The 72,089-nt window shown below is 39.0% G+C and overlaps 5 protein-coding genes across 5 annotated transcripts; 1 reads left to right on the top strand and 4 right to left on the bottom strand.

Moving 5' to 3' along the window:
* Positions 1–2,507: 2,507 nt before the first annotated feature.
* Positions 2,508–3,333, bottom strand: LOC131894966 (coiled-coil domain-containing protein 25-like). Its single transcript, XM_059245343.1, has one exon. The coding sequence runs from the start codon at positions 3,249–3,251 to the stop codon at positions 3,009–3,011; it is 243 nt and encodes an 80-aa protein (XP_059101326.1). The 5' UTR covers positions 3,252–3,333; the 3' UTR covers positions 2,508–3,008.
* Positions 3,334–9,879: 6,546 nt separating this feature from the next.
* LOC131895118 (olfactory receptor 6C2-like) lies at positions 9,880–10,815 on the bottom strand. The gene has a single exon (XM_059245538.1). It carries the CDS (start codon positions 10,813–10,815, stop codon positions 9,880–9,882), a length of 936 nt encoding a protein of 311 aa, XP_059101521.1.
* An 18,071-nt stretch (positions 10,816–28,886) lies between these two features.
* LOC131895113 (olfactory receptor 6C2-like) lies at positions 28,887–29,840 on the bottom strand. Its single transcript, XM_059245532.1, has one exon. It carries the CDS (start codon positions 29,838–29,840, stop codon positions 28,887–28,889), a length of 954 nt encoding a protein of 317 aa, XP_059101515.1.
* An 11,519-nt stretch (positions 29,841–41,359) lies between these two features.
* Positions 41,360–42,298, bottom strand: LOC131895114 (olfactory receptor 6C2-like). The gene has a single exon (XM_059245533.1). It carries the CDS (start codon positions 42,296–42,298, stop codon positions 41,360–41,362), a length of 939 nt encoding a protein of 312 aa, XP_059101516.1.
* A 12,843-nt stretch (positions 42,299–55,141) lies between these two features.
* Positions 55,142–56,080, top strand: LOC131895076 (olfactory receptor 6C3-like). Its single transcript, XM_059245487.1, has one exon. It carries the CDS (start codon positions 55,142–55,144, stop codon positions 56,078–56,080), a length of 939 nt encoding a protein of 312 aa, XP_059101470.1.
* Positions 56,081–72,089: the final 16,009 nt, after the last annotated feature.

Genomic DNA, 72,089 nt, shown 5'->3' with positions numbered 1-72,089 from the left:
GTCAAGATATCTTTAAAATATACATATTGGCATAACTCAACAGCTTTTACAATCAAATGTTTTTCTGCAGTTAAAAATCCCAAAGACAACACAATCCAGATTCTCTGTGTAATATTCATCTTTACGTGGCTTATTTTTTATATTAATTTTACTGTCTCTTTAAAGACTTTATTTTTTCAAACTATGTATTTGTTTATATAACTGTATATATCACCTTTTTTTTTTGTCTCTTTCAAGCCTACGTATATTTTACACACATTGTAAACTATTACATCTGAATCTGTCTTATTGTGAATCTGTTGCTTTAAACTGCAGCAGCTGTGGCTGCTGGCTCTGCCCACCTCAGCTTCCCAACATGGCCTGGTACTTTACCGCTGGCTCTGGGAGCTATTGTGGGTTTATGCTTTTATCCAAGCAGCATGTAGCCCAAAAACCTCTTTTTTTGTTTTGTACCTGCAAAGGCTAAATCCATTACGCAACTTAATGTGCCACTTGCAGAGGCCTCATTCCTGCCATACTGCAGGTCGAGCGTGCACGCTAGGAACCCACAAGTAGCTCAAACCGGCAGCTGCCGCTCATTTGAGAGAGACAATTAGGAATTGTTTTTAGCTCCGTTTTAGAATCTTTTTTCTCAGTTTTTAGGTGGAAACTCTTGCCCCATGTTGGGCGCCATTTGTAGCTAGAGTTTTCCTGCCTGGCCCACAGTCAGGACAAATCTCTATCACCTGTCAGTCCCCCAGCCGCTCACACCCAACCAAGTAAACACAGAGACTTATATTGGGTACAAACTATATGGCTGTGGCAGGCTTCTTGCTAACTGTTCTTACAGCTTAAATTAATCCATTTCTATAAGTCTGTACCTTGCCACGTGGCTTGTGGCTTACCGGTATCTTCACATGCTGTTTGTCATCGTGGAGGCTGGCAGTGTCTCTCTGATTCAGCCTTCCACTTCCCAGCTTTATTCTCCTCCTTGTCCCGCCCATACTTCCTGCCTAGCCAATGGCCAATCAGTGTTTTATTTATTGACTAATTAGCAACACATTTACCATACAGAACATCCCACAGCATCTACCAACTATCTATCTATCTATCTATCTATCTATCTATCTATCTATCTATCTATCTTCTATGTATCTATCTATATTTTTTTTTCTGATAAAAATGATACTTTATTATAATTTTTTAAAATCACAGAACTCCAGTCTAAATATCACACACACATACATACATACATACACCCTCTGGTGCTAGCTTCCATACCCCCTCAAGTTTGGCTAATGAGTAATGTATGCCTCAGGGAATTTTCCAGTTCAATTCATACTCAACTTGAAGTACCAGGCATCATAGGTCTTCTGGGTTTGCCCATACTTCAGTGATGACAGCTGGTACATTTGCTGAAGAAATCATTTCTGCTGGCTCAGCACCCTAGAGCTGTGGGCACTGTGTGGTGGTATGTGAAAATATGGGTCTGCAGGCCACTTCCCAGCAGGCTTGGCCCTCTCTTCTCTCTCATTGTTTTGCTGTGTCTCTACAGGGGTTCCCTTAAACACTGCAATAAAAATGTGTCTCCTGGACAGCAGGTGGCTCAGACCGGTACCAGTGCTCCATGTGACGTCACCCAGCCTACAGACCAGTACCCATGCTCCGTGTGACGTCACCGAGCCTACAGACTGGTACCAGTGCTCTGTGTGAAGTCACCCAGCCTATAACTCTGGGGTTACAGTTCAAAATAAATATTATTTCAAAGTAAGGAAACAGATGACTTGCTGACTAAGAAAATGCTTGATTCTTTTGAAAACTCACAACCACTGTGGACTTTTGTTTCATGATATAGTCAAGACAAAAATGAGGCAGTGTCACTCCCACTACCGGCAGAACGCCCCTTCCTGTCTCCCTCCACACCGAGAAGTGACTTCAGAGCCTAGTTGTCACATCTGTGGCTTGCGTCACTTGTAGTTCAGGTAACAAGTTCCTAAACTTGGTTAAGATCAACTGTGTAACCACGATGCTAAGACAAGGTCCCTCACCTTGAGGATGAGAACATGACCCTTGGAAGAAGCTAAGGGCTGGGCTAGCTACCCTGAAACCAATAAGAGAGAACTTCAATATTGAAATCCAAGTCTTAAGTACTACCACTGTCTTCAAAACTCACAGACCCTTCTTCCAATCAGGAAATCGTCATCGGGGCCCTGGCCCGAGTAACCCACCAGCAGTCTTATGAGAAACAGAGATATTTCAGAAATAGGAAACGCATTTTGTGATGATGTCTGTTTCTAGGACAGACCACAGCCATGGAAATACTTTCCAGAGTTGGTCTGCTCAAACGTCTATCTCAGGAACAGAGGCAGCCAGCCTTCATGAGGTACTGACATATGTTCTGCCAAAACGAATTTTCTTTTCCTAGAGTTGTAAGTTGTCTTCAAGTTCAACTATATTACACATCTGTTCTTTTCATCAGCAAAAAGAATGACTTAAAAAAACCAAAAAGCTCCAAAATGAGTGATGTCTATGTAGAATGAAGGTAGGATTTTGGTTGGTTGGTTTCTGTAATTCAGAACATAGATGAAATCAAAAGATCTGTAATGGTCTGCACATTCATGTCTTCCCAGGGTCCTTTGCTCAGCTCACATGAACTCATCCGAATCGTTACCATCTTTATTTGAGGACATATTCTCAACTTTCATTAGTGACGAGTAGCTCCGAAGTTCATCCATTTCCCTTTTCTTTTTCATCTCTTCTTTCTCTGTCCTTTTCATTTCCTGAATCTGGGCTTTTTTCTCATTCCTCTCTTCACGGTCTCGACCTTCTTTCTCTGCTGCTAGGTCGGGAAACTTCTCCGATTTGGTTTTTTCTAATCGGTTCAAGATTTCATTCACTTTCTTCTCCACTGTCACAATTTTGACATCCTTCTGCCTGTGAAAGCCTATCTGCCCCACATCCATGTCAGCTGTTTTCTTCAGGTTAGACCATGGTGTGTATACCACATTAACGTTGTTCATCTTGCAACCTTAAATGCTATTGGCCTTCACAAGGTGGGCACAGTCCATCAGAACCTCCTTTGGAATGTCTTCTATCTTCTCTCCCTTTTGCAATCGAAGGTATACATGAGCCGAAGAGAGTTTGTCCACGTGAAACCAAATGTCTTCAGGCCAGCCATACTTTATCAGATCTTCATTTTCATATTTATCCTTCCCCATGTAGATAGTGTAAGTAGATGAGTTAACACTGCTGCTGGTGAAGTAGAACACCATGATCCTGCTAGAAGAGTGGTAACTCGTGCTCAAATTGCGAAGCTCAAGATACCACAGGCGCAAGGGTGAGCCGGCTTCCAGGCTCTCCCGTATCTATCTATATTATCTATCGTCTATTGACCAATCAATCTATCATCTATCTATATCTATCTATCCTCTGTCTATCTGTCATATATCTATCTACTATCTATCATCTATATCTGTCATCTATCTATATCTATCTATCTTCTTCATCATCATCATCTATCTATCTTCATCATCATCTATCTATGTCATCACCTATCATCTATCTATCTGTATCATCTATCATCTATCTATCATTATCATTTATCATCTATCTATTATTTGTCTATGTATCTATCAATTATTTGTCATCTCTCTAATCTAAGACTTTCCTATATCTTATCATTCACTAACAGATAAACTAAGTTGTTTCCTTATCTTGGCTGTTATAGCTAATAGTGAAGGAACATGGATGTGCAGATATCTCTTTGAGATACTGATCTTATTCCTCTGTGTGGTGATATATTGTGTACCCTAACAAAATTTGCCTGAAGATCAGAGAACAGAATAAGCCACTAGATTAAACATAGAGGCCAGGCAGTGGTGGCACACACCTTTAATCCTAGCACTTGGGAGGCAGAGATCCGTCTGGATCTCTGTGAGTTCAAAGCCACCCTGGACTACATGAGATTGATTCAGTCAGGAGAGAAACAGAGCCAGACAGTGGTGACACATACCTTTAATCCCAGCACTTGAGATCTTATGCCTTTGCTTGGGGCACACACGCCTTTAATATTAGCACTTGAGATTTCACACCTTTAAGCCCAGTATTTGGGAAGCATGCAGGCCATTAATCCCAGCACTAAGAAGGAAGTGATGGCTGGGTGGAGAAAGGTATATAAGGCATGAGGAGACAGGAACTGAAGGCTTTTCAGGCTGAGGAATCCTAGAGGTAAGACATGGCAGTGGCTTGTTCCTTTGTCTCTCTGATCTTTTGGCATTTACCTCAATATCTGGCTCTGTTTTTTTTTTTTTAATTACAATAAGGCCAATTTAGATCTCGAGCAACACCTCTGGATATTTGTGTAGGGTAGTTCTATTTTTTTTTTTTTTTTGGTTTTTCGAGACAGGGTTTCTCTGTGTAGCTTTGCGCCTTTCCTGGGACTCACTTGGTAGCCCAGGCTGGCCTTGAACTCACAGAGATCCGCCTGGCTCTGCCTCCCGAGTGCTGGGATTAAAGGTGTGCGCCGCCGCCGCCGCCGCCGCCGCCGCCGCCGCCGCCGCCGCCACCACCACCACCACCACCACCGCCACCACCACCACCACCCGGCTGGTAGTTCTATTTTTAACTTTTGTAGAAACTCTATATAATTTCCCATAAAGCTTGAGCAAATTTACACTCCCCACTATTTATAATAGTTCCCTTCTTTCTACATCTCCTTCACCAATTGCTATTATTGTTTTATCAGATATAATTGTGAGATGATATTTCATTGTTGTTTAGGTTTGAATTTCCCTGCTAGTTCATGAAGATAAGTACATTTTGTGTACCTGTTAGCCACTTGAATTTACTCTCCTTCTTTTGAGAAATATCTATTCAGGTCCCTTCCCCATTTTATTTTATTTTTTACTTTTTTGGTTTTTTGAGACAGGGTTTCTTGGTGTAGTTTTGGTGCCTGTCCTGGGTCTCACTCTGTAGACCAGGCTGGCCTCGAACTCACAGATCCACCTGGCTCTGTCTCCTGAGTGCTGGGATTAAAGGCATGTGCCACTGCCACCCAGCCCTTCCCCATTTTAAAAGTCAGGTTTATTGTTAGTTTTTTTTGACATTAGATTGTATGCATTCCTTATATATTTTGGATATAAACCTCTTGTTGGAATTTTTTCAAATATTAAAAAATTCTTTGTTGTTTTTGAGATGGAGGGATAATAATATAATCAAGGCTGGCCTTGAACTCATGATTCTCCAGTCTGCTTCCCAAATATCAGGATCACAGCTGTGCATCACCATGACTAGCTCTAGTTTGCAAACCCATTTCTTAGGTTACCTATCACTACGTTGGTTGTTTCCCTTGGTGTGTGAAGCTTCTTAGTCCAACACAAACCAATTTGTCTGTTTGCTTTTGTTGTCAGATAAAAAAAAATCATGATCAAAAGCTTAAGGCTTGTCTGCTTTCTTCTAGTAGTTTTATGGCTTCAGCTCTCAACTATTTAAATATTTAATCCAACTTAATTCTCATGAGTGATAAAAGATGGGGTGTGCTGGTTAGTTTTATTTTATTCTTTAATGTGTTATTTTAATTTATTTTATTCTTTAATGTGCTTTCCTGCATGAATGTCTAGGCATCATGTGCATACCAGGTGTCCCTGAAGGCCAGAAGAGGGTGTCTGATCCCCTGGGACTGGAATTACAGATGGTGCGATGTGGGAGCCCACAGAGGTTTCCTAGTGAGATCTGAGCTTGCTTTACCAGCAGGGCTGCATAAGAGGATGAGTGGTCTATGGACTTGGGTACCAGGTGTTTGGAAGGGTCTGCACTTGGCTTTATCTAGCAAGGTGGAGGTCTTTTGTCTCACTCCTTGGCATTGTTATAAAAAACCCTTTTGAATAAAGTTCTGGGCTGGTGGATAAGGATCCAGGCCCTCCGGAGGCTATCCTGTGTTTCTGTCTTTTTCTCTCCCCTCTATCCTTCTATCTAAATCTCTTATCCCTCTCTCCTCAAGAATACCCTGGGGAAAAAGGTGGGGGCGGGTCCCCCACTGTGCAAGCAACCATGTGGGTTTTTAGAAATCAAACCTGGGTCCTCTGACATCTAGGGACATTAACCACTATGCCATTTTGAAGCCCTTGACACAAACCTAGTCATATCTGAGAAGAGAGAATCCCAATTGAGAAATTGCCTCCCCCAGATTCTGGGAGCATATCTGAGGGGCATTTCCTTGATTAATGATTGATGTGGGAGGGCCCAGCCCACTGGGTGGTACCACTTGGAGAAATGGTCCTGGGTTGTATAAGAACACAAGCTGAGCAAACCATGTAAAGCAAGCCGGTAAGCAGCATTTCATCATGGCTTCCACTTCAGTTCCTGCTTCCAGGTTTCTGTCTTGCCTTGAGTTCCTGCCTTGGCTCAACTCAATGATGGGTAATGGTAGGGAGGTGCAAGTCAAATAAATTCTTTCCTCCACAAATTGCTTTTGATCATGGTCTTTATCAGAACAATAAAAACCAAACCAGGAGGGAGGGTCTAATTTTATTCTCTTGCATATGGATATCCAGTTTTGAGGGAAACATCTATTGGAGAGACAATTCTTTCACCATTATACATTCCTGGTACTTTGGTCAATTTTGATTGACTATATATGTACATATGCTTTTGTCTCTTGAGTTTTCATTTTTTTTTGCACTAATCTATATATCTATTTTTATGCCTGTTCCATTTAGTTTTGATTGATACATCTTGGTACTATAATGAGATTATAAAGATACATTCAGATTTCATTTTTTTCACATTACTTAGGGTAAACATCCTGGTTCCATTTAAAGTTTAGACTTATAAGAATGCTATGGTGGTTTTGATAGTGATTGTAATTAATAGATTGCTTTGAGTAGTGTATAAGTTATTTTTTGTTGAGTTTTAAAACACTATGACCTTTGTGACTTATGGAAGAAAGTTCATTTTGACTTATGGTTGCAAAAGGAGAGTCTGGAGCAGGAAGCAGAGAGATCACAAACCTGAGACAGAGAGAGTGAATTGAAAGTGAAGTGATGCTGTAAATTCTTAAAACTGGGCCTCCAGTGTCTTTTGCACTTCTAGCAAAACCCCATGACATAAAAGTTTTATAATCTCCCCAGATAGCACTAATAAATGTTCAAATACATGAGCCTTTGGGGATAGTTCCTACCAACAACTCCTTACTCCACATTCTTGCCAGCATAAACTGTCATTTACTTTATTGATCTTGGCCATTCTGACTGGTGTAAGATGAAATCTTAAAGTAGAATCTGATAGAAGAGAAAGTGAGGAATATTCTTGAGTTTATTGGCACAGGAAAAGGCTTTCTGAACAGAACACCAATAGCACAGACACTAAGAACAACAATTAATAAATGGGATCTCATGAAACCAAAAAGTTTTTGTATGACGATAAATACCATTATATAGACAAAGAGGCAAGATACAGAATGGGACAAATTTTTTTTACTATCCCCATATCCAATAAAGGGCTAATATCCAAAATATATAAAAAACTCAAAAAATTGGATATCAAGAAAGCAAATAACCCATTTAAAAGTGGGGTACAGATCTAAACAGATAATTCTCAAAAGTGAAAACTCAAATGACTGAGAAGCACTTAAAGAAATGTTCAGCATCCTTAGTCATCAGGGAAATACAAATAATTTTGTAAGGTTTTGTTTGCTGTCAATTTTAAGTTCTGTTACATTATGACCATGATAGGATACATGGAATTATTTCAATTTTTCTTTATTTGTTAAGGTTTGTGTATCAGCAAGTGGTCTATTTTAGAGAAGCTTCCAAGAGCTGCTGAGTAGATGTATTTTCTTTGGTGTTCTGGTGGAATATTCTGTAGATATGTGTTAGGTCCATTTGATGTAAGATGCCATTTAATTCTGAACTTTCTGTTTATTTTTTTGTCCAGCTGACCTATCTATTGGAAAAAGTGGGGTGGTGAAGTCACCTGTTATTATTGAGCTTGTGTTAATCTGTGTCTTTAATTCCATTATACACTTTTTATGAAACTTGGTACATCAGAGTTTGGTGTATGATTAATATTATGATATTTTCTTGATTAATTATCTCTTGATTAGAATGAAGTGCCCTTTTTTGTCTCTACTGATTAGTTTTAGTTTGAATTCTATTTTGTCAGATATTAGGATGGCAATACTTGCTTGCTTCCTAATACAGTGCTTGGACTGTGCTTTTCTATCTTTTCGTGTTAAGGTTGTGCTTATCTTTAAAGTTAAGATGAGTTTCTTGTAGACAATAGAAAGATAGGTTTTGTTTCTTAATCCATTCAGTTCGTCTCTGTCTTTTGATTGGCAAGTTGAAGCTATTAATATTTAAATTTATCAGTGAAAAATGTGTGTTGATTTCTGTCTTTTTTTGTGGTTGTATTCTTTGCTGTGCTTTCCATTTAATTAATTATAGCTTCATTTGTTTTTTTTTCTTTACTCTGTTGACTGCATTTAGTTTTCTCTTCAGTTCAAAGTATTGCTTCCAGTATTCTCTTTATCATTTTTTTTCTTGGATGTGGATATTTTTAGTCTGTTTGTATCATGGAAAGTTTTTTTTTTCCCTTTCAAGTATGACAAATAGTTTTCCTGGATACAGTAGCCTAGGTTGGCAGTCACAGTCTTTGAGAACTTGTAGTGCATTGCTCCAGGCTCTTCTGGATTTCAGAGTTTCCATTGATATATCAACTGGTATTCTGATAGATTTTTCCCTTTTATGTGACCTGTGATTTTTTCCTTTTGTAGCCTTCAATATTTTTATTTGTTCTATGTATTTGGTGTTTTATCTATGATATGCTCTAGAGAATTTCTCTTCTGGTTTTGTCTAGTTGAGGTTCTGTTATTTTTTAAAATCTGTCTGTGTGGGTGTGTCTTTAGTTTGGGGAAATTTTCTTCTATAGTTTTGTGGAAGATCTGGTCTATGCCACAGTCATGGAATTCTTTGTCCTCATCTATGCCTAAACTTTAAAGATTTTGTCTTTTGATGGTGCCTCACATTTCTTATATGTTCCTTTCCTGTGATCTTAAAAAATCATATTCTTGGGTTATTTGGTATAGATACTCTATTTTTTCTTTAAGTCCTTATATTCTGTCTGCTTGATTAGTTCTATAAATATAGAGGTTTGTAAAGGTTTCCCCTGAGTTCTCTAATTGAGATATTGAGTTTTGTAATCCATCTTTATTTTAGCTTGTGTTATCTGCAATGTTTCTGTCTCTTTATTGAATTTAGTTTTTAAATCCTGAAATTTATTATTTCATTCAGACGTATGTTTTTATTTTCTTGAATGTCAGTATAACTTCTATTCAATAATCTGATAATCTGGGTAAAAAGCCATTTTAGTTGTGCTTATAGTATGTATGTATTTAAATATCACTAATTTGACTCTAAGTGTTTTTTGGTTATTTGATGTATAACAAGGCTTCTGTGTCTTTTTGGGGGTGATTTTAGCAGTTTCTTCTTAGGTAATAATATATATCTTAATTTTCACAAGCAGCTTGCTTTGTTGCTTTTCACTTAAAGTTGGTCATATAACTCTTAATGATGATAATAATATAGTTTGACATTTTAGTAATACATTTATCCTATGAATTCTTGCTACCTGAGGGCAAGGTTATTGTTTTTTTGTGTATTATTTTGATTCTTTAACATGGATAAGATAATGTATGTTTAATGAGTCAAGGAGTTAGCTGTGGATACTTATGGATAGAATAATGAAATTACTATTACTTTTTTCTTATAAATGTAGTATTTTATTAATTAAAATCTTTATTTGGTTTATACTTTTTGTTATTAGTATATATTCATTGTACAATATAGTGTGTTTCCATGGCTAGAGAGGGCTTGGCCCATCAATATCTTATGAAAGCTTGAACCATCAATTTCGGCATTCTAAGGCAATTTTTTTGATTGAATCATTGAAGGCCTGTTTGACTTGCTTGTTCCTCAAGGTGTAAATGAAAGGGTTCAGCATGGGAGCAATGGAAGTAGTTAGTACTATTACACCCTTGTTAGTAGCCACTGAATCCTTTGCTGATGGCTTGACATAGATGAAGATGCAGCTGCCATAAGTGATGGAAACCACAATCATGTGGGAAGAACAGGTAGAAAAGGCCTTTTTCCTTTGCTGGGCAGAAGGGAACCTTATAATGGTCTTGATTATGTAGACATAGGAAAGAACTACACAAAAAAGGGTTGTGATGAAGGTCAACACAGCACAGCCTATAACCATCTGCTCAATGACCCACGTGTCTGAGCAAGAAATCTTCAGGAAGGGAGACACATCACAAAGAAAGCTATCAATGACATTAGAATCACAGAATTGCAGATTTTGGCTCAGGCTAAAGGGTGGGAGTATGATGAATAGTCCAGTCATCCAGCAGCAAAGAAGGAGTCTTCTGCAGGCAGTGTTGCTCATGATGGTGGTGTAGTGCAGGGGTTTGCAGATGGCCACATAGCGATCATAGGACATGGTGGCCAGGAGAAAAAATTCAGTTACTCCAAAAAGGTCAGTGAAAAATGCTTGACTGGCACAGGCACCATAGGTAATAATCTTGTCACCCGTTGACAGGCTATACAAGTATCTAGGAATACAAGCTGATGTGAACAAGATTTCTAAGAGGGAAAAGTTTTGGAGGAAAAAGTACATCGGGGTTTTAAGGTGAGGATCCATTAATGTAAGTACAATAATTGTCAAATTGCCGGTTACATTCAACAGGTAGGTAAAAAGTAGAAAAATCAAAAGCAGACTTTGAATTTGTGGGTCCTCTGTAAGTCCCAGGAGAATGAATGTTGTTACTGTATGGTTCCTCATAGCTGACTCCTGATTTTTATCTGGTCTTGTGAAAAAAAAAAAAGATGAGGTATTCTATCAGAATATATGAAGGCTACAGTTCCATAGTTATTAACCACGAGAAGTAAACTCAAACAAGTAACTGGTTCATATGAAATATCTTCTTTGTTTTGGTAATTAATATTTCCAATATTCTCTCAAGCTTATAAGTTTTTGTGTTTTATAATATTTGAAGTGATATTTCTTACAAATCAATTTAACAGTTACAATATAATAATTTAAGATTCTCTACCTCTCTGTTCCATTATTCAAACGTATTTTAAATTTTTGTCTAATTTTGAACTGGTTCTCATTGATGATACATTCAGCATTAAGACTTAATTTGTTTCCATGCACTTTTTATTTCTGTTTTGAAGTTGAAATTAAAGTTCATAAAAGCTTCCTATCTTGCTTGCACCTTTATCCTTAACAAAACACGGCCATATAACAGATGACTTTGAGTTTCTCTAGAGGATCTCTAAAATCTACCACCAATTATAATTTTAAGCCTACTCTGTATAAAAATTATTTGCTTATTTTGGGTGTACTTGGTGTGGTTTGTGGTAACTATATGCAGCAAGTTTTATGATTTTTAAGTGGAATTTAACTTGTGACTTTTTAATTTTTGTAGTGTTGGGAATAGACCCAGGGCCCTGTGCATGCTAGGCAAGCATTCTATCCCTGGGCTAAGTCTCAGCCCTTTCAAGTAGAATCTGTATGTGATAATCCTTCTATGTATATCTAGCAGTGATCTCTCTTTAGAAATTCAGATTATATACAGACACACATGCCCCATGTTCAACACACATAAATTTTGTTCCATAGACTCTGTTTTCTTTTCTTCTTCTCATGTGTTCCTTCTAATAAAGCTAGGCATTGAACTCGAATGCTACATGCTATACCACGTCTCAAGTAATCACTTTAAAGAAGGCACATGTTGGAAGCACTGTCTCCTCCAATCATGTCCATTTTCTGTTACATCTTTCTTTAAGAATCATTGAATCGAATCCAAGGATACCAACATCTCATTGGTGTTTAGCTTAAGTATTGTTTATTTCCAGAAATCCTTTTGACCCATATGAAAAAGGCTGGGTCTGGTGGCCCATACCTGTAATCCCAGAGATTGGGAGGTGGAGACAGGAGGATCCTTGAGGCTCACTGGCCAGCCAGCTTAGGTGAACCAGTGAAGGATAGGTTCCATGACAGACTCGGTTTCAGAAAAAATGTTGAGTGTTTGGAGAAGATCGCTACCTAACACCACCCTCTGGCCTTTACACACAGATGCATATACGAGCATGAGCCCTCCACACTCATACACGCTCATATGCACAAACAACACACACATACCACAAATTAATAGGTCAACTTTGCAATATTGGGTTTGGGTCAATAGCTCTTTTGCAGTGTTATACTCTCCTTTATCACAGCTTAGTTATAAAATACACAATTTAAGCATTTTTGGTCAGTGTTTTTAGGGCTTGTTATTTTTCTTACACACCAATGAATGAAAGATTTTCCTGGAAGACTCTAATGAAACAGACGCAAGACTGGATTTAACACACTGACTGATGAAAATATTCCTTTTCGGGCTGGCAAGGTGGTTCAGCTGGTAAATGTGCCTAGTGTGAGCCTGATGACCTGAGTTTGATCCCAGAATCACATGATGCAAGGAGAGAACTGACTCCTGCAAGTTGTGCTCAGACACCCACATATACACTGTGGCACATTTGTGCCCCCCAACATAAAATAAATACAACTAATTAAAATTCCATTACTACTAAGATAAGTACAAAGTCAACTCCACTCACAAGTCAAATTCTCATATTTGTCTCTGTCTCGGAGAAGTGTCTTTAACCAGGATCTTGGTTTTCATGGAAACTGGAAGTAAGAAAGATAGTAGAGTCACACAGGGAATAATCTCAATAGATCACTTTAAGATACAGTGACAACCTCCTCGGGAATCTACCTACCTCCTTTGAATCCCACCCTTGTCAGCTCACAGACACCAAATGTTTCAAGGTGTTAAACTCACCCTGAACAATTTGAGAACATTAGAGTCTAGGAATATATTTATTTTACTGCAATTGTAAGTGACACCTTTCTATAAGAAAACCATTTTTTTCTGTACCATTAGCTTCAAGTTTTGTGACTCTAATGTGTGACAGATTTTTTAAAAAAATTCTATTGCTTTGAGAATATTTTATGTAATTTTATATTACAGTGTACACAAAAGGTCTCAAATAATATGATACCACCCAAATTCCTTTAGTTTGAGAGTGTAAAAAATGATGTTATTGTATGGCTGTGATTACGTGGCCTTTTGATCCAGTGGTAGTGCTCTCATGCTTTTCAAAGTTAACCATGATTTCTGTTCACCGTGTAACTATAAAAAATTAGTAATCATACAAAATTGAACATGAAGGTACAGTTGAGAAGTAGTCTTGTGAGAGACGTTGCCAAGTGTCTCCATAGGCAGCCCTATGAATTTATAGTGTTTTCTATTACCACTATAAAGTGTCTCCTCAGCAGATTCTTCTGTTATTACACATCTGGTTGATATTTCCTTCACCGTGCTCCTGTATCTTATCATTTCATTTTTAGAAGTGTAATGTTAGGAACAATCTCTTTGGTAAGAAAATCTAATGTTTGTAATTCTAGGAGCTAGACTACTGACGCAACTTTTAAAAATCTGTAATTAAGTCCTGGAAGATCTTTTATAACACAGGTTCTAAAGTTAATGAGGCTGGGAAGATGGTGCAGTTGGTAAAGTACCATGAGAGCCTGTGTTCAATCCTAAGAACCAATGTTAAAAAATTCTAGGCTTGGTGGTGAATGCTTGTTATCCCAGTGCTGGGGAGGCAGAGGCAGGCAGATCGCTGGGACTTGCTGGCCAGATAGTCTGGTTTAGTTGGCAAATTGCACACACACACACACACACACACACACACACACACACACACACACAAGTAAATGTTTTTTTTGCATATTTAAACCTTACACTCATCAGTTACATAGTGTCTTCAGAGGGGGAACATGCTTCAGTGTCTTCTCTCACAGGCTGCTAGAACAAAAATTTAAAGTACAATCAACTGTTGTTTCTATGTATCTTAAATCAACTAGAAAGAATAATACTTCTCATTTATCTTATCATATGGATAAGTTATGCAGCTGAAAATTTGGTTTGGTATAGAAAAATAATGTAAAATGAAATAGCAAAGTAGCTAATGTTCTATATCATGCCTACATTTTCTTTCTGAAAATGTAACTAGATACTATAAATAATATAGAAATATAAGTATTATACACAGAACTTCTACAATTGACTTCAAAATATCTCATGAATACTTTTGATATCTATTTGACACTGCCTAGCTTAATCGTAACACCCCAACCAAATGATCCAATAACAGCATCTTTTCCTCCCTGTTACCATTTTTACTTCTTCAATCATTCTTCCAGTGACAAATTTGTGTTTAAGGACCTCATGTTTATTCTCTCAGCAATCAATTATATTATAATCTGAAATAATCCTGAGCCAGCATGTGTAATGTCTGAGATTTGCTTATATAAATGAGTAGAAAGAACATTCACTGTAAGTCTCAAACAGACTGTAATGTGAGCAGTTTGTTTAATTTTTTTTGCCAGCTGAGCATGGTAATGCATGTCTTTAATCCCAATGCTTGGGAGGCAGAGACAGGTAAATTTTTCTGAGTTTGAGGCTAGCCTGGTATACATAGTGAGTTCCAGGACAGCTAAGGCTACATAGAAAGATTTGTCTCAAAAACAAACAAACCAACAAAATGGAACAAAAGACCCAAACCAACCAACCAACCAACCAACCAACCAACCAACAAAAACAAAAATGAAAAAAAGAACTTTCAAGTTTCTTTCCCTTAGAATTGAGAGCAAGTTTAGCTACCCAGTGTATATAACATCCAATAAAGCCTCAAATCTATAGTCAGCATCATAGAGGAAGGAAGTTCCTGAGATTTCTAGTATTCCACGACATTCCCAGGGATCGAAGGGAAAAGTAGACAAAGTCTGGAGGGTCTGGAAGATTGTCTCTGCAACAAACCCAGCCTTCTACCAAGTCCTCACTCTTGTTCTTTATCATTTAGCTCAGTCTATAGACTCACAGTTCCGGCCACTCAGAATAGAATCCCTTGTTCTAAAATACCTATCTTTGCTTCCAATCCTGGAGACTCTCCTTTTCTCTGAAATGCTAAGAGACAAAGTTTGAAAAAAAATTATTGGAGCTGAGCCATATTATTTTCTCTCTAAGTATTTGAAAGATTAAAAAACCTGTTAACTGTAGAGGTATTCAGTATATCACCTTTTAGGTAACCAATCACAGAGATGATTTTCACATGAACAGATGCCATTTTCACTTTGAAGTGAATGCTCATTATTCACTATGTGACTGACTAAGGTGTTTACTGAATTTATGATTTCTACAAATGGACAACTCTAATTTAAGCTTTTTTTTTTTTTACAATACTTCATAATAGTGTATACATGATTGATAAATGTATATCAAATGTGCTTCTCTGAAACATTGTTTTTCTAATCTTTCATAAAGAAAGAAAAGTGTGACTAGGAAGTTGTACTCACTCTTTGGAGAGCCAATCGTAGCTTTATTGGATACTAGCAACAGATTTCTTACACTGGACTCTGGGTAGATCTTGCTAGCAAAGGCTTGTGTTTGAATTTCTGGCTATTTCTCAGACACCTCCACTCACCTTAGGACACAGCAATGATTTTGTCTGCTGGGAGTCTCATCTCCAACATAGTGCCCTGGACACGTTTTTTAGGGATTCCACCTACTTTAAAACGCTCCAGGTTTGAACATAATATGGTATTCTTTTTCTTTTTTGATATTAAGAGTTTTCTCTGGTTTTGGAAGAGCAGATATTTTGATTCTCATGAACGGGTGAGAAGGTTTGTATGCCAACAGGGTAATGGTTTGTTTTATTTGTCAAAGCTGAAGTAAAATAGCCACAAGGGACCTTGGTGACTCAATTTTAAGGTCTGCTAATGAATTTTCCATGTAATGAACTTGGCAAAAATCCCAAAAAAATGTAGCAGTGAGGACAATGTCCTCAGAGAGAGAGATACAACAGTTGCAGTGACTGCAGGTCGACATAGTGTTGAAGGCCAGAAGGACACACTGCCCTTCCTACATGTGTTCCACATCTCCTGGGGTGGGTATAAGATCATCAGGACTTGGTTTACTTTTGTCTTAAAATTATAATTGAAAGAAAGAAAAATTCAGATATAATGGCAAGAAAATGTGTGATTAATCACAATTTTGGGGCTAATTACTTCTACTAATTTTGTAGTTAATGCCACAACTTAGATCATGCACACATATCCACATTTGTAAATACATTTAACAAGACCAAAATACTCCTGACATACCCCAGGTAAAGGGGTGAAAAGAATGTACTAGATAGGGAGAAAGGCTGTAAAATGTCACCCTCTAGGCACCACACAATCATTGCAATCATGAGCTCACAGTAGTTACTTGCACTGGGCCATCACAAGACTGTCCCTGCCCATAGTCAGGGTGGGAGAAGGGTTCATGGGACTCTCCCACAAATATCCACTGGAGAAAAGATAACCTCTCCAACAAATAGTGCTGGCCAAACTGGATAGACACCATGACGAGATCAGGCTATACACTCCCCTGCACTCCATATTGTATAAAACAGTTTTTCATGCTGTACTTTGCCCTATGAGACTCATTTAAAAGCATCTTTTAACTCCATTTATGGATCCATACACTTCTAGGTACCACGCATACAGCACAGCCTGATGAGTGACTTATTCTTGGAAATAGAAAGGGAGCCATTCTACAAGTTTATTGGGGGTGGATTGAAACTTTAGGGACACTTTGGTATATGAAAATCATACCAGAGAAACCAGGCCCAAGAGATTACCAGACATACCAGACTGGGGAAGTAGCATAACTCCCTTGCTTGGATGCAATAAAGTCACAGACACCTAACACTGCAGCGGCATGGGCTCGTACCAACCTATTACCTGATACCTGGTGTCTAGGTCAAGAATAACAGAGGACTCCATGATTGGAGCTCTGCCTGGGCTCTGTACCTTGCTGCTGCTGTGGCCTGCTTGACTGCTGCCATCGGTGCCTGTTGGCCTCACGGGGACCTGTACTTTGAACTGGCTGTTTGCTGCTCCTGGACCCCAGTTCAGCCTCATGGCTGGACTCTGCAGCTGTGCTGTCAGTCCTTGACTCCAGCCACTACAGTAGCAGCTCCCTCCTGGCACGTGCCTGGTTCCTTCTCCTATTGATACCTTTAGTGTGATGTCATCTAAGGTTTTAAGAATGGATTCTTTTTCTCTGCTGATTTTATTTTTTTTAGATTTTATTTTTTAAGTTGTTTTCCTTAATTTTATTTTTGGTATATTAAATATATTATTAAAGAGTAATTTTAAAATAAATTTTTAATTAAAATATAATTTCATCACTTTCCCTTTTCTCCCTCTAGTTCCTCCCATGTCCTATCTCTCCAATCCCTCTCATGTCTCCCATCACTCTAAAATTGATAGCTGCTTCTTCTTTGATTATTATTGTTATACACCACACACACACACACACACACACACACACATACATACATATATGTATGTATGCTCAAATATATAAATACAGTATGTTGAGTACATTTTTGTTGTTTGTGTGTATATGGTTTCAGGGCTGACAAGTTTGCAATGGATAACCAGTTACGGGGCTCATCCCTGGGAGAAATTAATTTTTCTTCTCTCAGTAGTCATTAGTTGCCTGCAGTCTTTGTGTAGGGGTGAGACCCTGTGAGATTTTTTTCTGCCTCTGCATTGGCATGTCTTTTGTATCATCATTGGTTAGGTATTCAGCCATTTCTAGGAGAGACAGTCTCACAGCCGACCTCCTGGTATTCTTTCTGTTTCCTCTTCCACGATGTTCCCTAAGCCATAGGTGCAGGAGCTGTGCTGCAGATGTATCCATTGGGGCTGAGATCTTTCCACATTGTGTCCAGGTGTGTGTGTGTGTGTGTGTGTATGTGTGTAATAACAGTTTCTGTTTGCTGTAGAGAGAAGCTTCTTTGATGAAGGGTGATAGCTACACTTATGTGTGGGTATAAAGATAAGATTTAGTATGTAGTTAGGGCTTCTGCTTTCTAGCAAAGTTGTGTGGTATAGAGTCTCTTCTAAGATCTTCTAAGATGCCACTAGCCCATATAAGTTGGTTAGGCCTCTAATGCCAGGCATGATTTCCCTCTGTTGGATGTGCCTTAGGTCCACTTATACAACAGGTGTTGCTCACCACCAAATGCGAGTGCCACTATTGCGCCTTTTAATTCTGTCTTGTCATTGTTGTGGCTCCTAGGTGTCACAGTAGGGTAAGACTACTAATTGCTTCTCTCCCTTGGAAGCTTATGAGGTACTTTCTGGTACTATGGAAACTAAAGGAGATTTTTATGTTAGACCCAGCTCAAATAATCCAAGTCCTGTGTCCTAAGTGTGAGGTATCTTCAGCAATAAAGACTTCCACAATCTGAGAGGCAACCAGTGACAACAGCGATAGCTTATATTGTTTTGAGAGTCACTTGGATGACTCTGACCAACCCCTTGAAAAGTTTCTTATGACTGGTACTGGGGTTTCTGTTAGTGTATAGTTCTTATGGGGAGAATTGTCAGCTCAAGTGGCCTATCTATATATACACGAAGTTAAGTATATATATATATATATATATTTAAATATATATATCTATACAAAATTATACATACATACATACATACATACGTATATGCATGTATTTATATAAATAAATATATATATATATACATTTATATGTATTGTGTATAATTTTGGGCAAATATAAAATAATATGATTTCTTGAGGCTTTATCCAACAACCTTGGTGTTATTTGTCCCTCTTCTGTCATTCTCCATGAAGGTCAATATAAATTTTACCTTTATTTTATGTGTATGAGTGTTCTGCTTGCTTATGTGTATGAGTACCACACACATACCTAGTGCCCTTTGAGTTCAGAAGTGGGCTCCTGGTTCCCTGGAATTGGAACTTCAGACAGTTGTCAGCCACCATGTGGGTGCTGGGAACAAAACCTGCATCCTCTTCAAGAACAGAGAGTGTTCTTAACTGCTGAGCCACTATTCCATCCTCCTCTATTGATTTATAGGAAACAAAAGGCAAGAAAAGCAAAGTCAGAGCACTCAGTCAGATTTTATTGAACACACACACACACACAGACACAGACACACACATACACACACACATACACACATACACACACACACAGATATATTTACTATGTGCTGTGAGTTAAAATTATAAGTGTGATTGGAACAAAAGAACCCTCATTCAATTTGACCAGATTACCAAGGTAGGCAGGGGGTAATTATCTGGCAAACTGCTGCCATTTAAATAATTGTACTTTGTGAACTGACACATATATGCTCACCTATGTTTCTGGAATAGGATACTCATGACACACATGTACAAGAATGATATAAGGTTCCTTTACCTCTCACTCTGCACAAAAGTCAATTCTAAATGGACCTTATTAATGGAAGACTTCTGAAACTTTTAGACAAAAAACAATGTTGAAAATACTGTAGGGAGCAAATGCACCCCCATGTGACTGCACATTCTGTACATGAGCGAAGTCATATCGAAGAGGGCTCAGGGCCAAGGGAATGCCACTGCCTTCTCCATGGCTTTCTTCATGCCCGAGACTGGGATGTTTGCTGAAGCAGGGCATGAATAAGAGCTGACTTTGTTTTTCTTTATTAAGAAACTTTCTACTCACTCTACATACCACTCAACAGATCCCCCCTTCTCCCTCCTCCCACTCCCCCAACACTGCCTCCCAAGCCACCCCACATCCCCCCATGCCCCAAATCAAGGTCTCCCATGGAGAGTCAGCAGAGCCTGGCACACTGAGCCTAGGCAGGTCCAAGCCCCTCCCCACTGCACCAAGGCTGTGCAAGGCGTCACACCACAGGCACCAGGCTCCCAAAGTCCTGTCCGTGCACCAGGGACAGATCCCGATCCCCCTGCCTGGGTGTCCCCCAAACAACCATCTTCCATATCCAGAGGGCCTAGTCCAGTCCCATTGGGCTCCACAGCCACTAGTCTACAGTTCATGGGCTTCCACTAGTGTGGCCTGTCATCTCTGCACGTCTTCCCATCATGGTCTCGACGTCCCCCGCCTGCAGAATCCCTCCTCTCTCTCATTGATTGGATTCCTGGAAACAGCTGACTTTAACAAGACTGCAGCCCTTGCAGAAGGCTCCCAGCAGTTTCCTCAGCCGGAATGCAAGGTCACATGCTGCCCTGCTGAGATCCTCGACTAGGATTGGCTGGCTATCCCCTGGTTTTCCCTATATGTAAGAGACGCAATGAGTATTTGAGGGGCGCTAAGCCTTCACCTGAGCACACAGCTCACCTGTTCCCAACTTCACTTCTGATTTGAGTTTGTCTATCTTAATCTTCTGTATCTCCCAGTCAGGTTATCAGACTCAGCTTTGTGGTCCTCGGCAAAACACCCGAAGATAGAGGCACAGGCAAGGACTTTCTGAATAGGACTCCAGCCATCCAGGAAATAATGCCAACAATTTACAAATGGGATTGTTTGAAGTTAAAAGGCTTTTTGCACATCAAAGAAAACAATTGCTAAAAGAGAGACCCTATGGATTGGGAGAAAGTCTTTGCTAGCTATGTATTTCACAGATGATGCATATCTGCAGTATAGAAATATTTAAAAAATTAAATAAAAATATCCATCACAACTAATAAATGGACTAACGAAATGAACGGATGGTTCTCAAAAGATAAAATACAAATGAACAATAAACATGTGAAAAAAGCCGGGCGGTGGTGGTGCACGCCTTTAATCCCAGCACTCAGGAGGCAGAGGCAGGCGGATCTTTGTGAGTTCAAGGCCAGCCTGGTCTGCAGAGCAAGATCCAGGAAAGGCGCAAAGCTACACAGAGAAACCCTGTCTTGAAAAACCAAAAAAAAAAAAAAAAAAAAAAAAAGTGAAAAAAATATTAAAAAATACTCAGCCTGACTAGCTTCTACAGAAGCGCAAATTCGAACTACATTCAGATTTCACCTGACCCCAGACAGAATGGCAGCTATTAAGAAAAGAAATAAGGAATGCTGGTGAGAATGTAGACAAAAGGGAATCTGTAGACAAAAGGGAACCTGTAGACAAAAGGGAACCTGTAGACAAAAGGGAACCTGTAGACAAAAGGGAACCTGTAGACAAAAGGAAACCTGTAGACAAAAGGGAACCTGTAGACAAAAGGGAACCTGTAGACAAAAGGGAACCTGTAGACAAAAGGGAACCTGTAGACAAAAGGGAACCTGTAGACAAAAGGGAACCTGTAGACAAAAGGGAACCTGTAGACAAAAGGAAACCTGTAGACAAGCGCAAATTATTCTAGCTGGGATGGAGACTTCTCACAATCTAAGCCATTCATCTTCTGTGTGACCCAGGTATATCACTGTTCATCCGAAGGACTCCAGGTCCATGTATCACAGAAATAACTGCTCATCGGTGTTCACTGCAGTGCCTTTCACAGTAGCTAAGTTAAGGAAGCCACCAGAGGAATGAATAAGGAAAATGCAGAAGATATGCATAAGGATTTACTTGAGCCATAAGGAAAAACTAAAATATCATTTGTTGGAAAATGGAAGCAACTTGAGATAGTCATATTAAGTGAATTAAGTCCGACTGAGAAAGACAGATATCATATATTTTCTCTTATTTGTGCTTCACATATTTTATATAGGTACATGAAATCATGTTTGTACATAAGACATAAAAGTGGAAATGAAATTATGTAGGAGAACACAGGAAACTAACGGGAGAAGAAAGGGTTGAGAAAGAGGAGAGTGTGTATAGCAGATGGGCTCAGAGTAATTAAACTTCTACAGAAATGTCCTTATGTCACCCAGAGAGTGGTTTCATAAAAACTGGAGGGAAGTTTATTAAAATGGTGTAACGGGGGCTGGAGAGATGACTCAGTGGCTGTTCTTCTAGAGGATCTGGTTTCAATTTCCAGCATCCACATGGGAGCTCACAACCATCTGTAACTCCAGGGCCATGGGATCTGATGCCTTCTTCTGACCTCCACTGGCACCAGGCATGCATGTGGTGCACAGACATTCATGCAGGCAAAATACCCATTCACAAAATAATAATAATAATAATAATAATAATAATAATAATAATAGACAAAGTACTTATTAGAGTCTATGCTTTTAAGCAAGCAAGTAATTATGTACAATGAATATGTTTGGCTGGGAAAATAAATATTCACAAATTTCTACAATGTGTGCACGTGTATGTGAAGATCCTTGTGTAATAGCATTGGTATTCAATCACAAGTATTAATTTTTCATCAAGTGTGTGGTCTATGGTCTACAGATGGAATGGATTTCCATATATCTAAAGAACAGATGAGAATACTTAATAGAGAAGGCTCATATCCTTTAGAAAAAATGATGAATTTTAAAGTAAAGGTATTGTTAATTCTGTAGCACAGCCAGTCCCTTTCTGAGGATTAAGCCTCCCAGCATTCTTACACAAGTTTTCCTCCACACACAGGAAGTGCAGTTTTAGAGATAGAAGATTTCAAGCTTTCAACATTTTGTTTTTGTGATCTTTAGGATTTTAGATTTTAAGGAGGTTTGTTCCTTCAGGATTCAACACTGAGGGAATGACATCTGAATCAAGAAGATAATGGGCAGCAGTGACCAGGGAATATGGACAATCTGGAGATTAGCACACTCTTCTCCTGCTCTGCCCTGGCATACCAAGAAAGGTGTCCTGAGGGCAAGTCCCCACCCTGCTATGCTTCCAATTTGTGAAAGAGAGCCTGAGTGGTTTTCTGCTCTTAGAAAGCTTCCACACATGGCCAATGTGGTCGAAAGGGGTGAGGATCTACTCCAAACTGGCAGCCAAACATTGGTAATGTTGTCTATGTGGTCCCGGCTTTAGAGGCGTAAAGGATGCAGGAGTGGGGGAGGGGTCGCATATTTTTTTCCTTCTTAGTTTCTGAGAGCCACTGAGGCCGGGCATTTTTGTCAGGACTTGAGTCCCTATGAGGCCACAAGAGACCGTTGTGTGAAGCTCTGAAAATGAACCTTGGGTTTCAGTGGAGACTCTAAGATGTCTTGGAGATGCCAGGAGAGTTGTATAAGGGGAGTGGAGAGAAATGTATGTTGAAGGCAGAAAATCCACAAGACACGGATGTCAGGCACGAAGCTACAGGATTTGATGTTTGCCTGGCTGACTTCGTGTCTTGCTTTGGTACAGTTATTTTCTTACTGTACCAAAGTGATTTATTCCTCTCTTTTGGAATGATAATGTATGCTTTATGCCATTGCATGCTGCAAGTATATAATTTGCTTTTTGATTTTACATGGGGCTACAGCTCAGAGTCTTGAAGTCTTGAGTCTTAAAGTCTTGAGTCTTAGCAAGAGACTGAACTTTTAAACAGTGTTGAGACTGAGAAAGAGTATGGGAATTTTTAAAGTTGGACTGAATACATTTGTGTAGTATGGCTACGAGCCTATGGGTCCAGAGAGTGGAATGTGGTGGTTTGAAGGCGAAATTCTTCTTAAAGGCTCATGGATTTGAACACTTGGTCCCCACTTGGTGGTGCAGCTTATAGAGGTTACAGGAAGGTGTGGTCTTGCTGGAGGAGATACATCGCAAAGGGTAGGCTTTGAGAGTTTACAGCCTTGCTATACTTCCAGTTTGCTCTCTCTGCTTTGTGTTGTGGTCAAAGATATGATCTCTCAGTTTCCTGCTTGGACAGCCTGCTGGTGTGTCGTCGTCCCCCCCCCCCCCCCCCCCCCCCCCCCCCCCCGCCCATCATTAGGGACTCTTCATATGGAACCATAAGCCAAAACAAACTGTTTCTTTCATAAGTTGATTTTGGCCATGGTGTTTTATCATAGCCATAAAACAGTAACAAATACAGTGGAAGACTCTATATCCTGGAGGAGCCTTCACCCCAGGGACATATTACAACCCTGCTGTATTTTCTTTAGAGATCTCCAAGACAGAAATCCAAATAGTAAAGAGAGATGTCCCAGGAAATTCCAGGAATGCCCAATGTAATCTCATTCTTTTTGAAAACATAATTATTTTTTATTTTATTCTTCTCTCACACATTACATCCCAAACACAGTTTTCCCTCTTTCCACTGGCACCTCCCCTTTCCTCCAGATCTACTTCTCCTGCATTTCCCTTAAAAAAAAAAAAGAGCAGGCCTCCCAGGGAATCAACTGAATACCACATAACAAATTATGATAGGACTAGGTACAAACCCTCATATCAAGGCTGAATGAGGCATCCCAGTAGGAAGAAAAGGGTCCGACAGGCAAAAGAGTCAGAGACAGCCCCCACCCCTGCTCCCACTGTTGGAAGTTCCACAAGAATGCTAAGCTACACAACTGTAGCATATATACAGAAGACCAAGCTCAGACCCCTTTTTGATCCCCTATGAGCCTTGATTAGTTGATTCTGTAGGCTGTGTTCTCATGGTGTCTTTGACTCCTCTGGTTTCTGTACCCCCCCCCAACTTCTATGGGGTTCCCCTGGCTTTGCCTAGTGTTTAGTTGTGAGTCTTTACATCTGCTCCCATCAGTTGCTAGATGACACCTCTCTGATGACTGTTGGGTTAGGCACTGATCTTTGAGTATAGCAGACTATCATTAGTAATCATTTCATTGAATACTGCCCCCCCCCCAAGTTGTGTTTGGTTCTATCCTAGTCTCTGGGATGTCTAGACTCTGATTCCTGGCCATCCAGGCAGTGTCAGGCATGGATTTCCTCTGCCTCAGCTGGACCAGTCATGGGTTGGTCACTCCCACAAGTTCTGTGCCACCATTACCTCAGCATATCTTAGAGGTAGGAGAGGTTGTAGGTTGTAAGTTTTGTGGCTGGGTTAGTGTCACAGTCCTACTGCTGGGAGCCTTGCTTGGTTGCCTAGTTCAGGCTTCATATCCCTCATTGCTAGGGGTCTTCATGTAGGTCACTCTTGTAGATTCCAGAGAATTTCCACTGCTCTAGGTTTCTACATTATTCATTTGTTTATTCATTTGACCTGGGTTTCTACATTAGCTCCCAAATGCCCCCCAGTTCCGGTCACCTCTCCCAGTTACTCTCTCCCTCAAGTCCCTACTTGTTCCTCCTGTTCCAATCCCCACCTGCCCCCAGTCCGCTCACAAAATCTATTCTATTTCTCCTTCTCAGAGAGACCCATGCATTCCCCCTTTAAGCCCTTCTTGTTACTTAGCCTCTCTGGGTCTATGGATAATCTCATTCTTTTAATAGTCAAAGAATCAGAGCAGGAACTATTCATCACTGGAACATATGGGCTGGATATATATGAATCATATCTGGGAAATAGAGACCCCAGGGATTTTTTTTATTAGTTTAGTTACCTAACCTAGTCCCACCTCTGAACAGGAGATTCCTAGAAAAGACAAAAATGTATGAGTAGTAGAAATTAAGACTTTGAGAAAGATTATTGAGGTTGAAACTGGATATGGGGAAATGAATGGAATGGATCAAATATTCTGTCAGCATATTAAATGATTGTTATTCTTATTCAATAGGAAGGCCAGAGGTTAGAAAGACTCATTCACTCTTAGATGAATCTCAGACGCCCTAGGGATGGAATGTATGGTCTTTGTCTTCTAGGATGAGATAGCCCTGACAAAGCATTATGAATCAAAGGAACTTCCAAAAATACCATTGAGTTCATTTTGTGTTGGCCATCTGCTGCTGGGTATGGGGTTTGCCTTTAAGAGTGGTTTGTGTCCTTAGTGAGACTCCATTGAAGAAAACTTCCTTCTAGTGCCTTCTTGTAGATAAATACTGCCTAAATTTGGTTTTATTGTGGAATGTCCTCCTCCATCTGTTGTGACTCTATCTTTTACTGGGCATAGTAGTTTGGGCTGGTGTCTGTGGCTGCAGAGTTTGAAGAACATCCATTCAGGCCCTTCTGGCTTTTAGAGTCACCATTGAGAAACCAGGTGTTAGTCTAATAAGTCTGTTCATATGTTACTTGATGTTTTTCCCTTTTAGCTTGTTTCATATTCTTTTTTTGTTTTGTATGTTTAGTGTTTTGATTATTATATGTTATGGGGAATTTCTTTTCTGGTTTAGTTTATTTGGTGTTCTGTATGCTTTTTGTACCTTGGTAGGCATCTTCTTTTTTAGGTTAGGGACATTTTCTTCTATTGTTCTGTTGAAAATATTTTCTGTGCCTTTGACCTGGGTTTCTTTTCCTTTCTCTATTCCTCTGGTCTTTTTATAGTGTCTCTGATTTCTTGGAATTTTTTGCCTGGATTTTCTGAGATTTAACCTTTTCTTTGGCTGAGGTATCTGTTTCTTCTTTCTTATCATCAATGCTTGAGATTCTCTCTTCCAACTCTTCTGTTGGTGAGGCTTGCCTCTGAGGTTCCTGTTTCACTTCCCAAATTTTTCATTTCCATTTACCTCAGTTTGGGTTTTCTTTAGTTATCCCATTTCTACTTTTGTGTCTTGCCCTGTTTTCTTAATTTAATTCCACTATTTGTTTTCATAGGTTTCATTAATGGATTCACTGATATTCTTTTTAATGTCCTTGAATTTATTCGTAATAGCTATTTTGAAGTCTTTTTCTTGTACTTCAGCTATATTGCAATTCTCAGGAACAGTAGGGTTGCTGGGCTCTAGTGGAGAGATATTGTTCTGGCTGTTATTGATTGTATTTTTATGCTGGCATCTAGGCATCTGGGTTTGGGATGATCATAATCTAGGTATTGATACTATGGATATTATAATTTTGTTTCTGTTTGACTGTCATGACCTAGGTACTAAAAACATTTTAAACTTAATCCATTAAATTATTCAGCATCATTTGAGCTGGGAGATATATTCAGAGTTCCAATTTATTTTCTCAGAAGTCCAAGAAATTTAGCATAAGCTATTTTGTTTCATTATTGGGCTTAAATTCGTCTTATTTCTTACTTTGTTTTCAACTTTAGATTGCTAAATTAGAAATAAAATCAGGATTTGATTAATTAGAAAAATATGATTGTTCTGATTGGGAATTTGTTCTGAAAAATGTTTGCAGGGAGATTAAAAGAATAAATTAATGTGGCAGAGTGTGTTTGGGCACAAAAAGCTTTTTTAAAAGTAAAATTTTATTGGCAAGTTTATGTATGTGTATAATGTATTTTGGACATATTCACTTTGAAATCTCCTCTTTTCTTTTGTGTGTGTATGTGTTTAGGCCAGAGTGTTAGGAATCATTCTTGTTTGCTCCTCTATCTTATTCATTGAGTCTAGGTCTCTCAGTCAAAGCCAGAAGCTCACTGATATGATAGTCTCCATAGCAGCTTGCTCTGTCTTCACCCTGTGAGGCTGGAATTACAAGTAAGCCACCATGCCCACCTTGCATTTATGTGGGTTCTGGGGCCTAAACTCTGATACTCATAAGCATTTTACCAATGAGCAGCCTTCCTAGCTTCCAGTTCTCCTCTGCCCTCCACTCCTCTGGAACTCTTCTTCTTCCCAATACGTTCCCTTTCTTCTTTCATGGCTTTCTCACTTTCCTTTCTTTCCCCTTTTTCCTCCTTCCCCTCCTTCTAATTCTTCATAACTCACTGAGTTTAATTAGGGTAGCTTACATGTTCATGGATGTGGGATTATTTTCTGGGTAATGGACAATTTACTAGTGGCTCAACCCCTGAATAAAAATGATTCCTCCTCCCTCAATAGCCAGTAGCTATCAATAACTCTTCAATAATAAGGGGTGAGTTATCATATATTCTTCCCACATCCATGCTGGAATGTTGATGATCTCTACTGTGTGCAAGTAACCACAGCTGCTGTGAGTTCATGAGTTGCAACCACTATGTCATGCCCAGAAGACAGCATTTCACAGCTCTCTTCTTCATTCTAGTCTTGCTTTTTTTCTATTATTTTTTCCTTGATGTTTTCTGAGCCTCATATAGTGGTGATAAATGTCTTCTTTAGGGTTGATCACTCAACAGATACTTATTCTCAACACTTTTACCAATTATGAGTCTTTGACCCTTTGAAGAGCAACTCTGACCAGTTTTGAAGATAGCACTATTTAGTTTGACATGCCCATTTAGCAAAATGATAGTAGTAGTTTCCCCACCTAGGGTCCATGATCTCTTCAGCCATAATCTTATCACATTTACTTTACTAGGAATGAATTTCTTCTAGTAGGGAGGGTCTCAAGTTCAATTAGAAAGTGATTGGTCACCCCTGTAGCATATACGGCACTGTTACATCAGCCAGAACATCTTGTACGGATATCAATATTATTATAGCTTGGAAAGCTCACTGTTGGTTAAGAAATTGATAGTTTCCTCATTCCCTAGCTCCCTGCATGGCATTTTCTGGTACAATGAAAGCTAGCCAGCAGGGATGAAGCTTCCAACTTAGTTCCAGGTTGATTTATCCTATGTCTTATAACCAAAGTATGTGGTGTCTTAAACAATAAGATTATATCATCTAGTTATGTTGGATAACCAAGAGCAAGGGCAATAGCCCATACTGTTTGGAGATCTTTGGGTTTTCCCTAATAAAAAAGACATAGGGAGGTATCCCATATCTGGCACTGGAGTTTTCATTTTATAACCTGTAGCTTCTGGGAACAGCATAATCCACCCAGTTAGAGTACATGTGTTCAAACTTATTTAAAATATTTCTTAATTAGCTTACTAAGTAGTGGGTTTCCATAATGCTTTCTACATATCATTAATGTCATTAACCCTCCTCTGAAGAGTTCCTCTCCCCTGACCCCCAGTCCCTGTTCCCACTTAAGCCTCCTTCACACCACTCATCACCTCTATTTTCATATCACATGTGTTCTGCTGGTCCTTTCTCAACAGTTCTTGAAAAGGCTCACCCAAATACAGACCTAATCAAGAAGAGACAAACATATAAAGACTTTAATGGTTTAGGCTTATTAATATTTTATTTCTATATTTGAACTTTCTCTGTCTTCATTGAGACCATGGCAATTTTTTTGAAGGAATCACTGAAGGCTTGTCTCACTTGCTTATTTCTCAGAGTATAAATGAATGGGTTCAACATGGGAGCAATTGATGTCATTAAAACTGCTACACCTTTACTGATAGCCACAGATTCCTTTGCTGAAGGGTTGATGTAAATGAAAATACAGCTTCCATAGGTGATTGAAACTACAATCATATGAGAAGAACAAGTGGAAAAGGCCTTTTTCCTTTGCTGGGCAGAGGGGAATCTTAGAATGGTCTTGATGATGTGTATGTAGGACACAGCAACACACACGAGGGTCAGAATGAAGGTGAGCACTGCACAGACAATCACCAGCTGCTCTATGAGCCAAGTGTCTGAGCATGAAATCTTCAAGATAGGAGATGCATCGCAGAAGAAATAATCAATCACATTTGAGTCACAGAATCTCAAATTTAGGAACAAGGTGAGTGGTGGGAGTATGATCAACAAGCCAGTCATCCAGCAGCAGAGAACAAGCTTCTGACACACCTTGCTGCTCATGATGGTTACATAATGCAGAGGTTTGCAGATGGCCACATAGCGATCATAGGACATAATGGCCAGAAGAAAAAATTCAATTACTCCAAAAACATCAGTAAAAAACACTTGAACAATACAAATATTATAAGTAATTGACCTGTCTCCTGTTGCTATGTTATATAAATATCTAGGGATACAAGCAGATGTAAATGAAATTTCTAATATGGAGAAATTTTGTAGAAAAAAGTACATGGGTGTTTTAAGTTGGGAATCCAATATAGTGAGGCATATGATGGTCAGATTCCCAGTTATACTCAACATGTAGGCAAAAAATAGAAGCACAAAAATTAGAATCTGAAGTTGAGGGTCATCCGTTAGTCCCAACAGAATGAAGGTGGTTATCGTGTTGTTTTTCATCACTAATTACTGAATTATTCAATCTTCATGTAAAATTTAGAGATGTCTTACTTGAAAAGTAGCAAAGCCAGATAGCAGTAAACAGGGACTTTTATAGTAAACCTATTCACCTGTAGTTTCTTCTGCAAGTGGTAGCTGATACTGTTGATATTCTCGTGAGCTTAGCTATTCAATAATTTACTTTAGTCAATTGGTTTGACAGTTTGTGATATATTTTAAAGATAAACTTAAATGACTGTTATGGCATTCATATTCTTCATTTTATGTTTGTAATCTATATATCTAATTGGATTTTCCTATATTTGAATCACAATGTGTTCTGATTCAATAAAATTAGTCTTCATATGTCTATTTCTTCTGCGTTTGAAAGGTGCACATTCAAATGCAATCATGCCTTTCCTAGAATATTTGGTCCTTGATAAAATGTACACATGTAACAACTCATCTGGATTCCATGGACAGCCTCTGTTGCTTTAACTGTAACTTGTATTTTATATTTTGTCGTGATGACTAACCATACATTTGTGATGTATGTTTTCTGTTTTAAGTTGAAATTTCTGCATTCCTCTATAATGTCTCTAATCATTTTTATATTCTTCCATTAGCATGCAATTCATACTCATTGTTTACTGGGATATGAAATTGACTACATATTAAAAAATGTTTGATCCAAGCTGAGAAAAGAAAACATATGTCCTTTACACTTTCAGTATGTTGAGTATGGAAAATACTTTAACAACTTATCACTACCGTCAAGTTCAAAATACTACATGTGCTTTCTATGTACTGGCTCTGAGTAACTACTTATTTTTGACGTGTAGTTTGAATGTTGCTTTGCTGAAAGTTACGTAATGCTCCATTTTTTACATTGCTCATTTGTACTCCCATGTCTATTATTCCACTTGGACACTTTCTCTGAGAAAGCAAGCTTATTGAAATCAGCGATGGTCCTATTTTTCTTAGCCATGATAGCAACTCAAACCAACACAGCTCTAGATTGGTAATCAATGTATAAGAAATACGTTAGCAGTATATACATACCTACACCACTGATTTACACACTGAAAGGGGCATTATATTCTTTTTGGGCTTCATCTTCCAACAGTTTTGTGACTGACTTGAACTTTTTTTGTGCGTATGGTGTGTGCATGTGTACAGGTGTGTGCATTTGCATGTGTTCATGTGTTTATTTGTATGCATATGTATTTGGAGGCCAGAGGTCCACATCAGGTAGCCTCTTCTACTGCTCTCCATCTTATTTTCTGAGACCAGGTCTTTCATTGAACCTGGGGCTTGCTGATTTGGCAAATCTAGCTGGCCAGTGAACTTCAGGGATCTTCCTAAGGATTACAGGCATACACCACAGCATCAGCTTTTTATGTAGTTTCTGGGAATCTGCTCTTGGGTCCTTATGCTTTCATAGCAAGACTTTACTGACTGAGCCTTTAACTCGCCCTGTCATTGATTGTCACTTTAAAAATTTTGTATTTTTCTTTATTTGATTTTGAGATTTTCTTTTTGTATTTGAAACAAGAGCATTACTAGTGAATAAAATCATTACTACTTTCCATGGTGTTCAAAATGCTGAGTAGCATCTCCTCCCTGCGTTAGCTGTGATGATAACTTTGTTATTGGCATTTTTTTTTAGCTTTCTTGAGACATATGGCAGTAATACATTCAAGTAAGAAGTCAAGGAATCCACATACCTTAATATATAATTTTCACATGTTATCTACATGGTGATATACAGTAAATACTTTTGCATCTCCATAAATGCACTTAAGTCCATTTAACTTACCACACTACACTTGTGTTAAAAGTTAAGAACTCTCTCTAGTTTTGTAAACTGTTATCATTTCAAAGTTTCACCTATGTTAAAAACAACACAAACGTATGCTAAACTTTAAAACAATTTCCTATGTGTTGTTATATATCTCTTTATTTTCTTAGACTGTTAAAATGTCTGTAAAGTGTGTTTTCATTTTTGCACAGTTTCATAATTCTTACATATGTAACCTTCAAGAACAAAAGCTTCGTTTATTTGGAACCTTTGTGTACCAGGATGTTGTCTATGAATGAACTTTACATAACTTTTCCTTGAACTGTACAGTGTGGCCTTGTCACAGTAATAGCACTCAGATCACCACAGTTCGATATGTTCAATATACCTTTCTTCAAGATTAATTTTTTTTTTACACAGAGTCTCATTATGTAGTCCTGACTGGCCTGGAACTCACTATATAACAGACTGGGCTGGCCTTGAACTCACAGAGATCTCCCTGCTTCTGTCTCCCCAGTGCTGTGATTAATGGTGTATACCACCATGCCTGTTTTTTTTTTCTTTTCAAGATTTTTGACAGCCTATCAGATTTCCATTCATAAAATTACATCATGGAACACTCAGCTTTTTAGTTTCCACTTAAGGCTTTCACTACCGTTTTCTACACATGAAGATTTTTCCCTCATGTTTTCCATTTATGCTTCTTCAATGGGTATTTAACGATATATGAAAATAAGAGTTAAGGGCTTCCTAATTTTTGATTTAAAGTAATAGCTGCTTCATTATTTTTCTCAAGTGACACTTCGTTTCATCAGCACGTTGAACGAAGTTTAGTTTAGTTTTGAATGACCATCTCCAGTGTTTGAGTTACTCTTAAGAAGAGAAGAGAAAACAATTTTGTTTCCATTTTCCTAATGAAATAGCATGTTATGTGAACAATTGCCATTTTTGCCTTTGAAATAGTCACTGCCTCAAGAGATGAGGGCTACATCCCCGCAGGAGGAGACGAGGGCAGATTTATTGTCACCACCAACGGGCAGGAAAGCCAATGGTGGGTTTTGAAGATCCATGACATTCCCGGGAACTACAGAGACTGAATGATTTTAATCAAGGGAATGCACTCTTTTCAGCCTCCCTTCTGTTGCCAAACCTTATCTCCTAGTGTCTACTCCTGGAGTTAGTTTGTGGTGATTTGCATATTCCTGTACTGCTGTGTGAGGGCCCTGGCTACAAAATAAACTTCATTTATTCCATTAAGACAACAATCCTAGCTTTGAAGAGGTAGAGTTTAAAAAAAAAAAAAACAATTGCATCTTCCAAAGATTTTTTAAAAAATTTCCAGAGAACCAATTTTGTTCATACCAGGATAAGTTACTATGCTGGGTGATTTTTAATGCATGCATCTTTTCCCTTTAAACAGGAGAGTGAGGCTGTGAATCACAGCACTAGCCATCTGTAAATTCACGTCTATCTATATTCTGATGAAAAACAGCACCCTTAAAAACACAACCCAGAACTGTCTGTGCCTCTTTATGTAACAATTTATATAAATAATTACAGTTGGTATGGCAGCTTGAATATGCTTACCAGAGAAAATCATCACCAAATATGAAGTTGAATGAAGTAGCCACTGTGCTTACTCTTTTGAGAGCTAACAGTAGGTTTAGCTGATTCTTCAGCAAGAGTCCAGAAGTCCAGAAAGCTCCTGTGGCACTTTCCAGTGTCAGTGAACTGATCCCCACTTTCTTTCCCGTGCTATGGAAGACCTGGCTCTGTAGTCCCTCCAGATTTTTTCATCTCCAACACACTGGACAGACCTTCTAATCAGGACTTTGGTTCCCTTTTATCCTATCCTAGACATACATTCTGGATTTCTTTTGATTGAAAATAAAATATAACCACAAATGTTGTCCTCTTTTTTTTCCTCAAAGCATTAACATGATGATTTCTCTGGATAGGTTTTCACGGTTACAATTTGCATCTGATTTATTTCCTAAACCTGAAACTAACTAAATAAAGGTCTGAGTCCTCAGTGACCTATGCTCAGACATCACTAATGAGTCTCTGTAATGAACTTGAGCAAAAAATCCTGAAAGATGCTGCAGTGGGGGCAGTGTCCTTAGAGACACAAAGAGCCATAGCAACAGGTACAGGCCGAGACACAAGAGAAAAAATTCAGATGGTCAAGAACCAGCCTGCGTCTCATGTGTTTTTCTCCTTGCCATGAATAAAAGGTGAAAGATTTTAAAGTTATTGCAACTACTATTTTTCTCAGGCATTAAGGTGATAAACATGTTGGCAAACTTGAAGTGAGTTTCCTTTTAATATTTTGAAGTTAATGGCTGTGAAAATCTAAAAAGCAGAAATATTACATCCACTATTTACAGTTATAACTTCCTTTTTCACTTAATTGCATAAGCTATTATCAAAACTGAGCAAGGAGATGTATTATAATGCATACTATGTACTTTTCAACATCCATTTATTTTTTTAAACCACTCTTAGTTTGTCTCATTTATATTGGTTCTCTGAGAATTTTGTACAATGTATTTCAGTTGTATTCACCCCTTATCCTTCCCCTTCCACCCCATCCAACTCTGTGTCTTTTTTTTGAAACCCATCAAACACAATTTGGGATGCCCATATACTCTCGGATGTGTGGCCTTCCCTGGAGGATGGTAAACCCACTGCGGGCTGAACCCTTAAAGGAAACTAACTTTACATGTTGGAATTCTATCTGCCTGAGCCTGTCTAAGTCTTGTGCTCTATCAGCTGCTTTGAATTCATACATCAGGAAACACCTTTTCCTTGTAGTCATCCACTCTCTAAGGCTCTTCTAATATTTCCATCTCTACCTCCAAAATGATCCCCAGCCTTGGGAAAATGGGGGTATGATACAGGTGTCCTGTTTGGGTCTGAGCATTCCATAGCCCCTTATCATGTACACTTCGATCAGTTGTGGGTTTCTGTATTTATTTCCATCCATGTGCAATGAGGATCACTAAAATCTGTGAGCATCACAACAAGTCATTAAGAGTCAGCATAATACTATGTTCTGTTACTTATTTATTAAAACTTTATTTAAAAGAACTTTCAAATAAGAAAGTCATGCATCAAAATTAACCAGATGTAAAGCCTGTACCGCTCAATGAACACCTAAGCAGTCACAGTAGCCATCCTGAAGCTGTAAAGCTTCATGCTGGACTCTATACTTCCTTACCAAATATATTTTTAATGTACTTATCCACCACCAAAATAAAGAACAGGCCATGATAGAGTTACAACCAGAAAAATAATTTAGTAGAATAATAGCATTAGAATGATCTCTATGGCCCAAGACTTGTCTACCTACCGATGTTTTGGTCCTGACAACAGTGGCAGGTATAGGTTTGACTTGTGGGCCTTAATCCAATCAGAAAATAGTTGGTTACTACCTTGATGTTTGTGCCACCATTGTGCCAGTGGGCATGTGTCAACAGGATGGCCATTGTTGTAGCTTGCCAAGTTCATAGCTTGATAAGATTGGTGATTCCATTTCTCCTCTAGTAGAGTGCATGGCTCATTCCTGTACTATGAAATCTAACCAGCAGAGCTGAAGCTTCCACGTGTATAGCAGCTTGATTTTTCTGTTATAAGTCAAATGTGTGGTTTCTTCAGCAGCAGGATCTCACCATCACATTTTTGAGGGTAACCAAGAACATGAGCAATAGCCTATAATATTTGGGGTCTCACTTGTCAACAACCCCCAAAGGGATAACACATTCTTGGCACTGGGCTTTTTATTTGTTATCCTGTGGTGTCATTGTAGGGTAATTACACACACACACACACACACACACACACACACACACACACACACACACGTGTGTGTGTGTGTATTTTGGGAAGGTTCTACAGTAGTAAGTTTCCATATGACTTTCTTTGAATGACTTTAGTATTAGTTATCCTTCCCTATATATCTACCCTCCCCTTACCTCTCCTTCTCCATTAAGCTTGTCCTGTACCATTATGCCCCCTTTAATCCTTTATACCACTTTATTATGTCTCCTCTCTCTTGATATCCCCCTTACTAATATCCTGATCTCTAGGGTATTCCAAAGGGAACATGCATATCTGAAGATTCCATCCACAAATGGAAGAAAACATAGTTCATCTTTCTGGGACTGGGTTACTTCATGAAATTCTGGCATGAATGTGGTGAAAATAGAATGCTTATTCACTGGTAGTGGGAATGCAGACTGGTGCTGCCATTATGGGAATCAGTGTGGATGTTCCTCAAAAGCTAGAAATAAATCCACCATATGATCCAGCTATACCACTCTTCAACATATATCCCCCACTTACTTTTGTATTTATGACTGCCTATTTTTTGAGATAGGGTCACATGTGTCTCAGTTTGTTCTTCAACTGGCCATGTAGCAGAAGAGAACACTGAACTTCTGATTCTTCTGTCTTAACTTCCTGAGTACTGGAATTACAGGTGTAAAACTCCACCCAGCTTGTCTATTGCTGGTAGGAGTACAAACTTGTACAGCCATTGTGGAAATCAATATGACAATTCCTCAGAAAGTTGGGAATTGGTCTAGCTCAAGATTCCCCTATACCATTCTTGGGCATATACCCAAAGGAGCTCCATCCTACCACAAAGACTCTTGCTCAGCCATGTTCATTCTTGCTCTATTCATAATAGCCAGAAACTGGAAACAACCTAGATGTCTCCCAACAGAAGAATGGATAAAGAAAATTGTGTCATATTTACACAATGGAGTACTTGTGTAAATTACTCAGCTGTTAAAAAAATGACATTGTGAAATTTGCAGGCAAATGGATGGGACTAGAAAAAATCATCCTGAGTGAGGTAACCTAGACCCAGAAAGACAAATATGGTATGCATTTGTTTATATGTGGATGTTAGCCATCAAGTCAATGACAACCAAGCTATAATCCATACACCCAGATAGGTTAGGTATAAAGGAAGTGTCTGTGGAGGACACATGAATCTCTCTGGGAGGGGGAAGCAGAATATTTTATGGGTGGATTGGGGGTGAGTGGAGATGGGAACAGAAGGACCAGTTGGTGATGGGGAGAGAAGATAAGGTTGAGGGAAGGAATTCTGGAAGAGACAGCTGGAACTGAGGTGCATTTGAGGGATAATATGGAAGCCTACTGCAGTGGAAACTTGCTAAAATATATGAAGGTGATCCTAATGAGGCTTCCTAAAAATGGAGATATGGAGTTTCAACTGGCCATCCCTTGTTACCAAATGAAGCTTGCAGTAGCAGGCCTAGGTTGCATTCAGTTGGGTGGTTGGCCAAGGGAGTCATATGGAAATCCAGACCATGGTTGCTCTCCACAAACTGACAGCAGGGGATGGAGGGTGGAGATTGCAGAGGACAACACCCACACAACTCATTGAACATGGATAAGTTGAGCTGGTGCCTACATGTAGCTTTCACTTCTACATTCCAGTCTCTTTGGTGCAGGAAGGTACTCTGTAGGCTACCAAAAGAGAAATGCAAACATCAATCAGGCCACAAAATCTTTGACTTACAATCTGTTTTGTCAGCTAAATATGGTAGGGCAATGGTAGAACAAACGTTGTGGGAGTGACCACCCAGTGTCTGATTTGACTTAAGACCCGCTTCATGAGATGAAACCCATATCTGACACTGCTTGGATGACCAAAAACTAGAGACTGGTTAGTCCAGAGTCCTAGGATAAAACCAAATATTACTGATCCTAAAAAATAAAGAAAAGTAGCGATAAAATGACTCCTAATCCTGTTCTTCTGTGCTCATCATCAGATAAGCTTCCTTCTGCAGTAGATGGGAACAAATACAGAGACCCACAGCCAGATATTATGCAGAGAGAGAACAAGGCCTTCTAAATCAACTGAGTAAAGCTCCTATGAACTCATAGAGCCTGAAGAAGCAAGCACAGGGCCAATATGGGTCTATACCAGGCCCTCTGCATATATATTATAGCTTTTAGCTAGTATTTTTGTGGGACTCCTGAGTGTGAGAATGAGTGGGTCTCTGATTCTTGTGCCTGCTCTTGGGATCTCTTTTCCTTCTTTTGGGTTGCCTTGTCCAACTTCGATATGATGGTTTTTGCTTTGTCTTATTATATTTTATTTTGTCATATTTGGCTGTTGTTTCTTAGAAGCATGTTCTTTTCTAATGAAATACCGAAAGGGAGTGGATCTGGAGGGGAAGGGAGGGGAGAAGAATTTTGAGGAATAGAGGGAAAGGGAAACTATAATCAGGATATAGTATGTTAGAAAAGAATCTATTTTCAATAAAGGGAAAATATAAAAATATTTCTGTCCTATTCTCCTCCACAAAGACTATAGTTAATAATATTTTTTTCCCCTTAAAGATAAGGTTTCTTCCCATGAACTGTGGACCAATAGCTGTGGAGCTCCCATGGGACTAGACTAGCCCTCTGGATATGCGAGACAGTTGTTTAGCTTGAACTGTTTGGGGAACCCACAGGCAGGGGAATCGGGATCCATCCCTGGTGCATGAGCAGGCTTTTTGGAGCCTAGTGCCTGAGGTGTGACACCTTGTGCAGCCTTGGTGCAATGGGTAGGGGCTTGGACCTGCCTCAACTGAATGTATCAGGCTCTGCTGACTCCCCCATGGGAGACCTTGACTTGGAGGATGTGGGAATGGGGGGAGGGTTGGAGGGAAGGCTGGGGAGTGGGAAGAGAGAAGAGGGGGGATCTGTGGTTGGTATGTAAAATGCATAGAAAATTTCTTAATAATAAAAAAAAGGAAAAAAAGATAGGGTTTCTCTGTTTAGACCTGGCTGTCCTGGAACTTGCTCTGTAGACCAGGATGGCCTTGAACTCAGATCTGCCTGCCTCTGCCTTCCAAGTGCTGGGCTTAAAGGTGTGTGCCACCATGGCCCAGCTAGTAATAACAATTTTTTTTTTTTAAAAAAGTTTTAGTTGGAGTTTTGAGACAGGTTATTGCTCTGTAGCCTGGGTGACCTCAAACTCCTGATCTTGCTACTTTAGTCTTCTGAGAGTACTGGGAGTACAGTTGTGTACCACCATGCTTGGTTTATATTATTGTATTTTATACAGAAACATTTATGAGATCCTAGGTGGTTTTACTACATAGAAAAAAAGGGGATTCTTTTAAGATTATAGGTAGTTTAAATTACTTGACTGTTGTACCTGTTTCATTATGTACATAAAAACATCATGTTGTTACTTTAAATATATATTTTAAAACCAATAAAAATGACACATAAAATGCATGCAAACATAATTTGAGCTAAGTTTTCACCTAGAGCAGTAGACAATGTAAAAAACATTTACATTAAAATAAACAAAATGCATTCATCATTGATTTCAAACTCTTTGACACATTCATCTTTGTAGAAAGCATTTATCTTGTTAATTTTCTTTTATAAATAATGACTCAGAAACATTTGAACTTTTTTTTAATATTTGAAAAAGTCATACTTTCAAAATACTTGACAGTTCAGGTACTATTCAAACTGAAAGGAATGAGATATTGGCAGTTTTTCCATTCAGGGTGAACAGTCCGTTGTAGTAGTGACCTGTAGTTTAAGAACTATGAGATTGAAAACAAGGACATGAGCTGACTTTTTGGAACCTAGGGCCTATGCTGAGACACTGTGCTCAGCTTTGGTGCAGGGAGGAGGGGACTGGACCTGTCTCAACTGAATCTACCAGGCTGGGCTGACCCCCCAGGGGAGACCTTGCCTTGGAGGAGGTGGGAATGGAGGAGGGTGGATGGAGGGGGAAGGCTGGGGGGGTGGGAGGACAGGGGAATCCATGGCTGATATGTAAAATTAAATTAATTATAAACTAAAAATATTAAAAAAAGAAAACAAGGACATGTTATGTAGGTGTACAAGCCAATGGGAAATTCCTGGAGCACACGGGTGGAGAAATAGTTTCATGAGTCATATGCATGCCTTTTTCTTTTTTCTTCATTTTTGTTTTTGGATGAGTTGTGGTGAACACTTTGTGTTTTTAACTATATATAGCTGATTATGTATTAGAAAGGCAATGTTATTGTTTGTAGCTTTGCATATTCCTTTAAGATATTTTCTTAAGTTTTCAGCATCCATATATTCATTTTTATTTTACTCTTTGCTTCTTTTTTTGGCATGCATTTGTATAATTCAATATATGTATGTACAGACGGAAGTATTGTTTCAAATTAAAAAATGTCTCAGATTAGCTGGGTGTGGTGGTGTATTCTTTTAATTACAGCACTCAGGAGGCAGAGACAGGTGGATCTCTGTGAGTTTGAGGCCAGCTCCAGGACAGTCAGGCCTATATAGAGAGACCCTGTCTCAAAACACCAAAAAGTTTTCTCAGAATAACCATTTTCAATTTATTCTTTTTTCTTTTTTCTTTTTTTTTTTTTTTGGTTTTTCGAGACAGGGTTTCTCTGTGCAGCTTTGCGCCTTTCCTGGAATTCACTTGGTAGCCCAGGCTGGCCTCGAACTCACAGAGATCCACCTGGCTCTGCCTCCCAAGTGCTGGGATTAAAGGCGTGAGTCACCACCGCCCGGCTCAATTTATTCTTTTTAACTTCATTTTTTTTTGAAAAAATATAACATTTAGGATTTTGGTTGTTAATTTGAATATGAGCATTTTTCATAGATTTAAAATATGGGTATTTTTGATAGATTTAATGAAATCAGAAAGCTTCTTATTCTCTTTCATGGCAAATGTTTATTTCGGCATAAGCCTTTTTCTTCTTAAAGTTATTACGAATTAATTTTAAATGTATATTAAAACAACAACTGTGCACATTCATGAGGTGTCACACGATGTCTTGATATAAGAACACACTGTGTATCAGCCAAATCAGGATACAAATTTAGTTTCTTCAAACATTAATAATTTCTGTATGATAAAATCATTTAAAATTCATTTTCAAGCTTTCTGAATTATATTGTATGCTGCCATTATCTATACAGTCATTGTATATGCAATAACTCACTGGAACGTCTGACTTCTACCTATCGGTAATTTAGTTAAACTTTCCCCAGCATTCTCTTCCTCCTCTGGTCCTGATAAACACCGTTCTATTCTCAACTTCTCTTAGACCAGCCCTCCTATAATCCACACATGAGGGAGATACCTGCCTCTCTGTGCCTGATTTATTTTAGCACAATTATCTCTATTGCACCTATATTACAAATGATAGAATCTCATCCTATTGTATGGTCAAAAGTGTTCCCTGCTATACATCTGTAACATTTTGGTTATTCACTCATTAGCTTGTTCCCATTTCTATCTCTGAGAGTACATGTAGGGTGGTGTAGATTTTTTTGGTTTGTGTCTTCTGTTTTTAGGACCCAAACAGTGCCTCATTTAAAGAGAGTACACACTATTATCCATTAAATGAATTAGTGAATAAATCAATTAAAAATTTTGGATTAGAAGAAACAACTGGTACTTATTTTATTATTATTATTTTTTTTTTTGCTGAAGATGTAAAAATCTTTTGACAATTACTTCTCTATTGTTTTGTTTTATTATTTTTGGGTATTCTTAATTTTCAAGCGCAACAGGAGTTATGATTTCTAAAAGCTATTAACACACCTGGAAGGATGTGATCTTAAAAGGGGTTTATGGGTGCTGGAATGTCAGTTGACCACAATGAGCAAAAGTGTCCAGAAAACGTTAACCTGACCCAGAAGTTTGGGAAGTTTACCACTCACGTTTTTTAGGTTTCAGCCCGTCTCATTTCTTAGAAAATACTACTACAATCCTTTTTATTGAGTCACAGAAGGCTTGCTTGACCTGCCTGTTCCTAAGTGTGTAGATAAAGGGGTTTAACATAGGGGCAATGGAAGTGGTGAGAATTGTCACACCCTTGTTAATGGCCACCTCCTCCTTAGCTGAAGGCTTGATATAGATGAAGATGCAGCTGCCGTAGGTGATGGAAACCACAATCATGTGGGAAGAACAGGTAGAGAAGGCTTTTTTCCTTTGTTGGGCAGAAGGAAATCTGAGAACTGTCTTGATGATATAAATGTAGGACAGAACAACACACACCAGGGTTATAATGAGTGTCAATACAGCACAGATGAGGACTGTCTGCTCCATGAACCAAGTGTCCGAACAAGAGATTTTTAGGAGAGGGGAAGCGTCACAGATAAAATGATCAATGATATTAGAGTCACAGAACTCCAGGTTTAGGCCGAGGCTAAGTGGGGGAATTAAAATGAATAAGCCAGCTACCCAACAACAAAAGACAAGCCTTCTGCAGACTGTGGTATTCATGATAGTCACATAGTGCAGTGGCCTGCAGATGGCCACATATCGGTCGTAGGACATGGCAGCTAGAAGGAAAAATTCAGTTACACCAAAGAGGTCAGTAAAAAATACTTGGCCGACACAGGCATTATAGGTAATAATTTTGTCACCCGTTGCTATGTTATACAAGTATCTGGGAATGCTTGCAGATGTGAATGAAATCTCCAAGAAGGCAAAGTTTTTAAGGAAATAGTACATGGCTGTTTTAAGGTGGGGATCCACTAAGATGAGGGAGATGATGGCCAGATTTCCAGTTATGCTCAGTGAGTAGGTAAAGAAGAGAAAGATAAAGATAAGAACTTGCAGTTGCTGGTCATCTGTCAGTCCCAGTAAAATGAAAGTTGTGACAGTGTGGTTCCTCATTACTGATTTCTGGTTTCTCTTAGATCTGCACAGAACATTCAGAGACATTTTGTTATAGATTTACAGTTTTAAATCTTCCAGATTATAGCTTTAAAAACCATTACCCTTTAAATGCATAAGGACTTCTAACTCCCGTGTTTATTTTATGGGAAGCAACGATATCTTTTGGCTCAAGAATGATCAGAATTGCCTGGAATTTTATGATGCATTTTCCAAGCTTGTGTTCCTTTGTAAAGTGCTGAGACAAGTCAGTCAACTTGGGATCCTTGTGCCCAGTATAATCACTTCAGATCTCTGTTCCACGTCTATAGTTAAAACATTTAAATTTTGTCTACTGCAGTGTGTGTTTTCACCCCAAAGACTTCCAGACTTAGCAATCATGAATGTACAGTGCATGCATACACATCAACTCAGCTATGTACACACACACACACACACACACACACACACACACACACACAGACAGTTCCCTAGTTGTTCCCTTGATACTGTCTCCTTATTGGGTTTCTCTGTCCCTTAGTGATCACTTAACAACTCAGGGTGGTACATGACACAGAAGGCTTTAAAGCATGATATAATTATGCAGAGAACACATATATTCTTTCATGAAATACGCTGATAAATTTCAGAGATCCTGCCTGTAATGATTCTCTACCCTGTGCATATCACATTTTAATTTACTTTTCCTACATAGACTAGTCTTAACCTTAAGATAAAACATTGAATAAAAGAATAAGGAAAATGACCATTCTGATTTAGGAGAAAATAAAGATTTTGACACGGTTGAGGACATTTACATAAACAAACAGTGTTAACTAAATTTCAATGAGCATTTACATATTCAGTTAGAAACAGCGGCTCTTCTACAAATTATGAGGCTGTGAGAGTCAATTTGAATTTTTTTTGTTTTAGACCACTAACAAAATTATCAAAATTGGTGTTTTCTTTATCCTCCTTTGCTTAAGAAAATCATAGTAATTTCATCAATTCCTATGTATTAAAATATAGTATTGATAACCCCATCTCTGCAATCCTGTGGGAACATTACCTCCTACTATTAATACACAAGGAAGGACACTCATTCAAGAACCTTGGAATGTGGACCTTTTTTCACTATACCACTTGGTACAACTGAGAAAATCCCACATGCAACTGGTTGTTTAACAAATGCTTCTAAATGTATTTATTTATTGCATGTTTTCCAATCAGATGTCTACAAAGATATTTTCCTTTTTATTTGGACTTCTGATGCAAAGCATTTCCATATTGGCTTGGTCTATCTACATTTTATATGAATTTGAAATGATGGTTAAGTATATTTTTTGATTATAATTTTTTAGTTAAAATTGTTTTTAGACAGGATCTTGTACATAATCCAGGGTGACTTCAAACCCCAGTCCTCCTGTCCCAGCCTCCTATTGGGATTGCAGACATGCTTCACCACAAATGGATACTTTGGTTCTTAAAAGAGACCAACATTTTGCTCTGTTTACTTTCATAGGTCACAAAAGAGAAATTGCCTTCCTTTCCCCAGATATTCTAAAAAAATTCCTTCTTCCAACTCTATCTCTAGTCTCAGAGGTGCCACAGAGATCGTGACATGGAGTAAGCTTAATCAGTATTGTTGTCATTGGCGGTTAGTCAGTGCTATCAATGTAGCTAACTGATTTTTGTTTATTTTATTTTCCAAATGAAATGAGGATGGAGATTTCTAATGAGGTAGTTCAATGTTCACCAATTTGTCGTTCTTTGAGGGACCAAGTATTTCCCTAATTATATGCACATAGATCTTATTTTTTTTATGTGAGGTTCTCAAAATATTGGTAATAGATTTCTCAACAGCCATCAAATTTTAACATTTATTTATTTCTTCTTTTGAACCTTCCTAGTACTGAGATTACATGTGTCACCAGCTGAGTTTAACACTTAAGGGCAAACATATTCTTGCATATAAAAATCTTTCCAGATTATGTTTATGTATGCAAAGAAACCATATTCTATAAATAAAAAGAATGCTTTAAATATAGAAATGATCACATATTTATTTCCCATTTTAAGAGTTATTTTTTTCTTCCAGGGTATAAAATAAACTGAGATTAAACAAAATAAATATAATAGAAACAAGAAAGTTGATTGTGCTTACCATTGTGACTGTCAATCATAGATTTTATTGGTTGTTGAAATTTGAAGTCTTAAAATTTCTAAATTAAAATGATAATTGAGATGAAGATTCTTATATCAACTAATAGCCACTCTTGCCACTGTCAAGTTTATAACTACTTGAGGCTGCATAGACACTTCGGTAGAATCCATCTTTATCCTGTTTCTTGGACTTTCCTATTGTACAATTTTAGCCTCCTTCCTGTAAAAACAAAGAAACAAACTGCATGATATGAAGCCTATGGGATGTCAGCAATCATCTCCACTTACTATAGTTGTTACTCTTAGATCAATGAGCATTTGCTGCATCCAGCTTCCTATTTGCTTAGTTAATAAAAATGCAACTAGCTAATTAAACACAGTCCCTGGTGGTATACGTTCACTAATGACTCTTCTGAGTGACCTAATTTCAGGTTTAAAAAAGTATGCCGAGTTCTGCTTCTTTAGAGATGGTGTCTTTGGAGACAGAAGGATATATTATTAGATGAAGTCCATTAAGATTGCAGAAGAATCTGATTATACACTAATCTATAGACTTAGACATAATACATAAATAAATGAATAATACATGAACTGGTGACAATTTCAGATTTTGTTCTACAATTGTATCAACATGCTTATAAGTACTGCTTAAAAAAAACACTGAAAGACTTCTGGGTAAAATGGCATTTAGAAACCGCATTTGACTTGGTTAAGAAAAAACAGGCAGGGTGGTTGATACACAGCAATTTTTATTCCTGAAAGAAACAATAGTTGTAAGTAAATTTATCAAGCCCAGATGAGATTTTTTATTTATTTATTTTTTTTAGAAAACAGATGGGAGGGTCTTCGGACAGTACCCAGCTGCCACCAGTGGCTTGGTGGAGGTTAGGGCAAACTACAGGAAATGCTTCCCTTGATAGTTAGCTGGATGACTGGATACATAAATGGTGGGAATGCCTGGGAATTAAAGACTTTGGAACAGAACTCAGTCTGTTAAAGTCAGGAGGAACTGTCTGACAATGGCTTGTATTTTCTCCTCCCTGTTCATACCAACACTGAGAGAAGAGCTAGAGCAGAGTTTGGAGCCCACTGGATCAATGGCCCTATACACCTCACAGACAGATAGAAAGGGGTCTCCCCGTCTCCCCCACAACAACTTGAGCAGTTGAACACCATATGGAGAGAGGTTCTGCAGAGCCTGAAGCTGGGCAGAACCAATGGCTGTGTATACTTGGGGGGAAGACTGAAGGGACTGAAATGTGAGTCTGAGGGCTAAGACAGCCTTGCCCTCCAAGTTCTTTAATAAGGTCAGGAGGAAACTACAGCAAGGATCCAACCCTGTTTTTTCCTTATACCAAGCTGCTGAAACAGACAGATGATCCAAGAGGAAATTGAACTGCACAGCTCAACTCAGTGCAGGTGTGAGGGAAACTCACTCCCAAGGGTGGTCTAAACTCCACTGGAGCAATACACACTCCAGATTTGCTTTTTCACAGGTTTGAACCAGAACTTCAAATGGTGTCTGTTCGCACCAATGCAGTTCTCTACATGAAACATCACAAAGAGGGAAAGAGTTCAAAACCCATCCTACCAAGGAAAAAATATCGATGGATGTGGATGAAAAAAAAATCTCATGTACTTTCATTACATTTTACATTTTTATTTATTGTTAATTAAATTTTTTTATGGTTGTAAATTATTTTTAATAAAGTTTTTTATGAAATGGAATTATATAATTTCCCCTTTCCTTTCTTGCCTCTGGTCCATCCCAGCTACCCTCATTTGAACCTCTCCCTTGTCCCCCTTCAAGTTGATAGCCTCTTTTTCTTTGATTATTGTTTGATGGGGGAATGTCCTTCTGTACGCTGTAAATGTGTGTTGCTCTGATTGGTTGATAAATAAAACACTGATTGGCCAGTAGCTAGGCAGGAAGTATAGGTGGGGTAAGCAGATAAGGAGAATTCTGGGAAGAGGAAGGCTGAGTCAGGAGTTGCCAGCCAGACACAGAGGAAGCAAGATGTGAACTGAGAAAAGGTACCAAACCGAGTGGCTAAACATAAATAAGAATTATGGGTTAATTTAAGTGTAAGAGCTAGTCAGTAATAAGCCTGAGCTAATGGCCAAGCAGTTATAATTAATATAAGCTTCTGAGTGATTATTTTATAAGCAGCTGAGGGACTGCGTGGCTGGGCAGGACACAGAGAAACTTCCAGCTACAATTGTTATGTATGTATAGATGTATGCATGCATATGCACAAATATGTATAAATAAACCTCCTGAGTCTCTTTTTTGTGTTTATGGTTTAAGGGCTGATCACTCTACATTGGACAACCAATAAGGGGGGCTCATCCCTGGAAAAGGCTAATTCTCTTTGCAGCAGTCATTAGCTGCCTACAGTTCTTTCTCCATGGGTGGGACCCCATGAAAATTTCCCCCTTCCACATGAACATGTCCATTGATAGTGCCATTTTTTCCAATCTTGTGTACACAGATATGCAGACATTTTTAGGAGAGACTGTTTGACAGCTGACATCCTTCTGTTCTGACTTTTACACTCTTTCTGCTCCATCTTCCTTGATGTTCCAAACACGCAAGAGCTGCGATGTGGATGTATCCATTGGAGATGGGCTCCCTACAATCTGTTATCCTCGCATTGTGTCCTGTTGCAGTTTACTGTGATGGTCTCCATTTGCTACAAAGAGAGGCTTCTTCAAAGGGCAGTGGTAGCTACACTTAACCCTTTTGAATTGGACAGTAGTTAATGCAGAGACTCATAACCGTCAAACTATCGAGACTGAGTGATTATTGAACTCTCAGCTCTAAAGAGGATATCTGTTTCACCCCATCCAAGGCACATGAACCAGACCTGCATAAGACTGGGCCTGTCAAGATATGATATACCTAGGAGACCTTAAAAAGTTCCACCAGGATTAAAAAAGATACGATAATAAGAAAATATAAATAGAACATATGAATTCTATAGGACACCATGAAATGTTCAACATTATCAATCATGGGAATAGAAGGAGAAGAACATGCTAAAGGCATAAACAATGTACTTGAAAAAATATCATAGCAGAAACATCTCTAAATGTAAAGAGGTAATCATACAGGTTCAGGAAACATTTAAACACCAAACAGACAAGGTCAGAAAAGAACTTATCATGTTACAGTCAAAACACTAAACACAGATAATAATAAAAAATAATGAAAGCTACAAGAGAGAAAAACAAGTCACACATAAAGGCAAATTCATCAAAATTAGAAGCAAATTTTTCAACAGAAACCGCAAAAGCTAGGAGAATATAGAGCAATGTATTCTATTACTGAAAGACAATTAAGTGCTGTGGTAGTTTGAATGTAATTGACCCCTATAATCTTATAGGGAGAGTGACCTCCTAATCTTTTTAGGAGGTATGGCATTGTTGGAGTGGGTATGGCCTTGTTGGAGGAAGTGTGTCACTGTGGGGGTGGGCTTTGAGGTTTCCTATGTTCAGGATACTGCCCAGTGTCCCAGTTGACTTCCTGTTCCCTGCAAGATGTAGGACTCTCAGCTATTCCTCCAGCACCATATCTGTCTGTATGCTGCCATGCTCCCCTCTTGTAGTGGGGGTCTTGAGTTAAACCAGACATTGGTTGGGCATACCCACAAGTTCTGAGACACCATTGCCTCAGCACATCTTGCAGGCAGGACAGATTGTAGGTGGAGGGCTTTGTGGCTGAGTTGGTGTTCAGGTTTCTCTTTCCATCGCTTGCAGAGTATCTTCTGTGCCAAAGAGACTAGAACGTTGGGGTGAAGACTCCATGCAGATATCAGCTCAGCCTCTCTATGTTCAATGAGTTGTGTGGATGTCCTCGGCAATGGAGTCCTGCTGTCAGTTTATAGAAATCAACCCTCTGTCCTAGCATCATCCTTGGGACCCCCTTGGCTTACATTTCAACTGAATACAACCCAATCCCACCACTGGAAGCCTTGCCTGGCTACAAAAGATGGCTAGCTCTGACTCCATATCCTCCATTACTAGTTCTCACTGGAGTCACCCTTGTAGATTCCAGGAAGTTTCCACTGCACTAGGTTTCCATACCCCTTCCCTGACTGCCCCCTAATTCCAGCTGTCTCTTCCCACACTCTCTCCCTCCATCCCTTCCTCATCTCCTACCTGATCCTTCCTGCTCCTGTCCCCACTCACCCCTAGTCCACTTGCAAAATACATTCTATTTCCTGTTCCCAGGGAGATCCATGAGCCCCCCCCCCTACCTTCACCCCCACTCCATAGAGCTCTGCTCTTTACCTAACCTTTCTGAGTCTGTGGATTTTAGATCGATTCTTGATTATCTTTTACTTAACAGCTAATATCCACTTCTAAGTGAGTACATGCCGTGTTAGTCTTTCTGGATCTGGGTTTCCTCACTCAGGTTGATCTTTTTCTAGTTGCATGTATTTGCCTGCAAATTTCATAATGCCATTTTTTAAACAGCTGAGCAATACTTCATTGTGTAAATGCACCCCATTTTCTTTTTCCATTCTTTTGTTGAGGGACATCTTGGTTGTTTCCAGTTAGTGGCTATTACAAATAAAGTCTCGAGAAACATAGTTGGACAAGTGTTACTCCTATGCACTCTCATATTACTTGTGTTTTGCTGTCCTCTCCCACAAGACCCTCCCCTTCCATCCTATGACTCCTTTCTTGTTTTATGGCCTATAGAGACCCTCACTCCAGTTTAAATACAGAAATCTAAAAATTAAGAGCTAAGATCCATATGTGAGAGAAAATATATAATGTGTGTCTTTTTGATCCTGGGTTGCTTCACTCAGTTATATTTCTAGTTCCATCTGTTTTCCTGAAAATTTCACTTTTCCTTAGTTCTTAATAGAAGTTTATTGTGTATGTGTACTGCATTTTCATCATTCATTCATCATTTGGTAACATCTAGGCTCACTACATTTCCTAGCTATTATGAACAGAGCATCAGTGAACATAAATGTGCAGATTTATTTATCATAGGATATGGAGTCCTTTGATTAGGCCTTTTCTTATTGTTTTATTGCTGTATTTTTAGATTTTTTTTTTTGAGAAACTTCCACAGTGATTTTCAAAATGTCTGTACCAGCTGACACTCTCAGGAATAGTGAATAAGAGTTTCCATTTTACTACATCTACTCCAGTGTGTGTTATTATTTGTTTTATTTGAATATTTATTAATTTTTTCATAATATAAATTTAATTTTTTAGTGATTCTTTGTGAATTTCACATCATGCACCCAAATCCTACTTGTCTTCCATCCCTCCATATCCACCCTCTGCCTTTGCAACCTCCCCTCAAAGGAAAACACCAACCAACCAACCAACCAAACATCTCACCATGCAAGCTGTGGTGTGTCACACAGTACACCCTTTTGCCCAAACAGCTTTGCTTGCAAATGTTCACTGCGATGAGTCATTGGGCAGGTTCGAGGCCTCTGGCTTCTGATACGCTATCAATACTGGATCCTCACCAGGACTCTTCTCAGATATCCTGTTGTTGCCCTGTGTCATGGAGCTCCTTCAGCTTTGGTTCTGCAGGACCAGCCACTTCACGTGCTCCGGTAGTTCTTAGATGGGGTAGATGTTGGGATAGGCCACCTCAAAGCCCTGGATCTGGGCCTGGGTGGTAGCTGAGTTTGTCAGTCCTCCCGTTCTCCTGCACTTGCGCCACAGCGCCTGCTCTCCCGCTTTGCCCAGGCAGGGGGCAGGATCAGCTCTCCTGTGTGCACTCCTCCCTCACCCATGTCACCAGGACCAGCTGTCCAGCACTGCCCCAGGGATGGGCAGAACCAGCTCACCTGAGTCCTGCAGCAGGCAAGGGGCAGGGCCAGCTCCCATGCTCACATCACTGGGGCGAGCTCTCTTATGCTGCCTAGGCGAGGTACGGGCTGCTCTCTGGAGTGCTGCAGCCAGCAAGGGGTGGGACTGGCTCACCTGCTTTCACACCTCCGAGGCCAGCTCTCCCACACTGCCCAGGCGAGGGATGGAACAACTCTCTTGCACTCATGCCCTCTGGGTAGCTATCCTGCGCCCACACCACCAGGGCCAGTTCTACTGTGCTGCTGAGGTGGAGGCTACTGAGTGTTGCTGAGGTGCTGGGCCACTGAGTGCTGCAGTGAGGGATGGGACCGCTCACTATCCTCGCCTGCCTTTGGTGGGCCAGCTCTCCCACACTGTCCAGGTAAGGGGCAGGGCCAGATCTCTTGCTCTCAGGGCTATCTCTCCCACCTGCCATTGGCCGCAAGGAGCAGTGGGGACATTCCTCCCATGCCCAAGCCACTGTATGTCTGACGAGAGGCAAAACCAGCTCTCCTGAGCTTAAGCCCTTGGGGCCAGCTCTCCCATGCTTTCCAGGTAAGGGGCCAGGGCAGCTCTCCTGTGGCCAGTGAGGGGCAGGACCAACTAACCACTGCGGTATAACAGGCAGCAGCCCAGACCATGGACATCCACTTGGCCTTTGGTGGTAACACAGGCCATGGACATCAACACTGATGACCCCAGCTACAGTAGGATCATGGACCCAGACATGGCCCTCAGTGGCAGCCCAGGCCTGGACATCCCCATAGCCTTAGATCAGCATGACCCCCAGCAGCAGCATGGCCCTCAGACAGCAATATGGCTTCAGGTGGCAGCCAGACTACAGACAACTGTATGGCTTTTGGTGATAACTCAGGCCAAGGACATCAACACAGACCCTGGCTGCAATAGGACCACAGACCTAGACATGGCCCTCAGTGGCAGCCCTGGCCCAGACATCACTGTGGCCCTAGGTGGCATCACAGAACAGTAAGATCAGTTGCTCCATCCCGCGATGGGCTTCAGGACTTCAACATGTTCCTCATTGCCATAGCATTTCCAGTTCCAGCTCTCTCCACAGCTCACAAACTGCTCCGCTTCTCTTTCTCTCCCACCTCTCCACCACATACCCTATTTTCCCATTTCTCTATTATGTATTTATTCATCATAGTGGCATCTGCTGCCCCAGACCTTGCTGGGGGTGGGGTGTGCACTTGGGTACCATCTTCCCATCCTCCCCTAAATCAGTTAAGCTCTATCCTGTGAAAAAAATGTTACTAGTTCAGAGGGTTAGTTCATTGTCAACATGGAAAGAAGCATGGTGGCATGCAGGGAGATATGGTGCTGGAGAGGTGGCTGAGAGTTCTATATCTGGATTCACAGGCAGCAGGAAGAGTCCACAAAATGCATTTTGATCATATTCTTTCCACTCCCCCAACTCCTTCCATTCTTCCCATCTCCTTTTCTATCCAACTTCATGTTCTCTCTTTTACTCCCCCACCTCTTTGTCTCTAAAATACCCCCCAAATGACAAAACCCCTCAAAACAAAAAGGAGAATCAAAACAAACACACATTAAAAAATAGAGAAAATCAGTAAGACCAAAAAAGAAATGTCTCCTGTTCTCAACCCCATCTGCACTCAGTCCATTCTCAAAATCTATTCTATTACTCCTTCCCAGGGAGACCCTTGAATTCCTCCTGTAGCCCTCCTTGTTACTTAGCCTCTCTGGCATACCATGTTTGTCTTTTTGGTTCTAGGTTATCTCATTCAGGATGATTTTTTAAGTTCCATTCATTTGCCTGAAAAATTCATGATGTCATTGTTTTTAGCAACTGAGTAATACTCTATTGTATAAATGTACCACATTTTCTTTATCCATTCTTCAGTTGAGGGACATATAGGTTGTTCCCAGGTGCTGGCTATTACAAATGTAGCTTCTATGAACATAGTTGAGCAAGTGTCCTTGTGGAATGATTGAGCATCCTTTGAATATATGCCCAAGGGTGGTATAGCTGAGTATTGAGGTAGATGGATTCCCAATTTTCTAAGAAACCACCATACTGATTTCCAAAGTGGCTGTACAAGTTTGTACTCCCACCAGCAATGCAATCCTAATTTTTAAAAGATATTTAAATATTTAAGTTATTCATGCTGTTTCATGCTGGCAGAGAGTTATTAGTGAACAAAGTGTGGATCCAACCCTAATCCTTATTTTTTTGTTTAAGGGAGGTTTCTCTGTGTAACCCTAGCTGTCCTGGAACTAGCTCTTTAAACCAGGCTAGCCTTGAACTCACAGAGAGCCATCTGCCTCTGTCTCCCAAGTACTGGGTTTAAAGGTATGCACTGCCAACACCTGGCCCCAACCATAATCTCACCTAACAATCAAATTAATAAGTTATGTACAAGTCTCCTTTGGTATCTCATGTAATTGTTATAAAAGAATGGATTTTTTTCTAGACAACTTGACAAAAAATGACATTCTTTACTCAGTGTTAACTGAAAAAACAAGATAGGAAAGCTGCAGAACATTTTGTTAGAATCTCATAATTGTCTGTATTTGTAAAATGTAGAAAAGATAATAAGGTATAAAGAAAATACAACACAATATCTGAATGCGTGATTGTGTTTTTGTAATACATTAAAACTATTTGATTTGGTATAATATAGTATATCTTCTTTGGACTAATCAAAAGGTTTGAAGGAAACGCAAGATTAAGGTAAAGATAGGTCTCTGTATACTGTTGTGGTTCTGGGTCTCATATTGCAGAGCACATACCAATCTTGAAATTAAAAAAAAAAAAGAAAACAAAGACAAGATAGAATCCTAACTTTTGGAGATATTAATTTTTTTAGTTCTCTATTCTGCTCTGCACTGGCAGAATTTACTAATTAGTGAAATATCAGTAAGACTGTTAAAGAGGAGCCCATTGCAGGGCAGTTCAGTCCTGTGTTTAACTAATCCCAAATGAATTGAGAATGAATTATCTCCTGAGCATACACTGAGTCCACGCGTTTATTAGGAAAATTGCTTGACCAAAGGGAAGCCGGGTTGAATGCTATCAATTGATTGGTACACTTTTTTTTTTCTTTTTCGCTCTATATTGTTTGGTTTCAAGAAAGACGAGTTACAACAGATACATGTCTTGAACTTCTGTTTGCATCTTCTCTTCTTTAGTTGAATGTATCAGGGATTTGTACACTGGCCAGAGAAGGTAAGATTTTATTTATGTTTGTGTAGATTCCAGTCTTTACCATATCCAGAGACCTTCAAAAAGTTTCACCTTTAAGTATTTTCAGAGAGTATCAGTTGCTTCATTTTCTTAAAGAATTGAAAGAATGACAATAATATGCTTTATAGCACATTCAGTTTCTATGAAGCAATAAAAGAGACTAAAGATACATTTATTTTCACTTCTAGGTGATGCTGTCAGCAATCTTACAAGCAATTCAGCATAAAGTTTTTGATGTAACAGGCTTCAGTGTAATAAACAGAGTCAAGAGTGACCTGAATGAGAAAACTTCTGGAGGATATTATTAATATGTTTAATTTTGTGTTTTAAGTGGCAAAATTTAAGTCATGACTGTATACTGTAGGGTTTTATATCTGATTGGTATTACCATATACACAAAACAATATGTTTCACGTTTGTGAGGGAATGAAATTTTATCTAACATTGAAAGATTTACTTTACTGGGAAAATGCAAGAATCCCCAAATTATCACTTAAATATATTTATTACTATTAATTTTACATTTTAGTATATTTTAGCTATCATGTAAACCACAAAATAGTTACCTCTCAGTTTTGATGAGATATTGATGAAAAAGATATGTATATTCCTAAAAGAGAAAAGACTCTGAGATTCAGAAGACTAGAATAGAAAAAGGTGGATAAAGCCCATTATCAGTTTCAGTAGTAATTCCTTGCTGAACTACCCTGCCTAAAAAGTAGTGCATCGCATTTGGTGATAACTTATACACAGACTCTATGTTGTCTGATAAGTATCAGGAGAGAATAGGACTGATAGAAGATTACAGTGTAGAGCTCTGTGGTTTGATAAAGTAAATCCTGTAGAAAATCTTATTTATTCTGTTGATTCTTTGAGAAGGAAGGCACTATTATACTTTGAGACAAAAAAATCCTCTGTATGAGTTAGTTTTTGTCCTCAAGAAAGTTTAAAGGTAAAATTACAAAGTGAACTTAGTAAAAAGAAAATGTTAAAATGCTACAGGTACCTCAGAATTCATAGAAAGAAGTTATTGACTTCTGACTATGTTTAAATTATTTTTCCTTGCTCCTGTTTGAATTCCCACAAATTAAGAATTATATGTTTTTCTAATAAAAGAAAATCTAGTCTCATTTCTGTGTTCACAAACACATTTGTTTCTCTGGCCATTTTAAAACAATACATATTAAGTTTGAAAATAACCATGACATCATTTAGGTTTAGTAAATATGATTGGGTGCTCAGTTTCTACCAATAAAGTAGTTTGGAAATAGTATTAGAATTGAAATTAAACATTATACATTCAGTCCTGAAAGCACATGATATGTGAAACCAGAAACCAGTGTTTCATATTGAAAATAAAGACACTATTAAAATATTGTGGCATAAATCTATAATTCAATGGTATCCTACACATACAGAAACTATGAATGTATATAGAGTTTTTGTGTATAATTGTTGAAGGGGGCTTTATACACTTGTTTAAAAATATATTTTCTTTCAACAAGATGTTTTTGTTTAATAGAAATGAGCAGATATTGTTTCATTTCACTGCATATAGTAATATCAGCATTTAAACTTTAATTCTCTTACATTAAATATAAAAGCACTTTGATTTTATCAATAGATTCTACGGACTATTAATCAGTATGAGAAACTACTCTATGATTACTGAGTTTGTGCTCTTGGGCATATCAGACTCACCAGAGCTTCAGGTTGTGATTTTTTTCTTTTTATTCATTGCTTACATATTAAGTGTCTGTGGAAACCTAAGCATCATCACACTTACCTTGCTACATGCTCAGTTAAAGACTCCTATGTATTTCTTCCTCCGGAATTTCTCCTTCTTAGAAATTATATTCACCAGTGTTTCCATCCCCAGATTTTTGGAGTCAATAATTACTAAAGTTAAGACAATCTCTTATAACAACTGTTTGACTCAGTTATTTTTCTTCATCTCCATGGGGGTGTCTGAGTTCTTTCTTCTAACTGCTATGTCTTATGATCGCTATGTCGCCATCTGCAAACCACTGCATTACACCATCATCATGAATCAGAAAGTTTGCACCCTTCTTGTTCTCACAGCATGGCTGGGAGGATTTCTGACCATCTTCCCATTGCTTATGTTATTCCTCAAGTTAGATTTTTGTGGTTCGAATGTCATTGATCATTTCTGCTGTGACTACTTCCCCATTTTACAACTGTCATGCTCAGATACATGGTTTTTAGAGACAATTGGCTTTTATTTTGCCTTTATAACTCTGCTGTTCACACTGGCACTAGTGATTCTGTCGTACATCTTCATCATCAGCACTATTCTGAGGTTCCCATCTGCCAGTCAGAGGAAAAAGGCTTTCTCCACCTGTTCCTCTCACATGATTGTCATCTCCATCTCTTATGGAAGCTGCATTTTCATGTATGTCAAACCTTCTGCCAATGAAAGGGCATCACTGACCAAAGGTGTGGCTCTTCTCAATACTTCAATTGCTCCCATGTTGAACCCTTTTATTTACACATTGAGAAATCAACAAGTAAAACAAGCCTTCAAAGATTTGATTAATAAAGTAATGTTTTATGGAAACAAATAAAAGTACTTGTTAACACAAATGTCATTATACCTCTTCAAAATAAGAGGAATGAAACTTTATATTATGAGCTCATTGGTTTCAGCTTTCTAACAAAGTATTTTGTGTGTATGGGTATTTTGCCTGTATGTATACCTGTGTACCTTTTGCAAGCCTAGTTCCCACAGAGACCAGAAGAGGTCATTGGGTCCCTTGGAAGTAGATTTGCAGATGGTTGTGGCCACCATGTGGGTACTTGGAATTGCACCAGTGTCCTTGGAAAAGACAGCAAGAGCTTTTAAACCCTGAGCCATCTCTCTAGTCCCTCAAGTTTCTTTTTAATTTGAAAGTTACTATGTTATGTTTTCTTTTAAGCCTGTGTAGGTATTGTTTAGCATTTCATCTGCATTGAAACATTACACCCTAAAAGAGTTGGGGATCAGTGTAAAATGTTATAGAACATTTGATAGATACCAATATTGTGGAATAAAAACTTGTTTTTTTGTTGCTGTCTCTGTCAACAAAAATACGATGTTAATGGTAAAATGCATTTACACCTGTTATTTATTTGTTATTATTTTCTTTTCCATTTCATTGGGCACAGTTTCTCAATCTATCTTTTCTAACCTTGATACAAATGTGTATTATATTATATTTCTTTAGATTTTGTGTGCCTTCTATTATGGCTATTCATTTTTGTGTATCTATTTGGGGTGGTGTGCGTGTTTGGGAGTTTGTGTACATGTGTGTGAGTGTGCATTCCTGTGTGTGAGTGTGCATTCCTGTGTGTATGGAGGCCAGAGGACAGTTCTGGGTGTCCCCTTATTACTCTTGCCTTGTACCTTTGAGGCAGAGTCTCTCACTGAACCTGGAGTTCAGCTAGGCTTGCCATCAACAAGCTTCAATGACCCACTTGTTAATGTACTCTTCAGTTCTTAGGTTATATGCATTTATGGAATTATGCTCAGATTTTATGTTACTACTTATAGTCAATCTCTCTTTTCCTGATTGTGCATCAAGCATTCTTAACCACTGAGCAATCTCTCCATGCCCACTCCATTGCAAATTTGCAGTAACTAGGATATTTGACTGCACATGTAGCATAATATTTCTTAATGTTTTTAACTGAAATAGAACTATATCACTTCTCCTTACCTTCTTCCTTCCAGCTACTCCTACTTATTCTCTCTCTAACCACTCCAATGACCGCTCTTAAGTTTTAGCCTCATTTTCTTTGGTTATATTTGTTACATATATGTGTTTATGTGTGTATATATATATATATATATATATATATATATATATATCCTGATGGATCCATTTTTGTTGTTTATGTGTATATGTGTGTATGTGTTCAAGGCTGATCTATCTGCATTGGACCACCAACTACATTGGACCACCAATATTGGAGCATCCCTGGGAAAATCCTAATTATCCTTCTCCCATCAGTCAATAGTAAGCTGTCCAGGTCATGTCACTTTCCCTTGTATTTTTATATTAATTGCTCTCCCATCTTTCTTAATAGACATTTACTAGGTAACTGTATACTGGGAAAAAGGGAGCAATCAGGCTCTTCAGGGCTCATTTCTGTCTCTGGAGTGACATTGATTCTTGGAGACCACAGACAGCCTTGTGGCCTTCCAGTTAAAGTATGTGCTTATGAAGCTCAGGTGATCTATTTGGATTTTTAATCCAAGGACCAAAATACAGATAGTGCAGTGGGTACCCAAACTCATCTTGTGATTATTTTCCAAGTCCTAGAATACATAACTGGGATAGCTATACTCAAAAGTTGAAAGAATCACCACATTCCGTTCCATGACCTATAGAGTGAGTGTTATTGAGATCAGAATGTTTAAATGGAAGCCATTATAGATAGCTACCTCTACCTGGGAAAACATCAAAGTGACAAAGTGACTTTCCTTTCTGCTCCCTAGGCTGCCCAAGACTAGACCTGGCATCCCCAGAGCTTTGTGCAGACAATGTTACTGGATAGGACCCTATCTCCTAACCTCCCTAGGGTATACTCAAGATCCCATCTTACTTTCCTAGGATTGTGTACCTACTGTGCTTCTTTCCCAGGTAGAGTCATCATCTTTCTCCCCTTTAGACTTCTAAGATCTACTCTTAACAGGACTCCATATTGACCTCTTTAGAGATTCTTCTTTCCTCTCCTCGGACCTCCCTACATCTTGTGTATCCTTCCTCAGACTGATGCATATTAATTTCTTTTCTTGTTGCTGTCATAAAACACCATGACCCAAAGTAACTTAGTTCCAGATGGTAAAGAGTACAGCATGGCTGGGAGGCATGACAGCAGGCAGGCATTGTGGCCTAAGCAGTTAGCTGAGAGCTCACATATTCTACCAGATGCATGAAGCAGGGTACAAACTGGAAGAAGGACAAAGCCATATACTCTCAAAACCTGCCCACAGTGACATACTTCCTCTAGTAAGGCTGCACCTCCAAAACCTTCCAGACAGTGCTACCAACTAGAGAACCCATGTTTAAATACCCAATCCTTTGGACATTTCTTGTTCAAATTACTATACCATGCTAACTAACCATGCTTTCAGGTAGGGTCCTCACCTTTTTCTCCCTCATCTACCTAAGACCCCACCCGTATTTTCTGGGATCCCACACTACCCACAGTATCAGGTTGGTCCCTCTTTATTCTCCTACCTAGGCCACTGAGAACTAGCCTGTCTTTCAGTGATCCTTCAAAGACTGGTAGGAGCCTCTCTTTTCTCCTCCCTAGGCTGAGGATGATTCTGCTTGCCTTTCCCAGATCTGGTGCTGACCATGATGTACTTCTGGTTAGGGTCCTCTCGTTTCTTTTCCCTAGGCTGTGCATGACCCCATTTTTCTTCACCAGGACTCCATGCTTATCATACTGTTGATTTTCTAGGCAGTACCCAGCTCTCACAGTTGGCTCCTAGAAAGAGGCCAGACATGGCTTTACTCTTAGCTCTAGCCCTCTTTGACTCAGGATATTTTCTATGCACCCCCTCTTTGACTCAGGATATTTTCTGTGCACCCTGTCCACATAGCTCACCCCAGTGAGAGAACTGCTTCCCACAGCTATTGCCCCTGGGGAACCTACCCAAGCTACTCAGCCCACTACTCTACCTTGGAACTATCTGCAGCTGTATGTGTGGTCGATAAGAGGCTTACTTTACCCTGCCCTACCCCCTTGGGACTTATCCAAACTGCCCAGACCACTAGATAGCCTCTGGCCTCTCTCTAGCTGCTCATGTGGTTCTGGTGATAGACCTGCTCTCTTCAGGTTCAATACCTTTGAAGTTTCTGAAAGTTCCCAGTTTGCTGCTTCATCTTGGGAGTACAGTTGATTTGGCTTATCAAAAGACACAATCAATAACTTAATTCCAGATACCCAGGCCCCATAGAAAAAATAAGTAATATGAAATAAGTAATAAGAAAATAGGTTCCCATCAAGGATCATTAGGTCCATAGTCTTTCCTGGGATCTCACACTGTCTACACTACCAGGTAGACCCTATAGAGGTCCTTGTACTCACAGATAAGTGTGGTGGTATTGTGTTCCCCAAAATATTGTGTATCCTAATAAACTTATCTGGGGTCAGAGAACAGAAAAGCCACAATATTAAACATAGAGGTTAGGCAGTGGTAGCACACACCTTTAATCCTAGCATTCCAGAGACAGAAATCCCTCTGGATCTCTGAGTTCAAGGCCGCATTGGAAACAGCCAGGCATGGTGACTCACGCCTTTAATCCCAGAAAGCAGCCTTTAATCCCAGGGAGTGGTGGTAGAAAGCAGAAAGGTTTATAAGGCGTTGAGGACCAGAAACTAGAAGCATTTGGCTGGTTGAGCATTTGGCCTGGTTAAGCATTTGGCTGGTTAAGCTTTCAGGCTTTGGAGCAACACAGTAAAGCTGAGATTCATTCTGGATGAGGACTCAGAGGCTTTCAGTCTGAGGAAACAGGAGCAGCTGAGGAACTGGCAAGGTGAGATAGCTGTGGCTTGTTCTATCTCTCTGATCTACCAGCATTGACCCCAATAACTGGCCTCAGGTTTGATTTTATTAATAAGAACTTTTAAGACTCATGCTACAGATAAGTACTAGGGGAACCAGGAATGTTAAACATTTCTCTACGTGTGAACATGTGTCTCCCTCCATCTATATGTGTTTCTTGTGGTTTTTTATTTTTAGCTTTTTGTTCTATTTGCTTGTTTGTTTTGTCATATTCTGGTTTGTTTGTTTTTATTTTATCTTATATTTTTATTATTATTTATTTTTTTAGATGCATGTTTGTATGCTAACGAAAGAGAAAAAGGGTGTAGATTAGGGTTGGTGAGGAAGTAGGGAGGATCTGAGAAGAGTTGGGGGAGGGAAAACTATAATTTAAATATATTGTATGAAAAATATCTATTTTCAATAAAAAATTAATAAAATGAGAAGTTAAACTAGCTTTCATTGTACTAGAAGGTACTATGCTTGGGAAAAGTCATAAAAAGTTTTAAAAAGCTGTAAACCATGTGAACTACAACAATGATCAATGTTGCAAGATATGATCATAGACGCAATAGTGGCATGAATGGTCTGGGGATAAACAAGCACTTTCTTAATGGATTTATGGGCCACTCCACAGAAGTAAGTGCATGTCTCATGCTGTAAATCTAACCAAGAGCCCATGGGTGCAGAGCTCATAGGCCCTGCTATTCTGCTAAATGGACATTAAACTGCCTTATAAATTTGTATCTCTCTACCACCAGATGAGAACTACTCACAATTTCATGAGATTAGTTTCTTTGTGGTTAATTCATGAACCCAGAACTCGGTCAGGAAAGATTAGACTGAAAAGATGTCTTTTCGGCAAGATAGAACCATTGCATTCCTGAACTCACAACATCTGAGTTGGCCTGTACTATGTCTGCACAAGACTTGTACAAGATCACTCAGTCAACATTATCGTGTGGAGGGTGGGGAAGCTATCTTAGTTATTTTCTATTGCTGTGATAAAACACCATGATCAAGGTAACTAACTTAAAGAAAGAAGCGTTTATTTGGGCTCATGTTTCTAGAGGGATACGAGTTCATCACCATCAGAGTGGGGAAGCATGGCAAAGTACCAAGCTGAGGACACACATTTTAAACCAGAAACAAGATGCAGAAAGGAACAGCTCATGGAATTTGAAATCTCAAAACCTGCCTCCAGTAACACACTTCCTCCAGCAAGCCCATACTTCCTATATTACATAAACAGTGAATCAACAGGGAAGCAAATACTCAAATGCCCAATAGTATGGAGCATATCATGCAAACTACCACAGTCTACTCCCTGTTACCCATAAGCCTGTGGCCATATTGTGATGCAAAATGCATTTAGTCCAACTTCAAAAGTCACTTTAGTCTCTCAAGGTCTCAACACTACTTAAAACATCATATTGAAAGCTGCTGGTAGCAAAAGGCCATGGGAATATACAGCCGGTGACAACTAGCATTCAAAAGGTCAACCTATCAGAACCAAGGGTTCTGGTGGAGAAACCCTCATGCAAGGCATTTTGGAATCACTGCCTTTGAATGAATTGGCTGTTTCTTGTAAACTTCTTATGCAATTACACTATGATATCTCCCTATTACCATGCATCTTCATGTAATGTATATATGTAAGTTCATGATTACATCTCAATCTTATGGGCACATATATCTGTGGGTGGTCAGGAAGATGACTTTTCATTTAGCTGTATAATTTTTTTCTTTCATTTTTCTTTATTAAGAAATTTTCTACTCACTCCACATACTATCCACAGATCCCCCTTCTCCTTCCTCTCACCCCCAGCCCTCTTTCCCAAGCCACCTCACATCCCCACATCCACCAAATCGAGGTCTCCCATAGGGAGTCAGCAGAGCCCAGCACACTGAGCCTAGGCACATCTAAGCCCCTTCCCACTGCCCCAAGGCTGTGCAAGGTGTTACACCACAGGCATTGGGTTCCAGATGCCTGTCCATAGACCAGGGACAGATCCCGATCCTTCTGCCTGGGTGCCCCCCAAACAGTTTGAGCCAAACAACCGTCTTCTGTATCCAGAGGGCCTAGTCTAGTCCCATGGGGGCTCCATATTAGCTGTATAATTTTGATATATAGAAAATATACTAGGATATGCTTCATAGTCACATCCATTTTCTCATGATACTGTAGACACTTAAAGCCTGCTTTGTTCCTTTTGCTCAGACTAACACAGAAAATAATTTCTCCTCAGTCTAACACAAACTGCACACATTTAGCTCATTTTTACCTCAGAGCAAGTTCAAACTAGACTAAAGGCCTTTGTATATAGATTATAAGTTTAAAACTTTAGAGTATGCACAAGGTCAGAGTTGCAGGTATCCACCAAGGCTACTAACACAAGCTAAGAAAGCCTGCCAATTCTTCGCTTGCCAAGTCTGCTGATAAAAAGCTATGTCTCAGAGTTTGTGGCACTGGTTACTGTGCCTTCTCCCTCTGGTCCTGAGTGTGAAGACCCACAGAGGTTTCCTAGTGAGATCTGAGCTTTCTTTACCCATCAGGGCTTCATAAGGGGATGACTTGACCTCATGTGTGGTTACCAGGTGTGTGGAAGGGTCTGCACTTGGCTGTGTGGTATGCTTTGATCTAGCAAGGCGGTCTTTTGCCCTGCTCCTTGGCATTGTTATAAAAAGCCCTTTTGAAGAGACAGAAGGGGCCAGTGGATTTTGATCCAGGTCCTCCCGAAGCTATCCTGTGTTTCTGTCTGTCTCTTCTCCACTATCTTTCTATCTAAAAGTTTCTTATTCCTCTGTCCTCCCCATAGGAACTGTTTAAAAGGTGGAAACTGGCCTCCTACACTTGAGACCTTGGACCTTGTGTTACCATGGTAATGGCTCTGCTCCTTGTTGTCTATTCTAGAAATGTGCTATGACCTTGAGGGTTTTGAAACTTTTCTCAGTATTTCAAGAAGTCTCCTGAGGGAAATGTAAGGAATCAGACAAGAGAGGAGCTAAGAATAAGAGCTGAAAAGAAGCTGTAGATTTAGAGAAGCAGTAGAAAAAAGAGAGAGCAGTAGAGAGATCAGAGGCAGAGTTGAAGCTTACTTAGAACAATAAAGTGGATGGACTGAAAGAGCACGGTGTGCGTAGATTTATTGATATACCCTCAGATAAGTAGATTTATTCATAGATAAATAGTTTCTGCCACTTGTAGCACCTTCCCTGGACTCTGGAAGAAAGTTTTTTTTTTGGGGTCAGGCACCTAAAAAGCTTTTGATAACATTCCAAGTCCAAAGTCTGTTCTGAAACTCAGGGGAATTCCCTAACTGTAACTCATATAAAATAAAAAGAAAAGTAAGCTATGTTCTTTTAACTTACAACAGCACAGAATATACATTACCATTCCAAAGTGGAGCAATGGGGCACAGTGAGGAAATATTGGACCTAAACAATACCAAAACCTAGCAGGGCAAGTGCCAAATTCTGTAGTTCGACCTCCAATGACAAAAAAGTTGCAGTAGTTCTACCCTTTCAGCTTTGGAACCTGCAACATACATTTTTCTGTTAGGCTGGTTCCACTCCCTGTATGCAGCTTTCCTTGGCAGATATCTCATGGTTCTTGTCTCTCCAACATCTTAGGGTCTCCAATGCAATGCAGGTTTCATTTCCACAGTCCACACAGTGCTCTCTCAGGGCCTTTATTTAGGAACTCTCCTGCTATACACAGCCTGGCCTCATTGGCTCTGGTTGGCAGCTATCCTGGCATGGAGCTTGTGCCCCTTGACTTACATTTATTATAGTTTTTCTTCCCTTTCTAGGATCAGAAAATTGTCAGGCATTTTCCTTATACAAATTGGAGGCTTAGATGGGTGGAGTCTTTATTCCTGTGCAGATAAAGCATCCCCTTAATCTCTTTATCTCTCTCATCACAAGGCTTGGCTGCCATATTTCTGGTGCTCTTTTTCTCTTTAAACTGTACATTTGCATTTATTTCTGACCCGTTTTTTTCTTTTTCATTAGCTCTATTTAAGAGTGGTCATCAGTAATCAGGTAGTTGGTAGTAGTAATTGGAGACCCTTAACATAGAGAGGATAGGAACATATGATGTCTGTCAAGAAATTTGCGGGCAGTGAATGGTGTGACACCCAAGAGAAAGTCTATGTGGGATCCAGAGGGCCAGCTGTAGTGATGGAGTTGCTAAAATCTTTAGGTCTTGCATCATGCCACCACATGTTCTTGATACTGAGATACTAAATACAAGATTAAATGTTTGTTCTTTTGTGTTTTAGTCTTATTTTCTATGCTCATTCTTCCATTTTATTTATTGTTTACAATGTGTACGTTGATTTTGAAATATTGCATATTTGAATGAGAATATTAACTTTGCTATTGTATGTCAGTTATACATAATAAATAACAGCTAAGATTTTTTTTTTAAAAAAATTAAAAAACCGACATGTGGACCAATGGAATCGAATTGAAGACCCTGACATTAATCCGCACACCTATGAACAAATAATTTTTGACAAAGAAGCCAAAAGTGCACAATGGAAAAAAGAAAGCATCTTCAACAAATGGTGCTGGCAAAACTGGATATCAACATGTAGAAGGCTGCAAATAGATCCATATCTATCACCGTGCACAAAACTTAAGTCCAAGTGGATCAAGGACCTCAACATAAATCCAGCTACTCTGAACCTGCTAGAAGAGAAAGTAGGAAGTAGTCTTGAACACATTGGCATAGGAGACCACTTTCTAAATAGAACACCAGTAGCACAGACACTGAGAGAAACAATCAATCAATGGGACCTCTTGAAACTGAGAAGCTTTTGTAGGGCAAAGGATACGGTCAACAAAGCAAAGCGACAGCCTGCAGAATGGGAAAAGATCTTCACCAATCCCACATCTGACAGAGGACTGATATCCAGAATATATAAGGAACTCAAGAAATTAGACATCAAAATGCCCAACAGTCCAATTAAGAAATGGGCTATAGAACTAAACAGAGAATTCTCAACAGAGGAAACTCAAATGGCTGAAAGACATTTAAGGAATTGCTCAACATCCCTAATCATCAGGGAAATGCAAATCAAAACAACTCTGAGATACCACCTTACGCCTGTCAGAATGGCTAAGATCAAAAACACTGAAGACACCTTATGCTGGAGAGGATGTGGAGCTAGGGGAACTCTCCTCCACTGCTGGTGGGAATGCAAGCTTGTACAACCACTTTGGAAATCAATATGGCGATTTCTTAGAAAATTGGGAATCCATCTCCCCCAAGATCCAGCTATACCACTCTTGGGCATATACCCAAGGAATGCTCAACCACACCACAAGAGCACTTGTACAGCTATGTTCATATCAGCGTTGTTTGTAATAGCCAGAACATGGAAACAACCTAGATGCCCTTCAACTGAAGAATGGATAAACAAAATGTGGTACATATACACAATGGAATACTACTCAGCAGAGAAAAACAATGACATCATGAGGTTTGCAGACAAATGGATGGATCTAGAAAAAATCATCCTGAGTGAGGTATCCCAGACTCAGAAAGACAAACATGGTATGTACTCACTCATAACAGGATACTAGATGTGGAACAAGGATGACTGGACTGCTACTCACATCACCAGGCAGGCTACCTGGAAAACAGGACCCCAAGAAAGACACAGGGATCGCCCAATGACAGAGAAATGGAATGAGATCTACATGAACAGCCTGGACATGAGTGGGGGTAGTGAAGGGCGAGGGTCGAGGGAAAGAGAGCTTGGGTGAGTGGGAGATCCCAGCTGGATCAACAACAGAGAGGGAGAACAAGGAATAGGAGACCATGGTAAATGAAGACCACATGAGAATAGGAAGAAACAAAGTGCTGGAGAGGCCCACAGAAATCCACAAAGATACCCCCACAACAGACTGCTGGCAATGGTCGAGAGACAGTCCGAACTGACCTACTCTGGTGATGGGATGGCCAAACACCCTAATTGTCGTGCTAGAAACCTCATCCAACTACTGAGGGATCTGGATGCAGAGATCCATGACTAGGCCCCGGGTGGATCTCTGGGAGTCCAATTAGCGAGAATGAGGAGGGTTTATATGAGCGAGAATTGTTGAGACCAAGGTCGGATAAAGCACAGAGACAAATAGCCAAACAAACGGAAACACATGAAATATGAACCAATGGCTGAGGGGTCACCAACTGGATCAGGCCCTCTGAGTGGGTGAGACAGTTGATTGGCCTGATCTGTTTGGGAGGCATCCAGGCAGTGGGACCGGGTCCTGTGCTCATTGCATGAGTCGGCTGTTTGAAACCTGGGGCCTATGCAGGGTCCCTTGGCTCGGCATGGGAGGAGGGGACTGGACCTACCTGGACTGAGTCCACCAGGTTGATCTCAGTCTGAGGGGAAGGCTTTGCCCTGGAGGAGATTGGAATGGGGGGCGGGCTGGGGGGAAGGTGAGGGGGGCGGGAGGCGGGAGAACAAGGGAATCTGTGGCTGATATGTAGAACTAAATTGTATTGCAAAATAAAAATTAAAAAAAAAAAACAAAAAAAACAAACAAAAAAAAACAAAAACAAAAAAAAAACAAAACAAAAAAACAAACAAACAAAAAAAACAAAAAACAAATACAGAACTATACTTGGTATAATGTACATATATTTCTACTCTTATTTGAAATGTTTGTATATTGATACAAATGTAAATTTATATCTGTCGTACTTTATGTATGTTCTACTTCTGTTTAGGATATTCGGTATATTGATATATATTTAAGATTATTGTCATATTGCATATCCCACTACATACTCCTACCTCTGTTATAAATATTGATATATATTTAAGATTATTGTCATATTGTATATCACACTATACACTCCTACCTCTGTTATAACATCTTGTGTATTGTCACAACTTTGAAGTCATCGTTCTTTACCATACACTTGCTTATAGACTGTCTACCTTGTTTACGTGAAGTCTTAGTCCTTAGGTTATTTCAGTAGATAAGACTTGTAGATTTATAGTCACCTATGCTTGTCATCTCTATAGTTACGTTAGTCAGGTTATACAGATTTACAGATACATAGGTCAGATGGACAGGTAATCTTCAAACACTTCATAGACCTAGAGAATATGGCATTTAAATAACTTAGAATTCTGTTGATGCAAGACACAATTGCTCCTGGCTGCACCAATTTGATCCCGAGAGAATGTTGGGCTTCTAGACATTTCCATTTGGAAGTTTGTCTTCTTGGCACAAAATGGCCTACTGGGCAAAGAACTGCCCTTGCCTCGACAGCTGACAGTACAAATGCAATGCTATCCTTTCTGGACAAGCGGGACACAAGGAAAGCGACCACTGTACTCTGCCAAGACAGGGTAAGATGGTCTTTCAGAATTCCTGCTTCTGAAAATGGTCTGTCAGATACTTTAGGCCTGTAGCCAATTTGAATGCACCAACAATGCTGAGAAACATTAGGTGATTGTCCAGGCTACCAGCTATCTCGGTCTACTCTCGCAAGATTCCCGAAAGTTGCTTGCATCCATCTACCATTTCTCAGGTACCATTATATTCCTTCTCAGGTCTTTGATGGGATTGAAGACTAGCAGTTATAGTTACAACTTAGTAGATAGAACATATTAAGTATTAGATTCAGGTTCTTTAGGGTAGGACACCTTTTGGAATGATCTTTGTAACATGCCATTTATCTATGCTCTATACTTCTCTGGATTTTAATATGTGTTTCTTGCTTGATATTGTTTGCATTGGTTGTAGTTCCATCTTATCTAGGTCATTATCCCTCATTATTCCTGGACAATATTTGATAACCATTCCTTTGTATATAGTCTTGTATTAGGTTAGAACTTTCTTATTTAGACAAAAAGGGGGAGATGTAGTGGGTAGCCATTCCAGCTTTGTTCTGGAAGTTCCAACCCCCATTGAGACTTCGGCAACTGTCACGCCTACAAGGCGGGGCCAAGGGAGGCGCCTGGGGACCCGAGATCTGGATCGGCGGACACTCTCTTGGTTCCAGGACGCTGGATGGTTGAGGTAGACCAAGCAGAGCTCCAGAGAACACCGCTGGACTGTGATACACCTTTCCCAGACCCCGCAACCTACCTATCCCTTAATTTGTAAGTTATGCCATTAAATAAATCTCCTTTTAACTAAAAAAAAAAAATTTGAAACATTGGTGAAATGAACAAGTTTATTTGGTACATCCACCAAAATTCACTGATGAAAGCAGTTATCTGCATATCACTACATCTATTGAAGAATTAGAGCATGTAGATAAGACTTTGTAAAAATACAACTCTAAGTTCAGTGTCATAGTTAATGCTACCAAATTTTAAAGATGAAATTTTACAAGATGAGAACACCTCTTCCATAAAACGGAGTAGTAAGAATATTTAAAACCAGAAAAAGAAGTGCACTCCCTTAATTTATTATCTAACAGTTTAATATATTTTGATCATATTCTTCCTGTTATCCTTTCTTATCCCCCTCACTCTTTCAACAAACTTCTTCTTCTCAGTATAAGTCCCCATACTTTCATATTTCTTTTTATAACCTATTGAATTTAATTAGGGCTACTCATACAAACATGGATGAAAGGTTATTTGCTAGAATATGGGCAGCATGCTAGGGGCTACACCATTGAAGAAAATGACTCCCTATCCTCCAATAGCCATTAACATCCTCAGGAACAGCTAGGCCTCCCAAGCCATGATCTTGTGTATGTCTTGAGTAGTCAACCACAGCTGCTGTGATTTCATGAATGCCCTTTACAAAGCTAAAGTACTATCCTAAATGTTAGAGATATTTAAGCAATTTTAAGTTATTCACGCTATTCTATGCAGGCAGAGTTACTAGTGATGAAATGTGGATCTAATTCTAATCTCAAACAATAATTGAACTAGTAAATTATGTATAAGTCCCCTTGATATCCAATGCAATTGTTACAGAAGGATACATTTTTTTCTAGATAACTTGACAAGGAATGACATCCATTTCTCAATGTTAACTGAAAAAAAAACAAGATAGGAAAGCTGTAGAACATTTTGTGCAGTAAAATCTTGTCTGTCTGTATTTGTAGAATATTTAAAATCTTGTCTGTATCTGTAGAATATGTAAAATCTTGTCTGTATTTGTAGAATATGTAAAATCTTGTCTGTATTTGTAGAATATGTAAACTCTTGTCTGTATTTGTAGAATATGTAAAATACAATAACTGAGTCTCTGTGTTTGTGTAATACATAGAAACAATTTTATTTGTTATAATATATCTTCTTTTGACTAATCAAAAGATTTGAAGGAAATGAAAGGATAGGGTAAGAATAGATCTTTGTACACTTTTGTGGCTCTGGATCTCATACTGCTGAGCACATGTTAATTGTAGAATTAAAAAATAGAAAACAAAAACAAGATACAATCCTAACTTTTGAAGATATTAAAATTATGTCTATTTATTTATTTATTTATTATTTATTTATTTATTAGTTCTCTATTTTGCTCTGCACTGGCAGAATTTACTAATTAGTAAAATATCAGTAAGACTGTTAAAGAGGAGCCCATTGAAGGGCAGTTCAGTCTTGTGTTTAACTAATCCCAAATGAATTGAGAATGAATTATCTCCTGAGCATACACTGAGTCCATGCATTTATTAGGAAAATTGCTTGACCAAAGGGAAGCCAGGTTGAATGCTATCAGATGATTGGTACATTTTCCCCCCTCTGTCTCTATATTGTTTGGTTTTCAAGAAAGATGAGTCACAACATCACCACTTGCACGTCTTGAACTTCTGTTTGCGTCCTTCTGCTCTTTCGTTGAGTGTATCAGGAAGGTAAGGTTTTATTTATGTTTGTGTAGATTCCAATCTTTACCATATCCAGAGACCTTCAAAATATTTCACCTTCTAGTATCTTAAAACAGTATCAGTTGCTCCATGTTCTTAAATAATTGCAAAGATGACCATAGTATGTTTTGTACATAGATCATAACATACTCAGTTTCTGTAAAATGACAAAAGAAATTAATGACAGTTTTATTTTTATTTCTAAGTGAGACTTTTAGCAATCTCACAAGCAGGTCATATACGTTTTTTTTTTACAAGGCAGTTTTCTATGTAATACACAGAGGTAATAGTGAATGGAATGATGAAAACACCTTCTGAAGAATATTATTAATATGTTTAAATTTGTGTTTTAAATGGCAGAATTTAAGTCATGGCTGACCATTGTAAGGTTTTATATTTGACTGGTATTATCATAAGCACTAAACAGTATGTTTCACATTTGTGAACAAATGCGTTCTCACCTATTATTGAAAACTTTACTATACTGGAAAAAGCAAGGCCACCAAGTAATTAAATATATTTATTACTATTAATTTTGTATTTTGGTATATTTTAACTATCATATAAACCACATAACAGGTATCTGTCAGTTTTGATGACATAATGATGAAAGAGGTATATATATTCCTAAAGAGAAAAAACTGAGACTCAGGAGATTAAAATAGAAAAGGGTGGATAATGCCCATTATCAGTTTAGTACTTATCTTTTGCTGAACTGCCCTGCCTAGAAAGTAGTGCATTGCATTTGGTGATAACTTATACACAGACTCTATGTTGTCTGATATGTATCAGGAGAGAATAGAACTGGTAGAAGATTACAGTGTAGAGCTCTGTGATTTCATAAAGTAAATCCTATAGAAAATTTTGTTTATTCTGTTGATTATTTGAGAAGGAATATACTATTACACTTTGAGATAAAAAACTTCTGTATGAGTTAGTTTTTGTCTTCAAGAAAGTTTAAACATAAAATCACAAAGTGAACTTAGTAAAAAGAAAACGTTAAAATGATGTCACTCAGAATTAATTGAAATAAATTATTGACCCCTGGTTCTATTTAAATTATTTTCCTTGGCCCATGACTTTTTTGCTTTTGATTTATTGAGACTAGGTCTTGGCTGGCCTGGAACTCGCTCTGTAGACCAAGCTGGCCTGGAACTCAAGAGATTCACCTGCCTATGCCCCCTGAGTACCAGGATTGAAAGTGTATGCCAGAACTGTCTGGTGCCTGGCCCATGTTTGAATTCTCACAAATAAAGAATTTATTTGTTTTTATAATAAAGAAAATCTAGTCTCATTTCTGTGTTTGCAAGCACATTTGTTTCAATGGCCATTTTAAACAACACATATATTAAGATTGAAAATAACCCCTGATACCATTTGGGTTTAGTAAAAATAATTTGGTGCTCGGTTTCTACCAAAACACTATAGAGGTTGAAAACAATATTAGAATTGAAATTAAATGTTATATATTCAGTCCTGAAAGCATACAATATGTGAAACTAGAAAACAGTGTTTCATGTTAAAAATGAAGATACTATTAAAATATTGTTACACAAATCTATAACTCAATGGTATCCTACACATAGTGGTTAAGAGCATCAACTGCTCTTCCAAAGGTCCTGAGTTCAATTCCCAGCAACCACATGGTGGCTTACAACCACTTGTGATGAGATCTGGTGCCCTCTTCTGGCCTGCAGGGACACATGCAGACAGAATACTGTATACATAATAAATAAATAAATCTTTACCAAAAAAAAAAAAAAAGAGTGTGAAACCTTTCCATTTCATAAGTCTGTTCTGCCTCGTGGCACTATTTAAAAATGATTTATTATAATCTATAAAATCTTAAAACCTCAGGTTTGGGGATTTAGCTCAGTGGTAGAGCTAGGCAAGCGCAAGACCCTGGGTTCAGTCCTCAGCTCAAACAAAACAAAAATAAAACAAAACAAAAAAAAAAAAAAAAAACAAGGGCTGGAGAGATGGCTCAGAGGTTAAGAGCACAGGCTGCTCTTCCAGAGGTCCAGAGTTCAATTCCCAGCAACCACATGATGGCTCACAACCATCTATAATGAGATCTGGTGCCCTCTTCTGGCATGCAGGCATACATGCAAGCAGAACACTCTATATATAATAAATAAATAAATCTTTAAAAAAAAAAAAAAAAAAAAAGAAATTATGACTATGT

Source organism: Peromyscus eremicus, chromosome 18 (assembly GCF_949786415.1).
Source record: "Peromyscus eremicus chromosome 18, PerEre_H2_v1, whole genome shotgun sequence".
Lineage (NCBI taxonomy): Eukaryota > Metazoa > Chordata > Mammalia > Rodentia > Cricetidae > Peromyscus > Peromyscus eremicus.
Note: the sequence above shows the minus strand (reverse complement) of the source record. Positions and strands in the feature narration are given on the sequence as shown.

What these genes read in the sequence shown, in the direction of transcription:
- LOC131894966 (XM_059245343.1), bottom strand. Translation starts at nt 3,251, where the DNA reads ATGGTGTTCTACTTCACCAGCAGCAGTGTTAACTCATCTACTTACACT.
- LOC131895118 (XM_059245538.1), bottom strand. Translation starts at nt 10,815, where the DNA reads ATGAGGAACCATACAGTAACAACATTCATTCTCCTGGGACTTACAGAG.
- LOC131895113 (XM_059245532.1), bottom strand. Translation starts at nt 29,840, where the DNA reads ATGAAAAACAACACGATAACCACCTTCATTCTGTTGGGACTAACGGAT.
- LOC131895114 (XM_059245533.1), bottom strand. Translation starts at nt 42,298, where the DNA reads ATGAGGAACCACACTGTCACAACTTTCATTTTACTGGGACTGACAGAT.
- LOC131895076 (XM_059245487.1), top strand. Translation starts at nt 55,142, where the DNA reads ATGAGAAACTACTCTATGATTACTGAGTTTGTGCTCTTGGGCATATCA.